This window comes from Aethalodelphis obliquidens, unplaced genomic scaffold (genome assembly GCF_003676395.1).
Source record: "Aethalodelphis obliquidens isolate GAN/ISIS:26980383/991018 unplaced genomic scaffold, ASM367639v1 scaffold80, whole genome shotgun sequence".
NCBI classification, from domain to species: domain Eukaryota; kingdom Metazoa; phylum Chordata; class Mammalia; order Artiodactyla; family Delphinidae; genus Aethalodelphis; species Aethalodelphis obliquidens.
In genome coordinates this window covers 2,776,946-2,844,179 of record NW_020838024.1, presented here as the reverse complement: position 1 = coordinate 2,844,179, position 67,234 = coordinate 2,776,946, and the positions used below count along the sequence as shown (strand labels likewise).

Genomic DNA, 67,234 nt, shown 5'->3' with positions numbered 1-67,234 from the left:
GTCTTTGACAGACACCTTTTTTACATTTTGTTATCTCCCTCCTTCTCCCCAGCTGCCTGATTGGTCTTTGACAGACACCTTTTTTACATTTTGTTATCTCCCTCCTTCTCGGAAGGGGGCCGGACATCCTGGAAATTCACCCATTATCTAAGAAGCCCCTATTGTCTGGAGAGTTCTTAATCATTAGCTGGAACAATGTCCCTCGAGTCCCACAATGGGATGTCGCTCGCAATCACACGGGGACAAAGACACATTGGAACAGTCGACAATGTCATATGGGGGTGATGAGCCAAAATATCAGCCATGAATCTTAGCTTTAGGCAAATAGGAAACAGCTTTAGCTAATTTGAGCAGGAAAGGAATTTATGAAAGGCTATCAGGGAGCTCCCAGAATACCTGGGAGGGCCAAAAAACCAAACACACGGAGGCCACAGAGCCATCCCGCATCTCAACCACTGGCACCTCCAGAAATGGGAAACAGCCCTTCACTGCCACCACCCGCTCCAGAGCAGACTCGACAGCAGCGTCCCAGAGCTGCACATCACCGGCTCTGGTTTAAAGGCAGAGCAGGAGCCTGTGGCTGAAAGCAGCTATGCCTCGTCCTGTGTCTGGGCGCCAGCAGCGGGAGTCGGGGCAGAGAATAGCTGGCATTTGCATCTTCTGCAGTGAGAGGCAGGCTCTGCTTCACAGAGCCAGGATTTCCTCAAATGTAGGAAGGACCTTCTACTGCTGGGTGAGGAAAACAAGGACAGCCAAGGACGCATTAGGAAGGAAGCACGAAGAAGAGGTGGCGTGAAGGAAGTGCAGAGTAAATAGGAGAGTGCCAGCTAACAGAGCCTGGAGTAGAGAGAGGGCATTTCCCGGCAGAGGAAACAGCATGTTCAAAGTGATGGAGCTTAGAGAGAGCCTGGACCATCTGGGGAGTTACAGATACAGTAGGTAATGTCTTCTTATCTGTCTCAGTTGGGAACAGTAGGGTGTTGGTGGTTACTTCTGAGAGTCAGACACAGGACACTTTGATCAAGAAACAATATGTATCTACCTTGAACAACTTATTTGAATTTAAAACATATGAGTGGATGCCCATTCATCTCTCTTTTATTACAAGGCCAAGGCTGTTCCTCTGGGGTCATTGATTGTAGTTCCATGTTGTCTTTCTTAAGTAATACACACCAGGAACACTTCATCTACTCCTTCTAGTTTTGCTTTCTTTAAGATGGAAAAGAACTTTCAAACACTTTAGAAGATATCTAAGTGTAGATGCCTAGCTTTATCTCCCCACTCCAGTCTCTTACCATCATTTTTCCCACCCTGTTTGCTAGCAATATTCTCTCAATATGCCTTTATCAAGTCCCTTCAAACCATTTCAGCAGTGCTCCTAGATCAACAGCAGTCTTCCTTTGCACACTCACATTTTTGCCAGCTTGCATCATGTAATTACAGTAACAAGTCCGACTGGACTAAATGAGTTTGGGAACACACACAACCGACCTGGGTGAGTTTCTACCTTACTTGCTGGGCACTAGAGATAAACCTGCCAGCCGCCAAATCCCGATGTAGGTGTCAGTGTATCTCAGAGAGAGAATGGAGTGTGCAGGTTCACTCAGCAGGTGCTTCAGTGGAAGCTGTCTATGGGCATCTACTCAGCTTAGCATCCCTGGCTGAGATGACACTTGGCAGAATTGGTGGGGCCAGTGGCATTTGACACGCCAGCCTAAGAAATTTTGATTTAGTCTGTGGCGGAGGAGGGTGCTTCACAGGATTTTAATCAGGGGTGTGGCATAATAACTTTCATGTGTGTACTTACCCCTATTGTCACCACACTGATTTGGAATTGTCTAATTTGTCTGATGTCCCTATGAGCTTCTGAGCACTCTGGCGGAGAGGATTATAACTTATTGGGGTTTATGTCTGCTGCTAAACACAGCACGTAAAATCTAGAAGGAAAGCAATTATACTCCAATAAACATGGTATAAATAAATAAATAATTTCAAAACATAGAATGAATGAATCAATATATTAGTGAATGACATTTTATTAGTCAAGATAATTCCTCATTGCCATTCGAGATAGAAGAATGCCAGGTTCAGGCAGAGGCAGGCACAGCATCCCTGAGAGAATAGCTCATCTGGGCAGCCACGTGCAAGGTGTCAGTTGCCTCCTCCATCCACAGTTACCTCCACAGCTGCACTCTTAACCACCATAACCACAGAAGTGGAGAAACAATAGGGCGAGGTGGTGTGGGGAAGAATTTTCCAAAGCTTCCTTTCTTTCATGAGTACCTGCATTTAATTCTGTTTGTTCATTTATTTAGTATATTTTAGATCCACATTTGAAGGCTAACCCAGCTTCTGAATTTTAATAGCTTGTGGCATTTGTATGGAATTTGTGTACAGCTTGCAATGAGGCAGCTGTTCAGACAAACAAAGTGTGTTATGTAAAACCTGGTGGGTCCGAGGGATATGTTAACACTGCTCAGGACACTAGTGAAAACCAGCTGTGAAGCAAACAACACACAAAGCCCCTGAGATTTGAAAAATAAAGTTTCAGTGCTTAACACTTGAGTTCATCTGGTGGATCCCTCAACCATAAATCATGAGGGCGAATTCCTTTCTACTCTGGGTGAAGATCTCTCATCAAGGAGGAGAAAAGAACTTGCAGAGACTGAGAAGGACTTTTTCCTTTTTTATAACAAATTAGTTGCTGCAAAGTGCAAACTGCACGAGTCATTAGACAAAATGCAAAATAATCAGAAAACATTTTAATATGAAGCTAAAGACACTGCTATTCACTGATAACAATGAAATATTGCTTTTATATCCTATGAAATAGTTTAATTAGAGTTTCAATAAATGCTTCAGCAGGATACTGATGAATACACTTCACTGTAAAATCCCTTTTTTGCATATTAATAAACTTTGAGAATCGTAGTATGAAGTTGCCAACGTAGATTTGAGTGGTGCTTAGGATTTTTTTTTAAATAAAAAGCTTTAGTAAAATAAGAATAGAACATAAACCAGAATCATGCTCAATGATGAAGTATTAAAGGTTATACTCCATTAAATTTACAGATAACACAAAAGAAATTCCATTGCCATCACATTTAACATTGGCCTAGAAATCTAGGAAATGCAAGCAGACAAGGAGAAAAGTAAGAAGCATAAATATTAAACAGGAGGAAACCAAATGATCATTACTGGCAGATGAAATGATTGCACACCTTGAAAACACAAGCGGATCAAATTTTAAAAATACACTAAAAGGCACAAAGACTTCATTAAGGTCTTTGATTACAATATTTTCATATGTTGAGTCATTTCTTTAAATCTTTATTGATGCTTTATTGCTAAAATAATACGTGCCTCTTCCCCAAAATTCAAGAAACATAGACGTATACAGTGTAACAAGTAAAAGACTTTGCTCGCCAATCCCACTCCTCTGAAATAATCACATTTATTAATTGATGTGTAGCCTTCCACATCATGTACATATATACATATGCTGTTATTCCAGATACTATATGGAAAAATACATGTTCAAGAAGAGCCTGAATGACTCTAGAGAAGAAAAATAATGAGAAGAAACTAACTACATAAGGGATTTTAAAATTTTACTCTTTTTTTTTTTTTTCGGTACGCGGGCCTCTCACTGTTGTGGCCTCTCTCGTTGCGGAGCACAGGCTCTGGACGCGCAGGCTCAGCGGCCATGGCTCACGGGCCCAGCCGCTCCGCGGCATGTGGAATCTTCCCGGACCGGTGCACGAACCCGTGTCCCCTGCATCGGCAGGCGGACTCTCAATCACTGCGCCACCAGGGAAGCCCTATTCACATTTTTAGTGGCAATATAAATTACTATCATTATACATTTATAAGTGACAAAATTACAGATATCCTTAGTTATATTTTCTTCTTTTTCTTTTATTTTGTGACAGAACAATCAATGGAATATATTTGGTTGGCCAAAACATTCTTTCGGGTTTTTTTGTAAGATGTTACAGAAAAACCAGAATTTTTTGGCCAGCCCAATAATAGAGAACCTGTGTCCAGGTCCATGTACTTACAAAAAAATTCATTATTTCTAATTAATGTAGTAAAGGTGGATTATTTAAAAGAGAGAAAGAGAGAGATTGGAACAACACACCAGCCATTTGTGGATAAAAAGGAAAGTGCTGACCAACTTCTTACACCAAAGTAAATCCCACATAGATCGAAGATGTAAATAATGTAATAAAGGAAAACAAATACGCCAGAAGACATAGGTGAATCATTTTATACATTTTGGATGTGGAATGCATTTCTACATAAGACATAAAACCCAGAAGCCATAAAGATCGATACATTTGACTACAAAAAAATTTAGAATATTGATAAATTTTTATTGCATTTTTAAAATCCACAACAAAAAGAAAAGATAAAAACAAACTGGAAGGGCTTCCCTGGTGGCGCAGTGGTTGAGAGTCCGCCTGCCGATGCAGGGGATATGCATTCGTGCCCCGGTCCGGGAAGATCCCACATGCCGCGGAGCGGCTGGGCCCATGAGCCATGGCCGCTGAGCCTGCACGTCCAGAGCCTGTGCTCCGCAACGGGAGAGGCCACAAGAGTGAGAGGCCCGCGTACCGCAAAAAAAAAAAAACTGGAAAAATATAGTAACAGTATGACAGGCAAAGTGCTAATATCTTAACATCCAAAGAATCTCATATGTCAATAAGCAAAATATGAACAATCCAGGAGGGAAATAGACAAAGCATGCTAACAGGGGGTTCACAAAAGAAGTGAAATTGACTATAAAAATATGAAAATGTGCTCAATCTCATTCAGAATCAAAACATGCAAATAAAGTGAACGAGACAGATTTTTTTGCCTATTAAACTGGGAAAATTTACAAGCTTGCTAAACTTCAATACTTGCCAAGGGCAGGGGAAAAGAGGCTTTCTCATATACTGTAGGTAGGAATACAAATTAGTACAAATTTTAAGAGGGCAATTTGGAAAAAAGAGCAAAAATTCAAAGGTGAATACCCGGAAATTTCACTTTTAAGAATTCTCTACAGAACAAATCACAGAAGGAGTCAAAAATATATGTATAAGAGATATCGATGAAACATTGCTTGTAGTAGAGAAAAAAAATTAATATTCTAAATAAAATATACTATATCCATACTATGGAAAATTAGCAAAACCATTAAAAGAAATAGGGCAGAGCTTCATATACCATAATAGGGAAAAATGTCTATGCCATTTTTCTAGGAAGAAACTCTGCAGAGGTCTCCACCTCTCCTCCAGATCATTCCCATGAGGAGAAAATACCAGATTAAGCAGTGTGTCTTAGCTATCGCTACACTAATGCTCAGTAACAAACCATGTCAAAGCTCAGTGGCTTCAAACAACATCATTTATTCTCACAAATTGCCCATTATGTGGGAGTTGACTGATCTAAGTTAGGTTCTTCTGGGTAGTTCTACTGGTATCAATGGGGATGACATAGTCATCTGCACCTAGATGGAAGTCAGCTGATTTAGGCTGAGTCCCACTGGGAATACCACCGTTCCATGAGTTTCCTCTCTTTTTCCTGAGACTAATAGTCTACCCATACTTCTTCTTATTTCACAGTAGAGGTACTAGGGGACAAGCAGAAACACAAAGACCTTTTGAGGCTTACATTCAGAACTGGCACACTGGTCACCTTACCCTATTGGCCAAAGAAGTCACATGGCCAAACTCAGAATCAAGGAGTAAAGAAATATACTCCCTCTTGTGTGGGAACTCCAAATCATAAGGTAAAGAGTATGGATGAGGAAAGGAGTAAAGAATCAGCAGTTAATGCAAATTACGCCAGTCAGATATGAGGAGAGTTATGACACCACATTTACAGGAGGACGCAAATGTTGCCTGTACCTAAGGAAGCCCTTCCTATCGCGTCGATACAGCAGCAGGCTCACTGTCACCTTCCCTCCATTACTTAATGAAATGCCTTTAATCTGTAAATTTCCTGAGAACATTTTGGGAAAGAAAAGTGGTTGGGCCATGGAAGGATTTCAATATTTATAGATCCTTTAGTCTAATAGCAAAAAAATGTAACCATTTCTTACATAAATTAAGTGGGGAAAAAATTCTCTCTTAAATATGAAATTTACTTTTTCCCTTCAGTATGATTGACCCAACTGAAGTAATGTGCACATCCTTGGATCAATAACAGTCACTAAGAGAATGCCATGTACTGGTTGACTTGGAAATGGCTCACCATCTCTGGACCTGAGGATGAGATGGACACCTGGCCAAAACAGGGGTGACAAAGAAGGAAGGAAATAAAGGATGTTAGAGAAGCAAACAAAAGAGTCTAGTAAAAAAGAACCTTTTCAAAATTATATATAAAGATAGACAGAATACCAGAATTAAGAATATGCTTATAAAACAGTCTGGAAGGCAGTGCTCCAAAGAGTTTTCAGTGGTTATTATGGGTGAGAAGAATGAAATGGTAAATGAGTACATGAAAGCAGAAGACTTTCCATTTACTACATTTGTCTTCTTTTCCTTTTGGGAGAAAGTGTGTATGTTTTATTATTGTAATAAAATAATTAAAAGACCAAAATGTTTCTCAGTATAATTATTACTTGGAATTAAAATTTTCATTTTTTTTCTAGAATAATCTTGATACTGCCTACTTTGATAAAAAATGAGAATTTGCTGTTCTAGAGTCATTGTCCAATTTCTTCCTTGTGATATGGGTGGTACAACAGTGAATTTCAAGATTCCCCATCTTCCCATCTTTTAAATAATTTTTGAATTCTACCCATTAATTGAGCACCTTTTGTATGCAAATGGCAGTGATAGATGTTATGGAAGAAGATGATATGACATGTCCCTACAATTCGCATATCTCCCTATCTGCTGGGTGGTCCTGGTGAAAATTTCACAATGTTGCCAAATGGGGTCCTTACAAATGTGTGTTTTTCTTTATTCGTACTTGGCAGCAACCTCTCCCAATGCACTCCATCACTAGCCAAACCTCCACCTCCTACTCCAAATCCTCATTGAATCTCAGTTCTTCTCATTCCCAGCAAGTGACTTTACCTTCACTTTGAGAAAACTGAGTCAAAACTCATGTTTCCTCTCTATTTACTATCACCATCCACACACCCCCAAACCCCCATAAACCTCTACCAACTCTTCGCCTAGGCAAAGGATGAGCTTCCCCTCCCTCAGTAGAGGACAATGTCAACCGTTAATGTCCTTTACCGCAGTCCTTCCTCCTTCTCCAGAATCTTGCTCCTTCTGTCATCCAGTCTCTCCTGTACCTTTGCTGTTTTTCATTATGTTCATTGGCTCTTCACCTTCCAGATTTTCCTATCCGTCCGGACCTACACCTTGAACTTTAGAATTGTGTCTTCTATACTGAACTCTCATGAGTAAATATATCATATTTCTTTCGTTCAAGGCTAAATCTCCAGCACCTAGAGTAGTAATATTTGCTAAGTAAATATTTTCTAAGTAAATATTTATTGGTTGAATGAATGAATATCCAAATGCCTGTTGTATTTCTTCCTTAAATATCCATAGCTTTCTCAAAAGTGAGCTCCTCATTTACCCCATTGGCAGCTCTCAAATTTGTCATTTCCCAAGTATGGTAGAAAAGCTGCCGAGATTCAGTGGGTGTAAGAGAGGCAGCAGGCATCTCAGGGATAACACGTGTGATCTGAAGTTACACCCTTCCCCTTCCCCTGCTTGCCAAATTTAAGAACCATAGAACAGCCTTCAGTGGGAATCCCAAGAAAGACTTAAGCTACATTTTCTGCCAGACAGCTTGAATGGGGCAGTGCTCCAAGTGTGAATGAATGTCTGCTAGAGAAAATAATATTTCTTATACATCTGACTAGTAGACTATGATATAAAGATACATATATCCTCAACAAAAGCAGCATAGAAAATGAAAGAGCAAGTCAATCTTGCTAGAAGATTGAGGAAAGCTCTGTAAAACCTTTTAACTTTTGAATTGAACTTTGAAATATGAGCCAGTTTAGCAAATAATGACTTAGTTTGTTGCTGTTGCAACCCCAACTAGGTGTAGTGCAATCCACTCTGACACTAACTACGCAGAGTTAAGGCAGGCCCCAGAAATTAATGGGCACCACCCCCAACAAGAATGGTCTTCTTTCAGACATTTTCTGCTTATTTCTGGGCTCCCCAGGCTACTTATGCTTCTGTATTAGTCAGGGTTCTCCAGAGAAACAGAACCAAGTGTGTGTGTGTGTGTGTGTGCGAGTGTGTAGAGAAAAAGGACTTATTTTAAGAAATTGGTTCAGGGACTTCCCTGGCGGTCCAGTGGTTAAGACTCCACGCTTCCAATGCAGGGGGTGCGGGTTTGATCCCTGGTCAGGGAACTGGATCCCACATACCCCGCAGCCACGAAAAGGAAATTGGTAATTGGTTTACATGATTGTGAGGACTGGCATTTCCAACACCTTAGGGCAAGCTGGCAAGCTAGCATCTGGTAAGAGTTGGTGTTGCATCTTGAGTCTGAATTCTACAGAGCAGGCCAGGCCAGCCAGAACCTCAGGCAGGGTTTCCATATTACAGTCTTGAATGTATAGCCATTCTCTTAGAAATGCAGGTTCCTACAACACCCTCAGGTTCATAAATTCCCTAGAATGACTCACAGAACTCAGGAAAGCACTCTACCTACAATTACAGTTTTATTATTAACGATACAAATCAGGAACACTAGCCAGATGAAGATACGTAGGTGAAGTTTGACAGAGAAGGCAGGCTATGCTTTGCTCTTCTCCTGGAATCAAAGGGTGTCACCCTTCCTGCATATCAATTTGCTCACCAACCAGGAAGTGCTACTGAGCCTCAGTGTTCAAAAGTTTTTATTGGGTCTCATTGGTTAGGCATGCTTGATCCAAAAACTGTCCACAGGCCTGAACTCAATCTCCAGAACCTCTCCCCTCCTCAGAAGTTGGGATGGCCCAAACTTTCCACTCTCTAATTATGTGGTTAGTTTTTCTGGTGACCAGCCCCCATCCTGAAAATATCTAGGTCCTCACCCTATGTCACCTTCTCCCCATGACGTATTGAATCATGTTGTTCGGTTATTCTGATGAACTATCTCCAGATAAGATAATTCTCTTCTATTTAATTTTTCCCTCTAAGATGAAACAAGAATGCACCTGATTTCTGTTCTCATTTCCCTGGGGCTACAATAAGTTGCACTCCAAATAACAGGGAAATGCGATAGCCCTCAGAGCAACAATAAAATGGCTGTGATATTTTATACACAATGAATTAGAACAGAGGTATATAAAAGTACCCTAAAGAGACAAACATCAACTGCAAGCAGGCAAGGCAGACCAGCCTGAGTGATTTCACTGGACATGCCTAATTAACACGTCTAAAGTGAAGTGTGTGTCCCTCCTTATGGGCTGTTAGTCAGCCATGATGCATTGAAAACGAGACAGGTCAGAGAGGGCATCTTTGATTGTCCCCTCCAGGAACGGTTGGGAAAAGATTATGGTCTCACTAGCAAAATGAATGTTATAAACTGTCAGACTAATTTCAATAAATATTTTAATCTACATGCCCTTTCTTCTGATTCCAATGACCAAATAACTTCATAATAATAATTAAGTTTCCAAAAGGAGATCTGTCTCTAGGGCAAAACATTTCTCATTTACCAACATGAATAACTTGGTTCCAGTATGTGCAATAGGACATAGCTACACCTCCCCACAGAAATCCCCTGCATAGATATAGATGGAAAATTCCTAGGTCTTGTGTCATAGGGGCAGATAAAGGATGAGTTGCCTCAGTGTTATGGCAGCATGAATATCAAGGCCTGGAATAGAACTATGAGGCCCAAATGACAGGACTTGCTGATTAGAAAATAGTTACCTTATATGGCTGTAGGAGTTGTTTTCTTTGCTGCCAATGTGGCTAAAGGTGGAGAGACCTCAGTTCTACCTCTAACCTGGCAAATGCCTCACTCCATGTTGGTTTGAAGTATGCTTCTTTAAGAAAATGGAAGGCAATGGGACTGCTATTTCAAAGGTTATTCAAAAAGCTAGTTGGGACTTCCCTGGTAGCGCAGTGGTTAAGAATCTGCCTGCCAATTCAGGGGACACGGGTTCAAGCCCTGGTCTGGGAAGATCCCACATGCCTCAGAGAAACTAAGCCCGTGCACCACAACTACTGAGCCTGTGCTCTACAGCCTGCGAGCCACAACTACTGAAGCCCGTGCACCTAGAGCCCGTGCTCCACAAGAGAAGCCACTGCAATGAGAAGCCCGCACACCACAATGAAGAGTAGCCCCCGCTCGCCACAACTAGAGAAAGCCCGCGTGCAGCAACGAAGACCCAACACAGCCAAAAATAAATACATAAATGAATTATTTTTTTAAAAAAAGCTTGTTGTCCACCAAAATTTGTACTCTCCTGTCATTAGATAGATTTTCATTGGCGGGAATATTTCCTGCCCGGGACTGCACTTCCCAGACTCCTTTGCATTTAGATGTAATCGTGTGACTATTTATCATCAAATGGAGTGCAAGCAGAATTGATGTGCGTCACTTCCAGACCAGAGCTTTTCAGAAAGCTCTTCAGCCTTCTCTATACCTCTTTACCCTTTAGCCATGTGGATGTCATTGATGATGAAGCCCTAGAGAACAGTAGAGCCGCAACACGGATTAGTCCTGCAACCTGAAATCACTGCACAGAGAAAAGCTGGTCACCGACCATGAATAGCAGATACAGAAGACTGTTTCATGAATGAAAAATAAATATATTTTGTGTTTGAGCATTTGTAAATGTGCAGGTTTATTTGCTACAGCAGTTAGTGTTACCCTAACACACCACAGGTATATCCTCTTGCACTGCTTAGTCATATCTGAGAATAAACTGCTAAAAGCAGCCTTGAACTGAGTGCTAAGCTGTCATTCTCTCATCCTCAAACCTAGACAAGGTCCTCTGATCTGGTCTCAGCAAACTTGAGTTTTGCATTCTCCATAGTAGACGAATGGTTTGGATTCCAGTTTTAGTATCAGTTGCTATGAGCTTGTTCAATGGAGGTCTCAAGAGATAAAACCTACCCTCAGTGGGCTGCCACCCTCAGGTCTTTGAGGCTGGAAGGCTGCAGGACTCGGTCCTGGACAGTGAGAAATTCTCCAATTGAAATACCACCACACAAGTGCTACTTCTCTCCTTCATGTGCCCGGGAAGCACACATTTTCTATGGTACTTCCTTCAGACTTTCACGACTTTAAAGACAAAGAGAGGATGGCCCAGCAGTCAAAAATCATAAATTAGTATGTTCAACCAAAGGTGGGCAAATAATAAGTCAAGTGCCCTGGAAATATCCACGCTGGTATCTCTCTACCCCTCACTACTTGAAATGTTACCCAGAGACCAGAGGCATCAACATCACAGGGAAGCTTGTTAGAAAGACTGAAGTTCAGTCCTTGCCCCAGATTTCTGAATCCAAATTAGCATATTAACAAGATCCCCATGGGATGTGTGTGCTCATCAAACTTGGAGAAGCCCAGCTTTTAGCCTTCCATCTCCACTCCCACGCTCACTTCTTCTTTTCCAGGACGAAGGGCCTTTGGTTATGTCCAGCCATTTTTGTTCCCTGAGAGGCAGTCACTAGAGGAAGAGAATGGGTCAAGAAATGTGACATCATGAGCCTTGGGGAGCAGCCTGGAAGTGTGGGTTCAAAAGATGAATTCCAAAATCAAAGTCCCCCTCGCCAGTTTACCCCAAAGCCCCAGAAAGTCTCCAGGGCTTCTAACAGGCACTTCCCTTTCCTTGTGCATCTCTCTCACCTTCATAGGCTGATCCAGGAAGTGAGTCACTCCTAGGAAGCCCAGCCTTCAGCCAGGTGGGCTAGCTCAGCTCACCTTCCTTTCATCACAGGAGGCACTTAAGTCCCCTGTTCACGCAAGTGTGGTAATTTGCTGGGTTTTAATCCCCAGATCAAAATATAAAAATAGGCCCCCCCAAAAGTTATTGTATTTCAGAATGAAATAAATTTTACTTGCGAAGTATTCACCAAGAGAAACTAAAATAAGTAAGCTCAGGAAATTTTACACAGACGGATGTTCCTCCAATTCTTTTATTATCACCTCCTGCTACAGACTCCAAAGACAGCAGATAAAGTGAAGGTGTGAGAAACAGCTACATTTACACCTGCAAGAGGCACAACTATAACAAGTGCATTATTTCACCTAAGGAACACCTCCCAGTCTCACTTTATGATTTTCTTTCTTCCTTCTTTCCTTCCTTTCTTTCTGATTTGAAAATATATTCTCAGGCATTTAAGGAAATGAACATGTTCCAGGTAATAAAATAAGATGATTGAAGATCTATTGCTTTTGAAATTCCAGATCTTCCAGAAACTTTAGTTCATCAAAATCTACAGCATTGGACTTCTTTCAAACTCATTCCATTCTCTGAGAGTCCCTGGTTTGCAAAAGAATTAACAGACAAAAGTCATAATCTCCAGGATTCTCTCATCATTAAAATGAAATAGGCATCGGCATCAATGGAAGCGCTAACACCAGCATAATAGTTCAAAAAGTCTTCTTTTGAAACCTGAGGGGGATAAAGGGCAAGGGAAAAAGAAGGAAATGGTGTCAAAACATGTGTGTCATTGTTTAGCGGTTTACGTTCTCCCTGAAATCTTTTCTATTGAGTTTGCTTTGCCACTGGACATCAGGCAGGGTCAGGAGAGTCAGCGGGGAAGCCCGGCTTGACTTTCCCCTCTGACTCTGAGATGGGGCATTTGCAAGGGCCGCCAAAGACCTGCCTGCCCACTGGCCAGCTACAGTTTTCCCACAGCCATCATTTCTTGCGATAAGATAAAAATCTCTAGAGTTGTGCTATCCAATACAGTAGCCACTAGTCACACGTGGCTGTTTTAATTTAACTGAATTAAAATTAAACATAATAAAAAGTTCAGTTCCTCATTCACACTACCCCCTGTGGCTAGTGGCTGACATCTTGGAGAATACAATATAGGACATTGCCATCATCACAGAAAGTTCTACGTGACAATGCTGCTCTAGAGCATACTTTGTGTCATGATACTTGTGATTATTATTAATACTCTAGAGAAGTTTACAGCATACATGAATAGATAAAGAGCCCTTTAGTGAAGGGGAGTCTAGACCAAACACAGAGGGAGGGATGAAACTAGAGAGGGGGGACCCTCCCGGGATCCTTGGGCACCCAGGAGTACATGATGCCTGGGGTTCCATAGCACAGAGCAGGGGAGTAGCCACAGGAGAGGTGCTAAAGGCAAACTCACGCAACCGCCCAATTTGGCCAGGATATGTTAGTGTTTTATGCTTGGCCCTGTACTTCCGATAACAGGCAAGAGAGTTAAGAGCAGAGACACAAAGAGCACAATCAACTTCTAGGTTCCATCTCTCTCCCATCCCTCTTAACCTGCCCTGCTCCTTGATGTAGCCCAGAGAGTAATAATATTCCCCGTACTCTTCGAAGCATCGCTCAGAGGCCGAGCATTCTGGGAACTTGCTTGGCCCGTTAGGCAGTAGTCCAACCCTGCAGGAAAAGGAGTATTAACATCAAATTTTCAAACTCTCATTCTTGGCTGTCAAAATAATGGTTTCTATGGGTAATTACGTTTTGTTCCTTTAAAAGCACAAGAGAGTACAATCTGAACAGAGCCTCGTCATTTTCAAAGAAATTTCATCACCTGTAACTGAAACGTCACACAGGTAAATTTTTAAATGATTTGAAAGCACCATCAGGGAAGTAAACTTTTAAAGAAGCAGGGTGTGTAACATGTTAGTTAATAAGAAGAAATATATTTTGGAAACACTTTAAAATGGAAATAGAAAAGATAGATGAACTATTTTATTATAAGAGTAGTTAATGTTTCAAGCCTTAAAATTGCAGAAATCCTACTAGATCAGAATCATGTTAATGGCAAGGCACAGTCTGATAATGGGACAAAATGACAAGGCTGGTATCATAAATTAAACCATGTCTAACCTTGCATCTCAAAAACTTCTCAATCTCTGGTTCCTAGAAATGACGTACTAACTATTACCATTAAAGACAAGTTCTTGCTTTCAGGGCGTACCTAGCTTACCATGCACAGCTTTTGAAACAAAATATTTAAACTTTTATGTCATAGATATCTAGTGAAATCTGCTTGATAAAACATTGTTTTTGAGCATAATTTCTATTCAATTTCTATTTGAAAATCCTATCAAGACAGGATTTACATATAGGAACAGCTCATTATCTAGAAAATAGCCTGTTTTCCAGTTATGCAAATAAAGTCTTGTCAACTAACTGTTGGCCTGATATTGTTTTATATGCAGGAACTTTTTATGACTAGCATAATAATTATACTTGTATGCAAATAGAGATCTCCAAGCAGCTGCAAAGCATACACGAATATAAGTAGGCACAGCCTTCATAACCTTCTTTACATTAGTGATTTGCTTCGCAGCCCCGTCTTTTTTAGTATAGATGAAACAAAAGTTAATTGTCACACAAACCCTACCTAAATGAGCTCAATTATTGGAGCCTAAATTAATGGTGATTTACTATATTCACTTTGCAGCTTCAAAGATAACCTGAAGTAAATGGGTGCTGAATGATATTGCTAAATGAGATTTTAGGCATGACTAAGTATGAAATCTGTAGAATGGTATTTAGTTTCCCAGTTTCCTTGGAAACTAAAGGAATGATCTGGGTTTTCTGAGGTAATGCCTGATGTTTGCTAATACCCTGCATTCGTGCCCCACTTTATCCCATCAAGGTGGAAGCACTGTGGCAGGAGGAGGCCACTGGGCATCCATCATTTTCTCTCAACCGCAGGTCCGCATCCTGTCCTAAGCCTCCCTTGGAGCACTGATTGTCTCCAGTTCTGCATGCGGCCTGAGCGTTCCTAGGAGACCAGCAACTCAAACCTTTCAAGTTTAAGATCAAGATGTTCCCAGGATCAATACCAGTCCCTGAGCGCCAAGTGTTAAGACGAGTAAAGAAATAGGTACCCAAGTCTTCAATGACAGGATTACAAACTACAGGCTCAAGGCTTGCTTCAAATTTCAAGTGCTTGGGGCTTCCCTGGTGGCGCAGTGGTTGAGAGTCCGCCTGCCGATGCAGGGGACACGGGTTCGTGCCCCAGTCCGGGAAGATCCCACATGCCGCGAAGCGGCTGGGTCTGTGAGCCATGGCCGCTGAGCCTGTGCATACAGAGCCTGTGCTCCCCAACGGGAGAGGCCACAACAGTGAGAGACCCGCGTACCGCAAAAAAAAAAAAAAATTTCAAGTGCTTGAGCTCTGAGTCGCCGGGTCCTTTGTAAATTTATTATGAGGTCTAGAGCAGGATGAAATTGGAGATGAACGATGGTTGTGTGGCCAGCGTGACGTAAAGCTGGGTGTGACCCTTCCTGCATCTGAGCTGCTTGCTACAGGTCCACTGTTGGGAGCAAAGGGGGAGCCGGAAACCCATGGTACTCACAGGACCTTTGGTGAAACAGAAAATGCATCCACAGCATTCAGTGGCTATTAGGACATTTATGATACTCCAGAGCAATAAAAATATATTCCATTTATGAAGAAGAGGGAGAAGTATCCAGAACAAAAGAAAATAGACCATTACATTTTGAGATGTTCCCTCCCTGATGCTGTCTACCTTTCTGGTGGTGGCGAGGTCCAACCTCAGCTACTGGTTGGTTGCTCATATTTTCAAGGGGTTTCTCTCCTGAGGAGCACCTTCCACTCCATTTTATGAGGGGAAATACTGGCTCTGGAGAAGCAGGTGTGAGAATGAAACAAAAAGCTCGTGCTATTCTCAGAGAGGAAGAGCTGTTTCACCACAACCCCTCACCACACCAACTGAGATGGCAAAAAGATCCCTTCTCACACAGTGCTCTTCTCAAAACCCCCAGCAATCACTTGTTTATGTTTCTTTCAACAGATTTCACCCATCATCTGTTTTAGAACACTTAATTTTAGGGGATTCATTTAGTAGTTTTTTTTTTACTATTATTACAACAAATAACTAGCTCTCTCTATCAAGGTTTATGTCATTTTCATACAAGCAACTTGGAGGAGTAAAATTATGCTTAGAAATACGGCTTTCAAAGGATCAATTACATGAAAATAACATTATATAACAATCTATCAGACCCTCGGCACCTTTGTTTTCCCTTCAATCATAAGAATTTCTAAAATTTAAAACTTTGTTGCGTCTTTCAACAAGCTCTTCATTTAAAAGAACAGCCTATAATTTCCAGGAAAGCAAGTTTGCTGACTAATCTGAAAAACTGGAAGTTGTGAAGTTGTTTTTTATTCTATGCCCCAAAGAGAGACGCGTAAATCCAAAAAGGTACACTGCTCAGAGCGTGTTAGTAGAATTTCATGAGGAAAGGGTAGAAAGGCACCCACACACCATCCTAGAATACATCTGGTTAATTTAACCTCCACTTGATTAAACATCAGTAGAATAAATTGCATCTGTAGGGAGCCTGATGAGGGTTGAATCATGACCTGCTTGTACTCTTGTGATTCAGTGAGGTGTCCCATACCGGCCAGGAGAAGTGAAGGGCCAGTGACCTACCTCCAAGAATAGAAGGGTATTTTCCTTGACTGTCTACACCCATCAGATCCACTACATAGTTCTTCCACACACCACCATGTGAAGGGTCCCAGCCTCCCTGATTCAGAAGCCAGATGAGACTCAGAGAGGGGAACTTCAGTGCCCACGCTTCCCTTCCTCTTTGATCTCTTAAAGACTGTGGGCAGTTAGATTGGCCCCAAAGCCAGTAGTTTTGTTTGCATTTATTCTAGCACATTGCTTATCCCCACAGCCTAGAAAAGAACATGGCACATGGCAGTGGCTCAATAAGTATTTTTTGACGGGATGTATTTTCACCCGAAAACCACGACGTATGCAGCCTACTTGGAGGAGGCCCAGCTCTGCCTTAAAAGCTGCTATTACGGTATGAAACGTGACTCCATGCTTGCCACCAAACCACAAAGAACCATACATTGTCCTCCAGAGGGCCATCTGGGGTCTGGAAAGAAATCCTATCAGGGTTTAAATGACTGAAAATCAGCCCCGCAGACTGGCTGGAAGAATTGTGCCTCAGTCTACAATTCAACTCATGCATCTTGGGTTTCTCGTTTGCCCTCTAACTGGAATTCAGGCAGGATGTGCTCCAGCTCTTGACAGCGACTGAGTCAGGGCTCCTCCATTCTTCCCTGGGTTTGCCTTGCGGGGAGTTAGAAACCCAGATTCAGTACCAATACTGGTAGCTTGTTCTGACCAATCCTGATTCTCAGAATTCTCATTGTTCCTGTTTCATGAAACGCTGCCAATCTCATCCTCTGCTCTTTGGCTTATTTGTGTAAGTTTCTATCTGCGGCCCAGGCCTAACAGTTGAAGCGCTCCCAAGGGTTCTTTGGGAGACACGTTTTGTGTTTTATCCTCTTACCTAAGTGGTCAGTTTATCTATTTTTTTTTTAATTACAAAGGGAGTAATGTTTTAAATGTACAAGTTAAAAAATATATATATATACACAGAAAAAATATGAGCAAATAAAGTTTTTAATGACCCTTCTCTGTTCCTCCCACTGCTACCAGAAGGAATAGACTTAAATAATGAGTGATTGCTGATTAGGCCAGAAACCAGAGGTTAAGACTGAGAACAGGAGTGGAGTGATCCTTGACCATCAGGTTATTAGATCTGGTTTCCGGAGGGCAATGGGGCCGTGGTGGAACCCTCGCTGCAGTCTAGAACCTAACCTGCTAGAAGGGAGGTGACTTAATGTGACCCAATACACTGTGAGGCATGGATTAGCAGAAATCTGATAGCAGTGTCCTGTGCCCCAATTAGACAGGAAGCTAAGTACTACTGGGGAAGACGAAGCTGATAGCTGCAACCTAGTCCTTCTTCAGAATCACATGCTAATTCTATGGCCCCAGTTAAGCAGAGGCATGAGTCATTCCCAGAATCAAAGACACAAATTATCTAGAGCAGCAGGCTTGAACCCACCATGCGCAGATAACCGGGGGCCTCTCCTTAGTCACAATCTGCAAGGTATAGGCTGCAGAAGACATGGATATTTTCCCTGTCCATTTCTTCATAGTTTCTTCTGGCTTTCTACATCATTCCTACATATTTCTTCATAATACTTGGCATCTTTTGGACTGCCACCATCTACATAAGTCTACATAATAAATCCAATGGAAAACCAGACTTGTGCCATTAATTTGCAAAACAAAAGCTAGCTTCCCATGATATGGGGATGCTCTCATCCTCAAGAAAAGGTCTCCTTTCCAGCCTGTCACCAGGGGAACTAAGAGTTTAGCTTCTCAACAACAAACAAAGCAAGGCATCCTCTTTGATGATTGCTACCATTATCATCTGGAAACATCTGTTTTCACAATTCTTAAATCAATGTATATCCTGATCCCAACTTCCAAATCTGCGAAGTAAAAAGTAAACAAATGAATTGATACAAAAAATGGCAAGTGTGTTCTGACACTAAATCCAGAGCCACTTAAAAACATAAGATCATAAAGGGAAAAGTTACCCCAATCTATGTCCCTGAACCAGGGAATGAGTGCAGCCAGGGACAGAGTGACAAAAAGGACTGTCCCTGAGTAACAAGGTCATTCCCTCCGGCACCATAGCCAGAGGGTTAGTCACCGTGTTTTTATCTCTGGCCCAGAAACAGGACACAAAGAGAGAGAGCTGCAGTTTCAGTATCTACTTTCCAGCAGCAGGGGCTACCTTTGCTTAGAAGCCTTTCCTGGGGAGATGCTCACACATCAACAATATGAAGCTAAAGCTTAGACCTGGAGGAGAAGGAACTGAGACACGAAGTGTCAGGATGGAAAAGCTGCTTTGGAGTGTGCCTGTGATCCTGGTCTATGCCATGCCCCACCTCCTTGTGCTGGTGGGGACTTCAGCGTGATGGGCCAACAGCAGGGAGGGGAGAGCTGAATACTCCAGCAGACCACTGATATGATCTGCCCACTCACAGCTGAGATGTCCCACATAAATTCTGAGAGCACAGCCCAGCCTCAGAATTTAACCACAGAAACAGTCCTGGCTCTACTGCTCAAGGAAATGGTCTCCAGTCTCACACCAGCCTTTAAAATGACCCAAAAAAGTCATTTTAAATCTATTCGCCAAACAGAGGCTTCCCGAAACCACAGGCAGAGAAACTCAACATTCAGTTATAGAAATAGAGGCGAATGTGAGGTCTCCTTCTGGTCCCCAAATTGGGACTGAGGCACATGAAGATTTATAGTCATTCATAAAAATAGGTGAATTCTTCCACCTAGAAATGGACCATCTAATAGGATATGGAGAAACACTCTGGGTGCATGGGTGGGATAATACTTAAACTTTTATTAATGGCCAAGGAAGAAATCTAATGTTTATTAGATACCTGGATATATCAGCCTGGCTCTAGGAGATTTTCGGACCTTATTTTAACTAATTCCTATTTTAGAGCTAAAGAAGCAGCCTCAGAGAAGTCACAGTTAAATACTTAGTTTCTTCATTTCTGCCCTAGAAAATGCATTGTACGTGAGCACGGAAGAAACCCTGGGGTGAACGTGAACTCAGCTATGATCCTGGTTTTGAGCTGATGTTTAATCATTTGGAGCCACATGGCAGCACTCAAATCCCTGGTGCCCGGGTCATACATTTAGAGCTTCCAGGCAGTTCTCATCATGATGATGAAATACACATCGGTGTCCGTGGAAGCGCTCACCCCGGCATAGTAGTTCATAAACTCCTCGGGGGTCACCTACCGTGGAAAAGTAAGAAACGAAAACAAAACTTTGCTTCTCACCATTTCAGTGGAGGCCCATCTCCAGGACCTGTAAATGGGAGGGAAATTTCAGTCAAGGAGGCTTTTTAGGGACACAGCTGAGGAACAGATCTAGAACAAGAGAAAAAGGGAGGTTGACGATGGAGTGAGGGGGTGGCCGAGGGGGAGAGGGGAAGAAAGTCTTGAAAATTTCCAAACCAACCTAAATGGAAAGTGAGATACAGGTCTTGTCTTCCTTTAAGAGCAGAAGCCCATCTGTTCACGTAAGCAAGACTGAAACTCAGAATAAGAAACAAGTTGTCTTTAACCACAGTGAATACCGTCTTTCTGTGACACGTCAGAAACATCACCTCATGTCCTTGTGTCAAGACAAGAAATGTTTTACCTTTCAAAAAATGGAGCTCAGTCTTATGGGTAAGGAAACAGATTTCTTGTTAAACACTCCTGGGCTTCATGCTTTTTTAAGATACCTGTTACTCATTCTAGGCACAGAGGAAGTTAAAAAGATACCCCCTGCTCCATGCCCCCTTGGGTTCTCTCTTCTCCCATGCCTGTTTCAACTAATATTTTTATCTGTGCTAGGATTTTACTTTCCTTTCCTTCCAGAAAAAAGAAAAAACTGTTACCAATTTATTCTTTAAGAGGTGGAGGTGAAACGTACACTCTAATTCAACCATATTGGCTGACACAATTGGTTGATTGAGGGAAATAATTGTCCTCTGGTTGGATCTCTATAACCAGTGAATGTAGCCCCAAGTATAGACTTGCTTATATGGGAGAATGCAGACACAATAATGATGGCTGTTTTGGAAATGTATTGTTTTTCTAGTTAGCCCTCAAATTTCAGTGTCGTGAGAGACTGAAAACATCACAAAAAGTGAAATCCGTGAACAATTCAAAACCCCTTTCTAGTCCATAACAGCAAACTCCTCTCCCACCAAGTCTTTGGGAACATAGCTATCTCTTCCAAGAATCACATGAGCTGAATGACCCACTTACTTTTTTTGCTGAAATTATAAGTGAACAGAGAAAAAAGTCTCAGGATCCACAGTCCTCTCCCTGTACTGACCTCTTCCACCTGTCTGTCCCCCCAAAATAGCAAAAAGTAGTAGGAAGAAAGGCGTTGAATGGAGTTACTAATTGAGCTGCGCTTATCAGTGTCTGGAAGTAGAATTAAATAATATATGTACATAGCTTTGGTAAAAATTAGAATACCATTAATGTCTCTTTTCTTGCATTTCTTTATTTCTGTCCTCCTTTGCGTTCCCCAGTTATCCAACCTTAAGCTCCATCTGGAGTTCCTTTATACTGACAGTTCCTTGGGCATTTAAAATGATTCAACGTGGAAAAGTGTGAATCGCATATCACTTTTCAGAAACATTTTCATTATGTCTATTAAATGGAATATCCCTGTAAAGTCCTGGCACAATGGCTGGGAGACAGTAAGCACTCAATAAATATTCCCTAGATTCATAATTATGCTAAATGAGGTTCCTGTGCATAATGTATGTAGTCATTAAATCAGGCACTTCTGAATCTTTTAGAGGCAAGGATCTCAAATACAACTGTGAATAAGAGTCATTTGGGATACTTATTAAAACTGTAAATCCTTGAGCTTCATCTGTTCCCCCTACGCCCAGCACAAAAAAAATCAGATTCTTCAGTTCTTCAGAGCAGCCAGCAACCTGCATTATGAATCCATTCCCCAGATGGTGAACGTGCACAGAGCTGGGGATTTATGCAGGGTCTGTGAAATTCAGGTGACATCAAATGCTGTAACTGCTAAAAACCCCAGTAACCCTTACGAGTATTTGAGAACCTAATGTGGCTTGCGAAGATAAATGTCAAAAGAAATGGGGTGAGAGCTTTAAATCAGCTGAATCACAACAACTGGCTACTTTGACTTGGGTTAGAGAAAAGGGCAGCTGAGGTTTCCCCAGCAACGAGGAGGAACCACCTGCAGAAAAGAGGTAAATACACCCTGGGATCCCATGTAGAGTTGGGCTAATTTGGGGAAATGGCAGTTGGCTCTTTTTCCACTGCCATCTCAGAGATCAAAGGGCAGCCATATGGGAAGAAAACATACGGTTCTGCTGTTTCTGTCCCTAGGCGTTTGGCTGCCCGACAGAATCTAGGCTCCTTTTTTATCCACCTCTGCAATCACTTCGGGCTAAAATGAAGGGTATTTCTCTGTCCCTGGCAGGAAAATGTCAGCAGAAAGGACAGAAAGATCTCCTTCCTGCCCTCTTCAACCCTCGCTCATTGGACTCACCACAAAGTTTCACGGAAAAAAAAATTGGGGGAAATTCCCTTCAGGATGAGAAGGCTTGTTTCTTTCTACCATCTCTGCTTCCAGCTCACTGTCCCACTAAATCCTTCCTGTGTGGCTAAGAGGTCAGGAGTAACCCTCCCCAGGGTTCTGCTGCCTCAGCCACGCAGAGAACTCCCTTCCCCATAACCATAACCTTCAGGACACCTCAGGGCAGAACTGATCTTGGGTTAAAAATCCCATTTCTGGGCTTCCCTGGTGGCGCAGTGGTTGAGAGTCTGCCTGCCAATGCAGGGGACACGGGTTCATGCCCCGGTCCGGGAGGATCCCACATGCCACGTAGCGGCTGGGCCCGTGAGCCATGGCCGCTGAGTCTGCGTGTCCGGAGCCTGTGCTCCGCAACGGGAGAGGCCACAACAGTGAGAGCCCCGCGTACTGAAAAAAAAAAATCCCATTTCTGGCTGTTGATAAAAGACAGAGGACATTTCCATCTGAGCCTAGACACAGTTATGGAGGTATAATTCCTTACCCTACCAAGTGACACATTTGTAACTTGAAGACACCAGTTATTGGAGATACGTGGTTGCTTTTGTCCTTAAGTTCACTGGAGTTTAGAAATGCGAGTTCATCTCAAAGCCCACCAAAGATTAAATCAAAGTGAATTCTCTTATCTGGCATTCCCTTTACTGAACACTTCCCTGAAATGGCATTTCCATGTAGCAAAGTGTGATGACAAATGATGCTCCTAAGGGTGTATGAAAAAGGCATGAGCATCCTGAAATGCTCTGTGAATCATGTTCTCTAAAATTGAATTATGGTCTCATCTTGAAGTTAAATGTACGTTATTATCATCAAATTCCCTGGAATTAGGCTAGTTGTGTATGGTACATACGGCAACCATGAAATAGAACATTTAACCAAAATACCACAGTCTTCAGATGATGGGTATTTTGCTGTATGTGGTTCCCCTACCAATATATGTGCACACACACACACACACACACACACACACACACACACACATTTTTACTACTTTTGTTCTCAGCTTTCTAGATAGTCACCAAGGAAACATTTTACTTCTATTTATAAAAAATATGGTATAAGTATTTTTAAGGTTTTTGGTCTGTTTCCCATTTACAATTACAGATCGGATAGAAGAAATTTCACTAGATTAAGCTCTTTCACTCACCACTCCATCTTTGTCATAGGGTGAGTCAAAGTTATCCAGAAATTTCCGGAACACTTGCTCCTCTGTCCATTCTCCGTTTTGGTACTTCGGGTGGTGTTTTGCACTGTACACCTCACGAAGGTCTTCAATTGTTATCACGCCATCTCCAGTCTTGTCTAACTTTCTGAAAACTTGCATAATTACCTCTTTTCTGGCTCTGGACATTGGAGGCTAGATACGTAGGAAAGAAACACATACACAGACACACACAAGCAGATGAGCTTTTCCTGTATCATCTGTGATGAAATATCTTACTCCTCTCAGTGACGTGCAATTGTTTGTGTGCTGCTAAAGGATGTGCATTATGACTGCTTCAAAAGATCCCTGAGCCTGCACTCGGTCTCCTGCCAGCCTCCCCCACGGTGTGCTAACAGCTTCGAGAACCAAGCCTCACAACAGCCAACACAAACCACTCGAAAGCCAAACCCAGTAGATACGGTGATTCATGGGACCACTTACTCTTAATGCGAGAAGAAATCCATTAAAGTCTATTGTTCCATTTCCATCTTTATCAGACCTCTGGAAAAGCTCTTCTGCCTCTTCCTTTTCCATGACCACAGCATAATCATTTAACCCTTTCACAAATTCTTTGAAACCAAGGGTTCTGTTGTTATTGTCATCCATAATTCGAAACGCTCTGAAGATAAAACACACATACAAAAGAAGAAGAAAAAACACAGAGAACAAGGTGTAAGAATAAAGATTTCAGAAGAAAACCACTCTCAAGGTTTTTCTGAAGTAAAAGACAAGTCTTAGACTCTTCTCTGTACCCTCCTCCCAAATCTGGTGAGCCTCTTCCCAGTCTCTCAGAAAAGAAAACAAACCTTTAAAAATATACTGTATGATTCTAATTATATGACATTCTGAAAAAGGCAAAACTTATAAAGGTGGTAAAAAGACAAAGGGAAGGGGAGAAAGATTAGGTGAAGCACAGGGGATTTGGGGGGCAGTGAAACTACTCTGTATGATACTATAATGGGAGATACAGGACATGCATTTGCTAAAGCCCATAGAACCTCACAGTACAAAGAGTACACTTTAATGTGTACATTAAAATTAGTTAGGAGTTCAGGGGATCCCAGGAAGGAATGCAGACCGTGACAAGAGAATCTAACTGTTGTTTAAAAGTTTGAGGCAATCTCACTGAAGGGGGATGGGGAGACGAAGATGCCGACTTAAGTAACTCTGGAAACGAGTAGAGTTTGTAAGACTAAAGACAAAAAGAACTGCACTTAACCTCTGTACTCTAGTTGACAAAGGTATTTCCTGTGGAGATATGAGTTAACAATTATCATATTGCTAGACGGGTACCCTAGCACTGAACAATTAAATGAATGGCTGGTGGATGGTGGCAGCCAGGCTTCTCACTGTTGGAATGGGGATTTATAGCTAAGTTAGGGCAGTAAGCTAGAAGGATCTGATCCATGTGGTAGAGGATTGAGTTGGAGACATCAGTAGGAACTCATGTTATAAACATAGATGATTAATATATAATGTATACATGATTACATACATATATACATATATATACACACACGGGTTAGTATAAACACATATATTTCCTTGTTCTAGCTAAGAGGACCTGGAAGTAACAACCCAGTAAGAACCAGCACATCTACAGCCTAGATCTTGGTTTCTAATACAATTCTCCAGTAAAAGTATCTGACTTTCTTGAAGAAATCTCTGATCCTAGAATTGGGGCAGGAAATATGCAAGATGAGACTGGAGTACCTTATACCAGAAGGTAAGGGGGAAGAAACTCTACACTGATGGGGATACCTCAAAGGGACACAGAAGCCAACTGAAGAGCTGCCAAGGCCAAAACTGGACCAACTGGAGCAATAAGTAGTGTTCAATTATAAACCAAAGTATAAAATGAATATCCATGAGTTAATATTGGTTTAAGTAAATGATTGAATAAATAAATGTGAGAGGAGAGACGTTTCTCCTGCAGAAGAATTTCAAATAAATTATGTTCATTCTCTGTCCTGAAGGAGCAAAGCCTACTCCCCACACCCTAAGTAGGACTCTGCATAGAGACTTCCCTTTAAAGAGTTCAACATGGAAAGGCAGCGGGGAGAGTAACTCTACACTGGAGAAGCCAGACAGGCACTGCCTCAGCCAGGTGACCAAGGTCAACTTCAGTAGGGATAAACCATGTTGATAGCACGCATGCATCCGTGATGTGACATGATGAAAATGGCACTCTACTTCTGTGGTCCTCAAAGAAACAAAATCCCAGTCTAATAATAAGAAAAAAAGGGGGAAGGGGCAGCCAACCCTTGAGCTGAGGAGAAATTTAGGGAAGGGCAAGGCCAGTAAAGGCGAGGTGGCAGAGGGCACGTTCAAGCAAAGGGCCAAGGATGAGACGGTGTCTGTTCACGATAAACTGGTTCACGGTGGGAGGGGTGGTAAGGGTGTGGGGTGGAGATGGCATAGATGGCAGGAGGCATTCAGTTGAATGGGCCAGGAAGTGGACCGTGGGTGGTGGTCATGAAGGGTTTGCACCGAGGACAAGAATGTGGCCCCAGGATGAAAGAGGTAGAGGGTGGAGTGATACAATATTAAAGGGAAGTGGACTGGTCTTCCAGTTGGACTGTGACAGCCTGGCTACAGCCTGGGCTTCTGACAGAGCTCAGCTTGGTCTGAGATTTGGGGGACTGTGGAAAGTGACATGCCAGAGCTCAGTAGAAGTGAAGCCTGCCGCAGCCTCCAGATGGGAGGTTGGAGGCCCCTGGCGTGGCATCCTGCATTTCCCTAACATATAACTCTCACACCAGGAGGATTCCCATTTTTGTGGCTCTCAGCGTCCTGAGTCTAAGTCCTCCATGAGTCCAGGGGAAGCCTTGTTCACCCATGAATCCCCCAAGATGTCACGATGCCTGGCGCATGGCAGGCACTGGATTTAGTCTGTTGGAAAGAGAGAATGCTCAGGACCTGCCATCAGGACGCTTACAATCTCTTTCCACTCGGGTTTCTCAGTCCTGAGGGCTACTCCCACTCTCAGAGGGCCGGGAACAGAAGCTGTTCTCTTATGGAGCTGGGGGAATCCCATGGGCAGTGAGCTGCTGATTATCTGACAGGCAATTCCGGAGCCCCTGGAAGTGATGGAGACACCAGTGCTACAGGTGGAACTCCAAAACCTGCAACTGCATCTAAATCAGTATTCCTTCCTCCTTCTTCTAATTTGGCCCCTAATTTCTTTAAGATTAGAGAACTTTCCATATTTATTCACACCAAACCTCTGACCCTAAGCTCAGCGAACACTTCTATAGCATATCCATTTCCTTTTCTGGGCATGCAGAAGGCATTTCTCAGCCTCTCCGGAACCCTGCTGGGAGTTTGGGGTTAGTAGGTGCAAACTATTACATGTAGAATGGATAAACAACAAGGTCCTAGTGTATAACATAGAGAACTATTTCCAATCTCCTGGGATGATTCGGCCCCTATTGCCACAGCTTTAGGGAGTGTTTCTCTCATTGCCCTGCTAGGTGTCTCTAATACCTAGACACGCCTCTACCTTCACCTCAAGTTGTCCCAGTAGCTGCACTTAAGAACCAAAAATTGTCACAGGGGACCTCAGAGACGAGTGCTTCCAAACTCTGCATTTTACAAACAAGGAGCTGAGAACCCAGGAGGAAGTGAGTGAGTGCCCGAGGCCACACAGCCAGAATTCGCCTCATCTGGCTGCACCCTGCTTTTCTCCTCCATCTTCCCACCACCCACAGCCCAGGTCCTACCTGCCAAGCCCTTTGATACCCGCGGAGCCCCTGGCTAGGCACTGCAGGCGGAGCCTTTCGATGGGGTCAGTGGCCATGGTGAGTTTCTGCTTGGCCTGGATCGCCATCTCTCGGTCGTGGCGTGCCGTCCCCACCATCTGAGAGGGAATCCATTCGAGTCAGCGGGGCTCAGGCCTCCTCGCCTGCCTCTGACAGGGCAGGGTGACCACAGCCTCGCTGAGAAGGAAATTCACAGCACGCTCTCTCATCCACTTCACAAGAACCTTCTCAAACCTCCCAGAATTTCCAACTTTCAGCTACACCAACTATGTCCTGTCATATGTATTCCTTGCTTGTCTAGTCCTGAGAGCCTCTGATCTCTGGCCTGGACAATAGTTTTAAACATACAGCCATCCCCGATACACTTTCATCTTTCAGAAGCACTCTTCCCACCATAAAAAATAAGTCTCATTTCACCAAACTCTTTTTGAGCCAATCTTATGTGCTTTATTCTTTTATTTAGAATTTTCCATATTCCCTTTGACTCCAGATTTAATATTCTCCTTTTTTGGTCTAAAGATTAATTTTTGTTGCTTCTGTCTTCACTGAGATTCTCAGTATTGGGCCTTGATGGTTCCTACCAGTAATTAGTATGTTTTCTTGTATTAATTGGTTAGTGCCCATTAACACCTAACTAGGTTCTCAGGACAGAAAAAAGGTAAGTAGACTCTCTCTCCTGAAGAATAGATATATCGTTTTTCTACAGTTTGGCTTTTGTGTTTTAAATATTCAGAAATAAGAGAGAGGATAGATTCAGGGAAGCAACACCCCCTGCGAGGTCTCTTGAGCAACGGAACGAACTGTACTGACCCTGCAGCCGGGCTGGGGCTCTGAGAACACGCACAACAGTGGAAAAGCCACACGCTGGGAGCCTAGAGACCCGGGATCTAGGCCTGACGGCAACGCACTCCCGGTGAGGTAGGAACAAATCTCAGGGCTTCTGATTCCTCCTCTGTTAAATGAAAGGATTGGATTAAATGACCTTTAAATTCCAGCCCTGCTCCAGGAACACTAATCTTCTTATGAGCCCACTCACCCAGTAAATGGGGGATTCTAGAAATTTCTTTTTTAGAGTGAGTTGTGAATGAGAGGAGCAAGAGAGCTTGACGGATGTGCAGAAAAACAGCATTCAGGGTGCAGTAAGAACTGGTGTTAGAAGGCTTCTGCCGCTGACTCCGAGGCTCCCCTCTCCCCCCAGCCCCCCACGTGCTGGCTCTTCATCCATCAGCGATGGCAACCCTCACGCCCTCGAACGCTGCTGCCTCCAGCACAACCCATAAGGTCTCCCCACAAAGCTCTCGTTATTTAACTTTTTATTTAACTTTAGAGAGAGGGAATCTCAGACTGAAAGCCGAGGCCAGAGCAGATGGTTCGGGGAAGCACAGCCACCCGGCGGTTCCCTCCTCCTTGCCTTTCACAGGGATGAAAAGGGGAGCGGCTCTTCTCAGGGCTCTCGGACGCCAGGCCGAGAGGAGGCCTTTGCCTGTCTAGGCCCCAGCGCTTTGCTCCACATCGGGAAGAAATTGCTCCGCCTGAAGTTACGTGAACCGTCCTTTGCTTCCTCCAGCCCTGAAAGCAGAGGTTCCCGGAATTCCAGAGATGGGTTGCCTTTCCGGCAGCACTAACTTCCTTAAAACCTGAGTTCGCCTGTTACTGCTTTGTCACCTGATCTCAAGGTGACAATTCCCAGAGCTTGTCCCCAGCTTCCAGCCCTGACTCCACCCCACAGAATCCCTCAGCTGCACCCAGAATCCTGTGCTCAGGATTCACGCGCGAGGCCGCCGGTGCGCTGTCCGGCCATCTTCCACTCCCGCCCTCGTGGTCCTGCCCTGAGGCATCCCTGGTCCTGACCCCCTTCAGCAACCAGCCCCGGCCCTCCCCTCCCACTGTAAGAGCAGCAACTAGGGACGCAGCCCTCACGTGCCCTGCTCATCCTCTAAATCCACCGGGGACCTTGTGTCTTTCCTGCCCCTCCCCCTCACTCAGCGCCACTTGTTCAATCGTTGTCCCAGCCACTCTCCTCTGCATCCTCGTTTCCGCTGCCTCTCCCCTGACTTTCCCACCCTCCTCTACCTGCCCTGATTTCCCACACGAGCCACAGCAGCAGAAAGGGAGCGGAGAGGGTGGAAGAAAGTGAGGTCTGGCTCCCGGATCCGAGAGACAGGGCCAGAGGAAGAAACCCTGTGGAGCCCTCTTTGAAAGCCTTCAGGATAATGTTAACAACTTCAATCGCTAACATTTGTCTGCTCCCACTGTGTGGTAAGCACACATCCAATCCTCACAAAAACCCTCTGAGCTGAATTGAAAACAGACAAATTCACATACACCCCTGTTCACAGCAGCACCATTCACAAGAGCCAAAGGGTAGAAACAACACAAATGTCCACCCGTGGACAAATGGATGAACAGAATGCAGTGTGTCCCTACAGAGAAATATTATTCAGCCACGAAAAGGAAGGAAGTACTGATAGAGGATGAACCTCAAAAACGGGATGCTCAGTGAAAGAAGCCAGACATAAATTGTCACATATTGTATGATTCCACTAAGTCCTCTACATCCGAACAAGTTCTGTTCCAAGAGTGCTTCGTAAGTCCAATTTGTTCATAGGTCCAACAAAGTTAGCCTAGGTACCCAACTCACGGTATTATAGTTAGTACTGCACTGTATACTAGTTAGTACTATTGGCTATATAGTACTGCACTGTAATAGGTTTATAATACTCTTCACACAAATAATCCATACATAAAAAACAAGCACTAAAAGTAAAGAAAACTTTTTTAATCTTACAGTACAGTACCTTGAAAAGTACAGTAGTACACACAACGGGAGGCATACAGGGGCTGGCATGCATGTTCACATCTTTGAAAGTTCGCAACTTGAAGGTTCATAGGTAGGTGACTTACTGTATATGAGCTATCCAGAAGAGGCAAATTCAGAGACAGAACACAGATGGGTTGCTGCCAAGGCCTAGGAGGAGGGGGCAATGGGGAGTGACTGTTCAATGGGGACAGGCTTTCCTTTTGGAGTGATGACACGATATAGCTGGTGGCTGCACAACAGAATGATTGAACAGTACACTTTTTAATGGCTGATTTTATCATATGTGAATTTCATCTCAATTTTTAAAAACCCTATGACTTAATTACTCCTATGATTCATATTTCACAGATAAAGAAATTGACAAGCACAAAAATCAGGCGATTTGTCCAGGTCCCACGGTCAGTGTGGCTCACACAAATTCACACACCATTAGGACTGTAGGACCCTGAAAGGTCATCGAGTGCCACACCTGCCTCTGGCGACTTGAAAACTAGGGCTTGTGTTGGTCAAGGAACTTGCCCCAAAATCCTGGCCACCAGTGAAGCTCAGGGCTTCAGACCAAGCAGGGCTCTTTGTACTCCACCACCTTTGTGAAATACTACAGAAGCATCTCAAAGCACAATGTGATGGTACCCACGCAGAGGAGAGCAGGGTGGAGTCCTGGAAAACACCCCACCTGACCCATCTCTGCAGCCGACCCTTCCCAGTGACCATGCAGCAGTTACCTCTGGAGTCTAATCTGATATATCCAGGAAAAAATTACATCCTCTCCTGCCACCCAGACTATCATGGTACTTGAAATGCCCATGTTAGCTACCCTTTTTCATCATTTAATGACCCAGTTCAACAAATAGGTAATAGTTATCATGTGATATTTTCAAGGCAACAGTTGGAGCAGATTACTCCAAGAAGCAAGCCCTTGAATGAATAGCGTAGAACCGTAAACTTGAGTACTTAAGTCCCCTAGTTAAGCAAGGCAGGAAACATAAAATTTGCTAAGAACTGGGGGCTTTGGAAGAAGGAAGGATGGGGTAGGGTTTTGGTGAAGAAAGGCCATAGTCAGAGTTTCTGAAGTTTGCATGAGGGCACCAGGGCAAGAGCCTGTTCCCAAACATATGTCACCGGCATCACAGCACTGAACAAGCGTCCCTGATTCCAGAGGACCCTCACTGCGCACGGAGGAGCCCGCGTGGTGACATCAGGGCCCATCCAGGCGGGCCTGCGCAAGGCAGGAAGGAGGCTGCCCTCCGATGCACGTGGCCGCAGCGCCACCTCGTGTTGGCATTGCGTCTGCGCAGGTCCCTGGGTCAGGCGCCAGTTCGGTCCATTCCTTCAACAGACGTGTAATAAGTGCGGAGCGCTGTGCTAGGAGTCGGGGGAAGAGGGAGAAAGACAGACAACGCTTACAGCAATCCCACAGCTGAGCCGCGGCAGCTCAGGAGAGGCGGCTAAGCAGCTTCCTCAAGATTTGTCGGAGGAGGAGCTGATGTCTAACCTTTAATCCTAAAGGAGGTGGAGGTCATCCAGGTGAGGGTCGCGGGGATAGGAGAAGGGAGAGCACTATTTCCCAAGTGCTAAGGCCAAAGTGAGAGAGAAAGGAGTATAACGAACGAAACGCAAGTATTTTAGTCTGACTGAAGGATAGGGGTGTATGTAGGGGCGGGGGTGAGATAGAGCCGTGGAGGCTGGGAGGAAATTTGGAAAGTGGAAATTTGGAGAAACGTGAAACTGGGCAGGTAGGTCAGCAGGCATCAGATCCCCAAGATGCTGAGACACCATGGTAGCGAGTCTGGATTCTGTACTGAAAGCAGCAGGAGACCACAAAGGGTTTCAAGTGAGCGGGCGTGTGAACATGCATGCCAGCCCCTGTATGCCTCCCCTCTGGATAAAGTGTGGAAAATGAACAGTAGGGTGGGACAGGCTGGCCAGTGGGAGGTGAAACCACGCTCGTGACAACCAGGTGAGAGGTCATGCTGCCTCGAAGAAGGTATTGGCGGTGGGGACAGAGAAGATAAAGAGATCCGAGATGGAGAGTAACTGCCCGGGCAGCGAAGGGAGAGAAGTCCCAGGGGGTCTACCCAGAGCTCTTGCTTACCACTCCCCACACCCACCCCCGTGAGGCTGAGACCTGGAGATCTGGGGGCACAGGCCGAGTGGAGCCGCCGGAAGCAAAGTCAAAGGAGACTTTGCGGCAATGGTGGCCAGGCCTCCTTGCGTTGGACCGGGTTAAGGCTCCGTCATCCCACTGTCCTGGCGCGCAGCTGCCTGCCGCTGCCAAAGCTCTCTGCCTGGTTTTCGAGAATCGTGTGGAATGGGTTGTGGAAAGCTGAACATGCATGGAGGTCTGTCTGTTCATGATTCTCGGCGAGGTTCATGGAACTTCTCTCCCTTGAATTCAGAGAAAATTTTGAGCGGAATCCTTGGGGAGGAGAGAAACTCTCAAGCCCCAGGCAGCACTTTTTTGGGTTTTCTTTGGTGACCTCTAGTGGTAATACGCTGAATTACATCCTCCCTCCCTCTCTCCTTCCCTCCTCTCTCTCTCCCCCTCCCTCCCTCTTTCCCTCCCATCCCCTCTCCCCCTCTCATGGTGGGTCGAGCAACGACCCAGCAACACAGAGGTGGACCTTAGTTACAACAGAACATGTTTGAAGGCAATGATTCAGAAAATTAAGCCATCTCTACTGACTCCAATCCATTCAATAAACTGGTTATTACTATGTGGTAGATGGCAAAAAACAAACAAACAAAAAAAGTGGCTTCTCAGGACGTTTCCCCTTAGAAAGTGCCTCTCTGGAATAAATATTAGATCCCAGTGCTCCGAGTAGCCTGAGACTGAAATGAAAGATTTAGACGGTTTGAAGAGAGACGTGGTTTCTACAGTGGAGACTGGGAAACCCCAGGAAAAGTACAATGACAGGTGTGTGTTCATGTTCTTGACATTGTGAGAGTTCCCTCACTGAACCCAGCTGAACTGTATTCAACTAAAGAGACCCTTAGCACCTCTGGCTATGCGAGGGACTGTGCTAATTCTTCAGGTGATATAGAGCTGTGGTTCCAAATAGGTATGATCTTGCCTGCTAGGGGACATTTGACAATGTTTGGAAACATTTTTGGTTGTCACAACAGGGGTGAGGGATGCTACAGGCATCTAGTGAGTAGAGGCCAGAGATGCTGCTAAACATGTGAGGAGAGCCCTTGACATTGAAGAATTCTCCAGTCCAAAATGTCAGTCATGCTCAGGTAAAGCCCTGCTGTAGAGAAAGACCTGGGACCAGCAGGGGTGCTGAGACCACCATTGAAGAATAAAGATGCCCACCGTCCTCCCCAAACACAGCAAATTAACATCTCTAGGTGTGAGTGCTGGGGATCTGCACTTTCACGTTTCCAGATGGTCTTAACTAACGCACACCAAAGCCTGAAAACCTCAGCTGTAAGAGACGCCAAGTCACCCGTGAGTGGCAGTAGCAAGACCTTGAGGGGAAAGGCTAGAGGGAAGGTTATAGCATAGCACAGGGTAAGAAGCAGGCATGAGCAGAGGACAGGAATGACCATTTTAACCAGGCCAGGGACCAAGCCCTTGCTCCATGCTTTGCACAACATCAGCACGCCAACTCACATGGAGGGTCTTATTGAATAGAAGTCCCTTGCCTGAAAATGTACCGTGAGACAGTGGCGGAGTCAAGACTGATCTCCACTTCTGTCAAAGCCACTGTGTTCAAGAGCTACGGCGAGGGGCTGAGAAATTGCTTTGGGAATTCAGAGAAGGACTACGAAATGAGACGAAGAAGAGACAAGGCTTCAAGGAAGAGATTCCTTGGAGAGCTGAAAGGATTTCATGGCAGAGGAGGACAGGGGACAGCAGTGCAGAGCAAAGCAGGGCACCCATGGGTCCTAAACAGGACCCTGTGTCTCACCTCGGGGTCCTTGCTTGTAAGGCTCAGTGTAAATTCCTTCTGGTAGAGATGAACAATTTCACTTAGTCCTTTCCTTTTAGAGCTATAGTGTTTACTTGATTGTTTGCTTGTTTTAAGTGATGTGTGAGGTGGTTTTTTTCCCCACAAATTATTATTAAAATTATTTTTGCAATGTATGAATATATGAAAAATCTGGTTTTTGTCTGGATTGCCAACCTCTGCATAAGATTTAAAATATGACAGTATTTAATCTCTCCTTTAATGACGTAAGTACACTGTGGAGATAAGATGTCATTGAAGTCTGGCATCTTACCAAATTTTCTCTGCACAGAAATACATTTTCTCAAGATGTTTAAAACTCATGTTTCAGCTGTTGTCTATATGCAGGTTTCCCTAGAGCCCATGTCTGATAAATCATAGTCTTTTATTCTTTCTTCCAACCTTTGGAATGTGAATTAATCCCTTATTTACTGTTTATGATATGGCACAATTTAAGAATAATATTTCATAAATATTATCGTTATAAAGTGTTTAATTCACACATCTTCTTGAAATTTCATTTTATAATCATCCAACCAGGATTGAGATTAGGGCTAGGTAAGGTACATGGCTGGGGCACAATGTTTAAGGTGACCCTCAAATCTCAGGATTGTACAGACATCAACCTTGTACTTGCTCAAGGCTGAAAGTGAGTGTCTCCTTAAATATTTTGCCCCAGGGACCTACCTTGCCTCACCCTAGTTCTGGTCTTGAATTCAACATATATTTAATATTTATTGAACATCTATTGTGTGCCACACAACAGCAATGAGTGAGACAACCAAGGTCCCTTCCAGGAGTTCACATTCCTCAGGGTAGTTTTAGCTTTGTTGAATTTGAATTACAGTTGATTTTCCAGAATTGCCAACTGGCTGATTCCAATCTTTTTTCTCTGCTATATTCCACTTTCAGTTGGGTGGCCATGTCTCTCTGGCCAAAGAGACTTAACTGAAAGTGCTGAGGGCTCTGGACGAGCTCTCCCATCTCTTTTGCCTCTTCCTGCCTTAAACAAGAATGTGACACCAGGAGCTGTGACAGGCTTTCTGCAATTGTGAGGAAAGGGCCAAGGGAATCACAGAGATATCCACGTACAGCCCTAACATCACTGAACTACTGAACAGATATAACCAACTACCTGACTCCACACTCCTGTCATGTGAGAAACATAAGCCCTTATTGGCTTAATACATTGCTGGTCAGGTCCTCTGTTACTTGCAGCCGAAAGTATTCCTAACTGGTATAACTGGCAAAAGCTTATTCCTGCAGTGTTTGGGTTGACCCTAGATCTCTACCTTTACCTGGGTAAAATAACTAGCAATCCAGTGTGAGGAGAGCCTCAGCTTCCCCTGAGAACTGGGAGCAAAGGTAAAGTAAAATTCTTCTCTCAGGAGAATTTCATCAACATTTAGCAGCTTCTGCTGCATTTTGGGCTATGAAAGAGCGTGGGAAAAACTGCTTAGCATGATATTCAAGGACCCATGTAACTAACACAGTGTGATACAAGCCCAGGTTAGATAAACACAGAGGCGCCAGGGTTAAGGGGTCCTTGTCAGAATGAGCATCCCCTGGGAATACCTGGAGGTAGCAGCTGTCTTAACAGCACTCTCCTTGCTGTCTCTCTCTCCATCTCGCTCTTCCCCTCTGCTCTGCCTTGAGTCTCTGGGGGTTTTACCAGGAAATTACTTGCAATCTATTCTGAGTCAGGCAGCCTGCCAGATCTTAAAGAAGCAGAGTAAGAAAATAACTAAACTACACAAAGGTAAGCAAAGCTTTGGCCGGATTTGTGTACAAAATGCAAATAAATAAATAAATAAACTTTTCTTCCGAACTCCCTAGTTTCTATGATTACACTCTGAGAACCAACCATGTAACTTCCAAATATCCCATTTTTCAGGTGCCATGAGGTCTTGACCTCAGTGATTTCAAACCCACTACAAAGACAAACCCCAAGTGTACATCTTCGTCCACTTTTAGATGGGAGTAAAGCCTCAGCTCTGACTACCACTTGCCATCTTGCAACATTAGTCATCAAAATCACCTACTTAATAATTATTTTACAGTCACTTAAAATGTTCCTTTTGGAATCATTTGTCTATTTAATGTTTATTTTATAGCCACTTAGAAACCCAGCTAAGTATTTTCAACCTGCATGGTATTAATTGATACTTCCAGAAAACAAAGAAGTGTTAATGGATAAAGATTCAATGTCAGAATGCCAACATCAGTGTAGGGATTGTGTCCAGCTACTCATAACAGAAACAGGATACAGGATAATTTTCTCTAAAAGTGGTAGAGGTATACTTTCATATAAAAGAAGTCTGGAGACAGTTCAGGTAGTCATCAACATCTCAAGAAACTACTATTTTTTTTACCTTACCATGTTTTGTTTTTTTCCCTCAAAGTTGCCTAAAGTTACAAAATAACTACAGCAGCTCTAGCCATTACATCTACACTCCAGGCAGCAGAAAAGAGAAAGGTGTGAGGGCAAGAAGAATGCACTTCCCAGCAAAGTCAGCCTTTTGTAAAATGGTTCCAGAAGACTCCACCCAACTCCTTTCACTTAAATCTCACTGGCCACTCCTGCAAAGGAGGCTGGTTCTATGGTCTCAATGTTTGTGTCCCCCAGAATTTGTACGATGAAATCCTAAGTCCCAAAGATGGTAGTTTTAGGAGTTGGGGCCTTTCGCAGGTGCTTAGGTTACAAGGGCAGAGCCCTCATACATGGGATTAGTGCCTTACAAAAGAAGATCCAGAGAGACCCCTCACCCTTTCCACCACGCGAGGACACAGCAAGAAGCCATCATTGTACCAGGAAGAGGGCCCTGACCTGACCATGCTGGGGGCCTGATCTTGGACTTTCCATCCTCCAAGACTGTGAGAAATAACTATCTGTGGGTCATAAGCTACCCAGTCTGCAGTATTTTGTTACAGCAGCCCAAATGATCTAAGACAGCTGGGAAACCTAATTTTAGGCCGGAGACTTTGCCATCCTCCAGGTTTTGTTTACAAAGAGGAACAGCCTGGCAGAAAAAAATAGAGTCCTTCCAGAAAGTAACTGTGTAAGCACTTCTAGATCAGCTTATTCCACAACATCATCTGGAGCCTGAGAGTTTTGGAGGCATTTAGAACCGCCAGACCACCCTGGGGAAGAAGACGAAACCAAGTCCTAGGAGCAAACATTAGCCCCTTGGTGACTTCTCACTCCTCAACCTCTGTTCTTCCAAAATGAATAAGATCACCTTAACACAGCCAGTTATCAAGGACACCCAGAGCTTAGGCAAACATAATCTAAAATGAACCAGACCTGGGGACATCAAACCACAGCCCATAGGCTGAATATGCCCCTTCGCTTAGTTTTGGAAATAAAGTTTTAGTAGAAAACAGCCACACATGTTTGCTTACGTGTTACCTGTGGCTGTTTTCACCCCACAACTGCCGAGCTGAATAGTTGCAACAGAGACCTTCTGGTCCACAAAGCCTGAACTATTTAGTATCTGGTCCTGTACAGAAACAGCATGCAGCCCCCTGGGACCACACAAAGATATCATTAACTGCAAGAGGGTACATTTATTGGGCACGGGCTCTGTCAGGCTCTCTGCTAAAGATGTAGCCTGTGTTTTACAAATTATTCACTATCAGTTTGTTTAGAACAGAAAATGTGTCTGGTGCAAGGTAACTTTTGATAATAATTCTGATAGTTTACAAAGTGCTTTTACATGCATTAGAGGGAACTATTCCTATTTCACAAAATAAGGAAACCGAGGTACAAAGAGATTGAGGGGTTGTCCCAGTTCAGACGTAAGGAGCAGAACCAAAGTTCTGAGTGGCATCTTCTGCGCCTGCCACTTCTCCAAGGGGCTTTTGTCAATCACCCACAACATCTCAAGAAATATTCATTTTTTTACACAAGGAACCATGTAGTCACCCCAAGTCATTCATATATAAAAACTGAGACGAGCTTATTAGCAATATTGCAGCCAAAGCACACTTAGTAAGAACAACTGGCATTGTAAGTTACTGGAGAGCGTTTGCCTATGGCTTTCTTCTATGTGAAGAGCTCTTTTTGAGGTCAAGGTCAATGATAGAGGTGATACACAAAAAGAAGAGTTTCCAAAGAAAGTAAGAGCATCTTTAATCCACCTCTCAACCAAGGACAGCCCTGCTCACTCAAATGATGTTCTACATTGAAGTATCTGGAAAACCTTGATTGTATTTAACTTCAGGTTTTGAAAAGATATAGGGACACTGGAGGGAAAACAAGATCCTGGATGACAATGGAATTATGGCTAGAGATGTATAAGAAAATCTGCTCCAAAGAATATCATGAACGGTGAAAATATTCATGGACATTAAGGTGTCAGGAGAAGGCAGCTATGGTCCTTTCTCTAACACAGTAATCATCCTGTAACACTATCTTCTCCCAAATGCCAGCTTGTTTGTTTCTAAAATATAGAAAACTGCTTTTATGAGCCTTGATTTTTTTTTAATATACAATACTGTCTGAGACCAGAATAAAAACCAAAATTTTACAAGGAAAATTCAGTAGGGTAAAGTCTATTGAATTTATCAATTAAAGAGATGAAAGCAATAGCTGAAACCAGGAACTAAACGCCCCCCTCCTTGCACCTGTGCACCCGTCACCACAAGTTACCAGGCGAGGCGTGGCCCTCAAGACCAAGAGCTCTTGCCATGCAGAGACACACAGTCTTTCCTCAATCCCTTATTCCTCTATAAATCTCCTAATTTTCCTCAGTCTCTGAATTATCTTCACTGCTGAGCTCAGTATTCTGTTTGCCCAGCCCCTCCCCTGACCCGTTCTCCAGCCACATCTGTGCTACAGGAGGTTGACCTCTATGAACTGCATAAACCTGATTTCTTTGCTTTCAGGCTTCCAGCTGGATTCCACCCATGGGAGGCACCAGCAGGAGATCAGAGGGCAAGAGGAGAAAGCATGGTCTCCTCTCTGCCAAGCCACAGTTGTCAGTGACTGCAATCTTCCACCACAGGCAGCTCTTGTTGAGATCAGATACCTGTTCCTCCTCCTGCCACCCCAGGTCCAAGGACGATTCATCCTCCTCACTGTGGCAGCCCTGGGGCATTTCCCCATCACTTATCTAAGTCCCTGAGCCCCATCCACATTTTTGCAAATTGTCCCTCATTAAACTTTTTTGACTGAGCCGTCCATTTCCTGCCAAGAGTCTGACTGGTACCTGAATTTGTATAAGGACCTCTAATCCAGCAATCTTCTCATAGGAAGATACTTCTCACCCCAAATGCTAAGTACTAAGGATGCATCCCTCCACCTCGACATCATGACCATCTTCACATCCATCTTTGAAGCACAGCCCAGCTTGACATCCTCCCTTTGTCCCTCTTTGGCTCTGTCACTTCCTAAATCACTGAAACTCTGCATCCTGCCTCACAGACTTCCTCTCTAACCCAAGTAGCCCCATCAATCTGGGAAATCTCAGAGCTTATCTAGACAGCCCACCCAACATGCAGCCATGAGGTTCCTGGAGGTCCTTGACTTCTACCAACTTCATCTGCTCACTCTGTTCACATGGCTTCCGAAGATCCTCTCCTACATTCTGTCACCAGTCAATGCTAGTCTCTTCTCGAAGTTCAAAATTCAACACCTACTTTCTTTCCACCTTTCAGTTTCATTCTTCCAGCCATAGATACTTGTGACCTTACAAGACCTCTAGACTCCTGACCCTGCATTTTCTCCGCAGCCATTTTCCTATCTTGTTTTCCTTTCCGGACCCATTTCCTTCCCTCTCCATTGTAGACACCTTAATACAGCATTCTGACCATTTCTAACCTGCACCTTCTTTCTCAGCCCTCCCTTGTCAATCTCCCACACTGCCTTAGGAATGCCTAACTTGGCTCAATTTGTCTACATGTCCTCTCCTTAAAGGCAGGCTATAAAGTGCGTCTGAACAAACCCACATGCCAGGGTGAGCAAGTGCCTTCAGAAACATGCAGCTCTACTCTTACATGACATTGATTAGATTCTTCTTCCAATCTTTCCAGAGGCTAATTCAAACCTTTGCTACTCTCCTCCACACCTTATCTTGAAATTCTTAGTAAAAATGGATCCACCAGATATGAATCACTCACACCACTCTCCTCCAAGTCTACAAAGGTATTTGTCTCTGAGACTCGACTTTGTCCTCCCTCCCCCTGAGGGAGTGCTGAATTTCCTCCCATTGAAGGATAATCACCTCACCTACAGCATAGATCCCAACCTCTCCTGGACCCTCAGCCATCAGGTATGCCCTTTCCTCCTCTCCACCAATTCCCCCCTTTATTTATTTCTGTACTTGCAGTGGATTTTATTTTATAATTATTATGTTTAAAAACCTTTAATTTTTTACACAACTGTAAAGATTACACTCCATTTACAGTTATAAAATACTGACTATATGCCCTGCGTTGTACAATACATCCTTATATCCTATCTTACACCTAATAGTTTGTACCTCTCACTCCCCCATCCCTATATTTCTCCTCCTGCCTCTATATCTATAACCAGCTCCTCCCTTTAGTTCATGAATCTGCAGTGGTCCCTCAACCCTAGACTCTTTCTAGCTATCACCCTTCAAAGCCAAACTACTTGAAAGAGTCTGTTTTTTACTTTCTCATGTCCCATTCATACTTCAGTCCACTGCAGTCTGGTCTCCACTCTGTCACTCCAAAGAACATACTCTCAGGACATCATTGCCAACCTGATTGCCAACTTCAACAGTCACTCTTAACCCCTATTTCACTTTGCCCAGCAGTTGACTCTTATGATAATTCATTCCTCCTTCTTGAAACTCTTTTCTCTCAATGTCTATGAATCTAACTTCCTATCTCCCTTCCTCTCAGATCTGACCTATTTGGTCTCTCCCTTGTCTTCTGCCTGCCTTTTTAAATGTTACTGTTTCCTAGGATTCAGTTATTTATCCTCTTCTCACTCTCATAAATCCCGTAGTAATCTCAGCCTTATCCACCGTTTATCACAACTCATCCCAAATGTTTATTCCAACTCATCCAGTCTCCTAAGCTTCAGAGCCATATTTCAAATTTCCATACAAAATGTACACTTTAATGACCTACAGACACTTCAAGTTTAATGTTCCGGAACCAGATTCATCATCTTTTCCTCCTTATTCCTTGCCTCAGGAAATGGCAGCACCATTTTCCCAAGTCATTAACTGAACATTATCCTAGACTCCTTTTCACCCTGTACCTTGAATTACCAGCCAATTTCTGTAAATTTTTACCATCTTGACGCCTCCTGAATCTGTTCCTTCCCCTGCCTCCTTTGCCATGGATACCACCTTAATCCAGGACCTGGTCCTCTCCCATTTCCATTACTGAAATTACCCCTTAGCTGGTTCCCTACCTCCAATCTAGCCTCCAGGTGACTAGCAGAGTGATCTTTATAAGATGGAAATCCAAACTTCATACTCTAAGACCCCTTGGTGGCTCCTGGTTGTATATAGGTAAAGAGCAAATGTCTTAGCATTTGATGTATACATTGGCCCTGCCTATCTCTCCAGCCGTTTCAACTAATCTCCACCCCTCCAAAATCTATTCTGCATCTAGACACACTCACATTCCCCAAACACACCATGTTGTTCTGTATCTCTGTGCCTTTGTACAGGGAGTCTCATTTTCAGGAACACCCTCCCTCCCTTGTTGGTTTAGGGAAGTCCTACTCTTCCCTGTAGAATCACTGTGGTGAAGCCTCCTATAACCTCTCTCTCCAGAGTAAAACAGCTTGCATCTTCCTTTGTAAAATCTGTGCAGAGCTCACATACATCCACATTGCACTATGACATAACTCTTTGCTTTCAGGACTGCCTCTCCTACTAGACTAAAAGGTCCTTAAAGACACAGGCTTTGTGTCTCCTTCAGCACTTAACAGAATACTAGCAGACTGCTACTTACTGAAATTAATAATTGCTATTGTTATTAGATAATTACTATTTGAATATAAATACAAATGAACGTTCACAATTTAAACCTCACTATTTAAAATGCACAGTTACAAATTTAAAAGATTTCTGTAGTTGTAAGATTTTGAGGAAAAAATAAGAGCTTTAAAAAACAAGAAAGAATTCCATCTACTTAGTATGGTTTAACTATGCCCCAGACTGGAGGCAAGTGAGGTGGACACCTTGCTAAATGGTATTGCCATTTCCTAAGGTCCTTCTCAACTTCATGATCAATCCAATCAACTCTCTAATATAATTTTTAACATGCTGTGTCAGTTTAATAAGAATTCTGATTCTTATCTAAGTGGTCAGTTCAGCAGGCAGGGTTCCCCAGAAATAGCACAACTTAGAATGTTAGATAAACCAAAGTCTGAACCAAAGCTCGAATTTTTCATTGTTTTTTGACTTGGAGATATTTAACCTTCTTGAAGCTCACTTTTATCGATAGTCTTACAGGCTACTTACAGTAATTCACCCAGACATTTCACAGTTAAGTACCCTGTACATAGTGACTGCTCAGTGATGGTTATTTCCTTCCCCTTTACTGAAAGAAATTTATTTTTGTACATTTTTATCTGAGCACCTCTATGCAAAGATGACAAAGGCTTCTCCCAGTACCAAGTTATTTCCTCCCTAGACAGACAGCCAAGAAGGCTCATCAACTTTTTGATTTTCTTTTTAGAAGGTAACATCTACTGTCTTCTTTCTTCTTTAGCTAAAATGAAACAAAAGTGATCAAATCAGTATAATAGATTAAAACTTTGATTTACCTTGAATGGTAACCTGTTGCCAACAGTTGCTTTGAACTGAAACTATGGACGCTCCCTTTTGCATCTGGGAGGACCAGTCCCCTCCCATCCCCCTTTGCCTCCTCCCTCTTACCTTCTGTCCTCACACCTCCTGGTCCACCCTCTTCCTGCCAATTGGATGTCTAGGAATCACTGCTGCAAACTTACAGCCTCATTGGCTCAGCTCATTGTCAATCCCTATCCCGGCCTTGCCTCTTCTCAAGTTTACACTTCTGTTGCCTAGGGAATCCAGTGACTGTGAAAACCCAAGCTGTTGGCCTTAGGAGAGAAGCCAACAGGGAGTTGGCCGGCAGTTGTTTGGTTTCTAGAAGGACACAAAACTTGCCTTCTAGGTTGTATAAGATAATGTTCAGAAAATTCTCTTACTTCTTTAGGCAACTCTTCCCCGCCCTTCTGTTGTCTCCAGATGGCGTCTAATTATCAGGTAAGACTTAAAACCACAATACACGGGAGCAGGCAGGTATAATTACAGGTGATTCAAAGTCCTCCCTCCTTCTCCACAGCCACACACTGATAGGATTCATTTCCCACTCTTCCCATCCTTGGTGTCTTCTTTTCACCTTTCTCCTCTTTTTTTTCACTTCTTGTCTTTTTTTTACACTTGTTCCCTAACAACAAGTTTGCCAGAGGAGAAGTGGCCCTGTTTTAGAAAAAAAACACCTTAATCATGCTCTCTCTAATTTGTACCAATGACATCTCTCATACCTTCATCATTTCCACCGCTTCTCTTGCTTCCATCCTGAAGTCATGCAAAGAACGGGAGACTAGAACTATGAAGATCTGTTCTCACATTACATGTCTTCTCAGGCAAGTGTGGTCATTGACTTCTACAGTCTCTAGAATAGACTCTATATCTGCCTTGTCAACTTCTCAGACTTGCCCTGGAGGTCAAGGGGGTGATGTTCTCTATGAATTTTAATGAAGATTTGTCTTGGTTCAGGGGATTTCCAACAGGGTGTGATTTGAGGTGCAAATAAAAAGCCACTCATTCAAAAATATGTCCTTTTCTCTCTTTGGGGGTTAGATACTGTTTCCAGAGGGTTCCTGCCTATGGCCCATGACCACTACCAAGCACTAAGATGGTACTGACACTGACATGGATTAGAATGTGCTCCCCACCGCCACCCCAGGGTAGTTCTGAGTTTCCTCTCCACACACCATTAGCCATTTCATCCCAAAGTACCCCTTCTTGCTGCAGCTGACCTCATGGTATCAAGCCGTTCATTTGACTTTCACTAAGTGAAATTATTAAGCTAAACTAATAAGCTATTAAGGAGCAATCACTTAGACAAGATGCACTACCAATGACAGATAAATCTGCCTTTTAATTAATCAGTAAGTCAATGGAAAGCCAACTGAGAGCTCTTAGAGGACTGAGAAAGAGTCTGGTTCATCTCTGCATCTTCCAAAATGCCCAGTACCATGTACGGATATGAAATCAGTCATTGTTGGTTGAATCAAATTTTTGAACTGGATAAAATGTATTTATATGAAGGACATTTAAAATACAAAGTCTGCTTTTCAGAACTAGTTAAGTCCTTGTACTAAGTAGAAGTTTGTGTAGGACCACAGACATTTCATTTACTTCCTTTTACATGAATAATTTTTTGACATTTAAATAAATAACATAACCATCTCTTAATAGCCTGCAATTAGGATGCGATAAACAAAACAATGAAAGATTGACATGAGGTAAAACCACATCTACAGAGCATCGGGGTAGACAGGTACACAAAGAATCAATATGAGATGGTGGTAATGTAGAAACAGATAAGCAGAACAATGAAAGGAAATATAAATAGCATCTTGAACTTCCTTTCAGAATCTTAAAATGCAATTCCAAAACTAGGTATTTTATACCTAAATCCTTAGTTTATGTCATGTTTAATGTCCATTAAAGCTCAAAAATTAAATGTCTTACCTGTGCTTATAATTTTTCAAATGTGTAATTGTGTGTTATAATTATGGAAGACCCCAGGTTCCACTCATAAAATAAACATCATTAGGTCTGAGTATGTGAACTTGACCCCTAATCCTAAGCTTTTACCGTTAGTCCCTCTGATTCTCCAGGAAATGACCTTACTTCTTGTACACACATATCTCCTCCCTTTTCAGAACTGTACCAGCTCTACTGTTTTGGAAATTATAATGTATTTGCATTTTCAGTTCTATTCAAATGGAACAATAATTCCCAAATACTAAAATTTAAGGTACGCAAATAGAAAAACACTTAAAAGCATATCTCACCCATAGAGATTTTCAAATCAATTTTAAGGTCTAACTTGTGTACAACAAACTGCATCCACTTAGTTTTGATAGATATATACACCTACAAAGCCACCACTGAAAAGATTTCCATCACCCCATTCACAGTGCACCCTCCCACAGCCCACAGCCCCATGCAACCATTAGTCTCCTTTTTGTCAGTAGAGATTAGTTTACATTTTCTTGAATTTTATGTAAGTGAATCATGCAGGAGGCACTTCTTTGAGTCCGGCTTCTTTCGTTCAGCAAGACCATTTTGAGATCCATGTATATGGTTGTGTCCATCAGTAGCATGTTCCTTTTTACTGCTGAGCAATAGTCCTTTTATGCATATACCACAACTTGTTTATCCATTCACCTGTTTGTGGGCATTTCGTTTTTTCTTAGGCTAAGGCTGTTACAATATCTGTGTACGAGTTTTCAGGTGGACACACATTTTCATTTAACTTGAGTAAATACCTAGAATTGGAATGGCTTAGTCATTTGGCACATAGATGCTCAACTGTTTTGGGGAAACTGTATGGCGATTTTCCTAAGTGGCTGTACCATTTTACGTTCCCATCAGCAGTGGAACGTATGGATTCCAGTAGCTCTATGTCCTTGCCAACTATTGGTATTGTCAGCCTTTTAAATTTTAGCCATTCTAGTAGGTGTGTTGTGGTAACTACGAACTTTTTGGCCAACCCAGTGCAATCGTCCAGTACAGTTTGCTGAAAAGATTTTTCTTTTTCCATTGAACTGTCTTTCCACCTTTGTTAAAAATCAAGTGAACATATTTGGGGGTCTATATCAGAATTTTCAAGACGTGCCTGCTGTGGTAGCCAGAGAGACATCACAGAGACCTTGTATTCCCTGCAGTGGGAGCCAACAAAGGATTTTAATCACGGAGTGATGAGATCGGATTTCCAGGTCATCAAGGCCATGCTGGCAGCCAGCCCTGTGTAGGATGCTTGGCAGAAACAAACTGGAGGCATCGTTCTGGCTCATTGGCTGCTCTTGATCAGATTTCATGGATTGGGGCGGGGCCTAGAAAGCACCAGAAAGAGTTGGCCTCGCTGATACCAGATGATCAGGAAGGATTTTGTAGTGAGAGCAGGAGAGAGGGAGTTACAAGCCAGGGAGCCTCATCCCTAGGTCCCTGTGTTGCTTACGAGGGGAATACAATTCTGGCCATTCATTCCAATGACAACACAGAGAGGGCTTCATATCTGTCCCTCAAGGAACTTATGCCAAAGGCCAGTTTAATAGATTTTATAAGAATTGTGGAAATAAAACCTTAGCTCACATACACACACACACACATACACACACACACTTCTGCATGTGACATGCTCCTGTGTGGGACACACTTGCAGCATGAGAACTCACAGAAATGGGTGGAGAACAGGTACCCAGCTATCCACACAACCAGGCAAATCCCATCCCGTCACTGGCAGGTGTGGGCATTTTCCTATTTCTGCAGGGAGCATTTGTAGTAACTGCTTCACGTTTTCATTTGAATTATTCCAAGATGTGTTTCACCACCCAGAATTAAGCAATCCAGAACTGCAGTTTCCAGGGCCATCCCTTGTTTCTCATATTTTCTTCACCATGTTGTAATCTACTAGATACCATACACTAGAACTTTTAAGGAGGAATTTAATTCCATTTCAGAATGCAAAAGCAAATAGGAGGACATGATAATTGAAGGTAAAATATTTCATGAGAGCAACAAACCCGAGAGGCAACTTGGAGAATAGTATGAGACAGGAGGTCAAAAGTCCAAAAAAAAAGAAAAAACCTGTGGACAGCAGGATGAATCACCACACCAGCCTTCCACGTCCCGTCTCCAGGTTGTGTCCAGGGAAGAAAAAATAACCAAAAACTCTGGAGTGTTTTTTTTCTTGTTTCTGTTACTAGGAACTGAATGTCATCCTTAAGGGTTTACCACACATAGGGATGTTCTCTGCTCCATGAGGTGGCAGATGGAATGTTTCCTAAATCAAGAGGCTTGGGCACGGCCATGGTTCTTGGACCCGAGGCCCCAAACCTTACACGTAAGTTCCATTTCTCCACTTAGGTTTCCGGGACCCCATTTATTCGAGTGGGGATCCTGAGGAGGCAACTGTGAACAGTGGGAAGCGAGCAGCATCAGCTGTGGACCAAAGGTTCCAGGACTGACAGCAAAGGAGGTGCTCTGCGCAGGAGGGGACTCGGGCAGAGACCAAAGACGGGGTCCTGGGAGGGGTGTCCCTGCTGACCTGCAGGACGGAGATCAGGCTTCCCGGGCTGTGAGGTGAAATGAAAAGAGATGCAAGAAGAAGGCCCGCATGGAAGGATCAGACAAATAGCTCATGTGAGTTGTATGAAAAGTGAAAGAAGGAGAAATTGGGAAAGAGCCTGAGAAGCCTCCTGGACAGAGAGGCTGAAGCAGGCTGGTCTGAGTAGAGGTGTCCGTTGGTCGGGGGCAATCCAGAAGCTCACGTTCAGATTCAGAGACACAAAAGTAGATTGTGGGCTGCTTAGAAGCTTGGCGGGGGGTAAGGGGGAAGGGAAGTGGGGAGTTATCCTTTAAACCATGTGGAGTTTTAGTTTGGAAAGGTGAAAAACGTTCTGGAATTGGATGGTGGTGACATTTGCACAACAATGTGAATGTACTTAACGCCACTGAACTGTATACTCAATGGTTAAATGGTAATTTTATGTGGTGTACATTTTACCACAATATCTGGGGGAGGGGTTGGTGAAGTAGAAGAGAATAGCTTTATGGCTTTGCCAGGCAAAGGGGGCCACAGTGAGCTAATGCCCTCAAAACTGTGTGTCCTGCAGGGGTGGGGGGTGCCTGAGAGAGTCTTATAGTCCAGGGGCAGGTTTGCTGATAAGGATCAGGGTGTGTGCAGGGCCCCGCATTCCTTCAAGCCAGAGATCATCTGGCGTCAGGTGATGATGGGCGAACTGTGACCTTCTCTGGAACGAAGAGTGCTTCGTCAGGTCTTCCATTTGGTGGGGGTTTTAGCTCTGCAGAGGAGCTCACAGATAACGTTATGCATGGTAAGTCCCCTACATACGAACTAGTTCCGTTCCGAGAGTGCATTCTTAAGTCCAATTTGTTTGTAAGTCCAACAAAGTCAGCCTAGGTACCCAACTAACACAATCAGCTAGAACTGTACTGTAATAGGTTTATAATACTTTTCACACAAATAATAGATGAAAAACAAACAAACACAAAAAATAAACGTTGTTAATCTTACAGTATAGTGCCTTGAAAAGTACAGTAGTACAGTACAACAGCTGGCATCCAGGGGCTGGCATCGAGTGAACAGGCAAGAAGAGTGACTGACTGGAGGAGGGAGAGGAGGTGGGAGATGGTAGAGCTGAAGGATCGTCAGCAATAGGGGACGGAGGGCAGGCTGCAATTTCACTCACACCTGATGTTGATGGAACACACGTCCACATCTTTGCAAGCTTGCAACTTGAAGGTTCTTATGTAGGGGACTTACTGTATATCTCTTGAGGGGGAATCAGGACCCTGCCCCCCAGGCTATAGTATTGTTTCTTCACCGCCCCTCCCTTGTCTCCCCATACCCTCCCTTAAACGGTAATTTTATGTGGTGTATATTTTAAAATAGAAACCCAAGAGTTCTTCATAAAGATTTCTAAAGAGGCAGAAAATAGGAGAAAGGTGTGTCCTATCACGAGAAAGTGAAGGGGAGGATGCCAGCGGTGTACAGTGCTGCGGGAAGCCTTCAAAGAACCAGTGGCTCCCCAGCACACCCTCTCCAAGGCTCCACTTGGCCTCAGGCCTTCTTCAGCTTCCTGGTCCCACACAGCCACCCGGCCACCAGGCCCAGCAGCTGCCCACAGAGCCACGAGGTGCCCAGGGTGACCGCCAGCAGGAACAACAAGACGTCCAGCAGGTACTGCTCACAACATGGCTACTGGAAGGTGTGGGGCTTGAGGTGTGCTGCATCCCCTGTCTGGAGGATGGTACCCAGGTGCTGGGCAGGGGTCAGGGGGTGGGAGCGCCTGATGATGCATTCCTTACACAACCACGGCCATTGTGATGAAGGAGAGCGAGAAGTGGACCTTTATAGGCATTACAAGTCTGCAGCCCAAATGTTATCTGGTACCTCTCATAATGTATCAGCAAAATAATTTTTTTTTGTCTAACTCCAATCTTATTTGTATTCAACAATTATATTGCTAACCAATTTTATTTCAGGTAGTCTTCTGCTAGGCAGACAAATGCTAAACACAGTAATAAATAAAATATATAGTATGTTAATGGTAAATGCTGCTAAGAAAATCACACAAGGAAGGAGATGTGAGGGCCAGATGTCAGGAGTATTAAAATTTTAGATGACATCATTCAAACGAACTCTAAAAATTTATGAATATCAGAGAAATAGGAGCACAATATTTGACGATATTAAATAGTTACTATTCATCTGGAGAAGCATCACATGTTATTATGGTTATTTAAAAAGAGATGCCTTGGCTCTTCAGATACATTCTGGGACACAGATGGAATTATGATGTTTTGGATTGGCTTCAGAATAAGTTGGGGCAGGGGACAGAGGCAAAGTTGAAAGTGGGTGGGAATATAAAAGAAAGAAAATTTGCCAGGAGTTTATAATCATTGAAGCTACGTGTTGGGCATGGGGAAGTTCTGCTTTTACAAATATTAGAAATTTGTCTTTAACAACGTTTTTAAAATCTCCCACTATGATTCTAATTTTTCTTGTTGTTTCAGTTTTTGAGGTCACATCATTAGATACATACCCATTTACAGTTATAGTTTCAGGTACCACACATTCCCAGTGAAATAACTAACCTTCATTACAAAAGTAAAGTCTTGTCTCTGGTAAAGCTTTTCACCTCAAGTCTGTTGGTCTGATATTATTCCTAATTATTCAGGTCTTGCTTTCCATTAGTGTTACATGACCTGTCTTTTTCTGTCCTTTTATAATCAACCCTCCTGTATCCTCATGTTCTAGATGTGCCTCTTGAAAGGGCAATCAACTTGATGTTGTTAAGCAAGTCTGTCAATCTTTGTATTTGAACTGGAGTGTATAGGTTTATATCTACCATGTTTCTATTTCTCCCTCTTATTCTTTCTTTCCTCTCTGTTTCGTCTTCCTTTAGAGCTTGGAATATTTTTGGTCACTCCATTTTCTCCCTCTAATGATTTCTGTCTTATCTCTTTTCTTGAAATAAGTTATCCCAGTTTCACAGCATGCCTTTACAACCTGTCAAGGTCAAAAATTAATCCATATCTTTACCTACTTCTGGGCAAGACAAGAACCCTAAAAGTTCCACTTACCCCCTCCTGACTTACATGCTATTTTTGTTACACATTTTGAGTCTGTATTTTTAACCTCAGAAAACAATATTTTTTAATTCAAGTATATTATATGAATTATACATAATTTAATAATAAAATTATTAATATTTAAATGTTATGTCTATCAATGCTTGCTTAGATTTGCTCATATACCTTCTCTTTGTTCTTTTTTTCTTACATCTCTGACCTTCCTTATGGGATCACTTCTTCCTAAAGTATATCCTATAGTATTTCCTTTATCAAGAATCAGCTGGTAAGAATTCTCTCCTTTTGCCTCTGGCAGTGGTTTGATTTCACCCTCATTATTAAAAGATAAACTGACAGGGGAGTGGCCAGATGGCAGAGTAGGAAGACCCTGAGCTCACCTTGTCCCACAGGTACACCAAAATTACAAATATTTACAGAATAACTATTGATGAGAAAGACAGGAAGACAAGCAGAAAGTTCTTCTACAACTAAATATATAAAGAAGGAACCACAGCAAGACAGAGAGGGGTGGTGGAGACACAGTATGGTCAAGACCCATATGCCCGGTGGACAACCCATCAACAGGAGGGTCATTGCAACTGCAGAGGTTCTCCCCAAGGAGCAAGGGGTCTGAGCCCCACATCAAGCTTCCCCAGCTCAGGGTTCTACACTGAGAAGATGAGCCCCCAGAATGTTTGACTTTAAAGACCAGCAGGGCCTACTTTTGGGAGAGACAGAAGGCTGTGGGAAATAGAGACTCCACTCTTTTTTTTTGGTTTTTTTTGTTTTTTTTTTTTTTTTGCGGTACATGGGCCTCTCACTGTTGTGGCCTCTCCCGTTGCGGAGCACAGGCTCTGGACGCGCAGGCTCAGCGGCCATGGCTCACGTGCCCAACTGCTCCGCGGCATGTGGGATCTTCCTGGACCGGGGCACAAACCCATGTCCCCTGCATTGGCAGGCGGACTCTCAACCACTGCGCCACCAGGGAAGCCCGAGACTCCACTCTTAAAAGGTGTGCACATACAATCTTACACACTTCAGGACCCAGGGCAGAAGCAGTATTTTTAAAGGATCCTAAGTCAGACCCATCTGCTGATCTTAGAGAGCCTCCCAGAGATGCAGGAGGCAACTGGAGCTCAGCCTGAGGACATAGGTACTGGCAGAAAGTCATTTTGGGGAACTCATTCTACAACAAGGACACTGGTGCTGATAAGAACCAGTTCGGAATCCTCTTTCTAGTTTATTAGCTCCAGGACCCAGCCCTGCTCACCAGCCCGTCAGGAGTACTGGGATGCCTCAGGCCAAGCAGCTAGCCTGTGGGAACACAGACCTGCCCACCAGCAGGCAGGCTGCTGTAAGACCCTCTGAGCCTACAGCCACTCTGGGACCCAGCCCTACCCACCAGAGGACCCAGGAGACCTGGATCCACCCATCAGTGCACCAGCACTAGCCCCGGGACTCCCTGGACCCTGCAGAGAGCCAATGGGAACCGGCCCCACCCACTACTGGGTTGACACCAACTCCAGGATCCCCAGGGCCCTGCAGTCAGAAACTCTGGGACCTGGCTCCACCCACCACTGGGCCAGCACTAGCCCTGGAACAAGCCTCATCTAGTAGTGGGAAGACATCAACCCCAGGACCCCCTGGATCCCAGCCCCACCCACCAGCAGGCTAACATACCAAATCTGAGACCCCCAAGACCCCACAGCCAGAGACCCCAGGATTCAGCTCTGCCTACAAGTGGGCTGGCACTAGCTCCAGGACCCCCTGGGCTTCAGCCCCACCTACGAATTAGCCAACAACAGCCCCAGAACCACTGTAGTCCTGCAGCTGACTATGTCAGGACCAAGCCCACCCACCAGCAAGACTGCACTGACCCCAGTACCCCATATACGCAGATTGCTATATGTAAACCTGATGGTAACCACAAACAAAAAATATATAATAGATACACACACACACACACACACACACAAAAGCAAGAGAAAGGAATCCAAATATAACACTAAAGATAATCATCAAATTACAAAGAACGAGAGCAAACAAAGAAGAAAGGAACAAAAAAGAACTATAAAAACAGCTTCAAAACAATTAACAAAATGGTAATAAATACATATCTATTAATAATTACATTAAAATTAAATGGACTAAGTGCTCTAATCAAAAGGCATAGAGTGGCTAAATGGATATATATATATATATATATATATATATATATATATATATATATATATGTCTTATATCTACAAGATACTAACTTTAGATCTAAAGATACACACACACTGAAACTGAGGGGATGGGAAAAGGTATTCCATACAATAAAAAGAAAGCTGCAGTAGCAACACTTAGATTAGACAAAATAGACTTTAAAACAAAGACTGTAACAGGAGGCAAAGAAGGACATTACATAATGATAAGGGGATCAACCCAAGAAGACATAACAATTATAAATATATATGGACCCAACATAAAAGCACCTAAATACATAAAACGAATATTAACCAACATAAAGGGAGAAATTGACAGTAACACAGTAATAGTAGGGGATTTTAACACCCTATTTACACCAATGGACAGATAATCCAGACAGAAAATCAACAAGGAAAACTGGCCTTAAATTACACATTAGTCCAGATGGGCTTAATAAATGTATATAGAACATTCCATCCCAAAGCAGCAGAATATATGTTCTCTTCAAGTGCACATAGAACATTCTTCAGGATAGATCACATGCTAGGCCACAAAACAAGTCTCAGTAAATTTAAGAAGACTGAAATCATATCAAGCATCTTTTCCAACCACAATTCTATGAGACTAGAAATCAAGTATAAGAAAAAAAATACTGCAAAAAACACAAAAATGTGGAGGCTAAACAATATGCAAAAAACTAATAAATTACTGAGGAAATCAAAAAATACCTAGAGACAAATGAAAATGAAAACACAACAATCCAAAATCTATGGGATGGAACAAAAGCAGCTCTAAGAGGGAAGTTTCTAACCATACAACCTTACCTCAGGAAAAAAGAAAAACCTCAGATAAACAACCTAACCTTACATCTAGAGGAACTAAAAAAAGTAAAAACCCAAAGTTAGTAGAAGGAAAGAAATCATAAACATCAGAGCAGAAATAAATGAAAGAGGGAATAAAAAAATAAAAAAAGATCAATGAAACTAAGAGCTGGTTCTTTGAAAAAATAAACAAAATTGATAAACCTTTAGCCAGATTCATCAAGAAAAAGAGAGAAAGGGCCCAAATCAATAAAACCAGAAGTGAAAAAGGAGAAGTTATAACTGACACCACAGAAATACTAAGGATCATAAGAGATTACTATGAATAATTATACACCAATAAAATAGACAACCTAGAAGAAATAGACAAATTCCTAGAAATGTACAATCTCCCAAGACTGAACCAGGAAAAAATAGAAAATATGAACAGACCAATTACCAGTAATGAAGTTGAATCAGTAATAATAAAAAATCCCCCTCCCATAAAAAAGCTAAATTGATTATTACTTACTTTCAGCACATTGAAGATAACATTCCATCATCTTCTAGTCTCCACTTTTGTTTAACGTGAGAAATAAGTTGGGAGTAACTGGGGCTTCAGGAACGTTAATCTATTTTTTCCCATGGCAGCTTTAAAGATTTTCTTTGTCATTAGAATTCTACACTTTTTCTATAATGTGTCTCTCACTTTGGCCTCTTGAATTTGTAAATTGATGTTTTTTTGTCAGCTCTAGGAAATTCTCAAAAAATTTCTCATTATTTCTCCACATAATCCTTCCCTATTTTCTCTCTCCTCCCAAACAGGGGCTAGCCTATGATGACAGCTTCCCAGGGATAAATCTTGTTTTTAATCTTTTCTTTTCATATTACCCCTGTTCTCTTCAGCATCAAGGCAACTTGCCACACAGACCTGTGCAGGTGGCAGGGCAGGGGCAGAATTATCTCTGGTTCATCCTTAATGTAAGGATAGGACCTTTTCAGTTCCAAGGTCTTTGCTCTTGCCAATCTTGCCAGTCAGTCTGCCAAACCTTCAATCCACATTTGATGGGATCAACAAATTCCCTTAGGGCAAATGCTTTCCTCTCCTTGCCTCCCAGAGCTCCAGCTTGCATTTTGAATTTGGCCTAATGATTCCTTATTCTCCTATTCGTCCTTTGATGCTTTGAAGATTGTTTTTTTATATTTTATCCAGCTTCTTCAATTTGTTTTCTACTGGAAGGATAGTCTGAATGACCTAGTGTATCAGTCAGAATCCAGTGTGAAGAGAAAAGCCCAGGCCATTGTTCATCTCTCCAGTTATTTTAACAGAGAGAATTTAAAATAAAGACTTTCCACCAGATTTTGGAGAACTCCGTAACCAAATGAGAGATATTGAGGCATTACAGAGTTAGTAGCTATGGAAAGCAGCCACCACCCCTTGTGCTAAGGAAACAAAGAGTGAGAATTAATAAAATTTAGAGTCTTGAAGATGGGAGTTGTGCAAAGCTTAGAAGGAGAGGGAAAGAGGGTCTTTCTTATCTGGTGTCGATGCTTTAGGAACTCAGAAGGGAAATCCACAGAGCTGAAACCCAGACCTGGAAGGGGCAGTCACATCCTGCTAGTCCTAATATCTGTGAGGGGACAAATGAGGCTAACTCCAGTAATTCGGAAGAGCTACAAACAGAAAACCACTTCTGATACTAAAACCATCACTGCCACCATGAAAAGCCATAGCTGTGGTGTTGCTGGCAGGAGCAGGGAGCAAGCAGGATGGCCCAAATCCCCACCTGTCCCTGCAGCCTTCCAGTCTACCTCTGGTGTCCCCTGTTAGCAGAGTCCGAGAGGGAGGGAGCTGGGGATGCATCTGGCAGAGTGCAGCGTCACAAAGCAGGGCAAAGAAAGGTGGGTTCAAAGTTGAGAAAACTCATAACTGGCCTACCTGGCCTGCCGTTTCTGGAACCAGAAATCCAGCAGACTCACTTCTGGTAGCATAGTTGTGTTAGAAAATAACTGTCTGTTATTTCCATTTCAGTGTCTTGAAAATGTAGTTTTCATGACTGTATTTGCATTTGAACATGATAGAAAGTTCAAGTACATTTTTATATTTTCAAACTATTGAATAGATAAGATTATCAAGAGAAAAAAAGAGATCTGTGGCTAATAATTGGTCCTAGGAAACGTTCTAAGTAGTCAATTTCCATAGTTTCTTAGTTTCCATATCCCAATCCATTTTGGGACCAATTAATGGAGCCATTTACCACAACTTCAATATGCCATTTCACATTTGATCAAAAATAAATTATCAGGGTTTCCCTGGTGGCGCAGTGGTTGAGAGTCCACCTGCCGATGCAGGGGACACGGGTTCGTGCCCTGGTCCGGGAGGATCCCACATGCCGCGGAGCGGCTGGGCCCGTGAGCCATGGCCGCTGAGCCTGTGCGTCCGGAGCCTGTGCTCCGCGACGGGAGAGGCCACAGCTGTGAGAGGCCCGCGTACCGCAAAAAAAATAAAAATAAAAATAAAAAAAATAAATTATCAGGCAAAATACTCTAAATGTGCTCATTTTTGATAGGTATGAAACATGTCAGACATGTGAGTCTTTACATATACTGTACATATATATTTAATTAAATTTTTTAATTGTGGAAAAAGTCACTACAGTATTTCATTCATGTTCCTGTTCATAACACGGTGAATGATAAAGATATCCAGTGACACACAGATGTAGATATTTAATGATATGCAGGATTCTATAGCAAATAATCTGCAACTACAGCCTCATTAATGTATGGCTTTTGTTTCTTGGTGATGGGCTTAGGGATTTGTATTGTCCAAGCTTCAAGCTTCCTGCTGTCCTTCAGGACTCACATTTTCCCTGGTTGTTTTTTTTTTTTTTTACCCAATATCCAAAGAGGGCCTCCCTTCCCTTTTACCCTCTCCTCCCTCAGAAACGAAGCATTTCCAAGACTGTTACCTTAGGTCCCTCATGCTTTCGTGCCCCTTTCCTGTTGTCATAGCTTTGATCTACCAAAACTCTTTTTCAGGATTTTTATGCAGAATGTAGATTTTCCTCCTTCTGAGCACAGTCTTACCTCATCCTTGGGCCTTCTGTGTCCCTGTTTTCTTTTCTGTACTATTCTTCTGGACTCACTAGCCCTCCACAAAGCTTTGTAGCAGGAGTTCAGGAGAGAGCGCTGCTAAAACTTGATGTTTAGTTTGCCACTTACGGGACAGTGTGGGTTTTATTTGCTCTTGTTGGTTGAACTGCTTTCTAGTGTAAATGGCATGGGATTCCCTGTAGTCTGTGGAGGGCAAAGCCAGGAGAAAAGCCCCTGTGGCATGCTCCATCTCCTCAATCCTGATACCTACTCCAGCATTTTACAAACCTTAGTGCCAGGCAAAGGGGAGGAGATTAGCAAAGAGTGGGGCAGGCTTAATGAGGTTGCTCAGGTTAAGTCGGGCACCTATCGATGAGTCTAAAGTCCCCATTCTCCCACACATGTGAGGACATTCTGTTATTAATACTTACCCCAGTCACTAGTACAAAGTCTTCTGCACAATTTTCAGAGCCATGCTGACTGAAGAGAATCCATTTGCAAATCACGTTTTCTACAGAACTCTAAAGAAGGTAACTTTCACCCTTCTAAAACCACTAAAGCTTAGTTCCCACTCGTTTGTGGCAATAGTCCCTTGATGGACAGCACACACCTTCCTCTCTGTACTGTCGTTGGAGTCAACAGTCACAATTCCATTTCCTCTTTTCACCTGCACAGAGATCGAGGCTGGGGCTCTGTGACGGAAACCGTCCTCTGCCTCTCCCTGCCGTGGTCCCCATCACATTTAGAAAGTCACTGAGGTCAACTCTGAGCCAGATGTTTCCTCAGGTCCAGTCAGAAAGTGTAACCAAGAGACGAAAGTTATTATTGTCATTATGCCCAAGACTGTTGGATGCTTTGCTGTATAAATACAGACCAGGACAAAATATCAAAGCACAGAAAATTCTTCTTCGATGAGTCAAGCATTGTGGAGGGTTTTTTGGCCCTTTGCCATGTGCATCAAACACTACAGGTTGGTGAACCCAACACCTTTACAGGTCTTTTAGTCCTCACCAGCTGCCAATGCAGAGAGTTTTCATGGCTCCTCTTACAGCCTTGAGTCGTCCGGTGAAAGAATTCTAGGCAAGAGGAAAGAAGCCTCTTGGCAAGGGGAGGAGGAAAGATACTTCTGTGAAAACGTTTGCTAGCTCATATTGCCCCTTCTCCTTTTTTGTCCTCCTTGGGACATGGACATGATATCTGGAGCTGGGCAGCCATCCTGCAACCATGAGTTAAAAAGGGAGAATTATAAACATGCTCTTCCTGACATTGTAGAGCTATTGAACCAATGCCATCAGTTGTCTACTTCCTTCCCATCTACTTCTCATGTAGGAAAAATAACCCTCTTTTTGTGTAAGCCAATGACAAAAAAATGAGATCTTCTCAACTATACCTAACAGAATACATTGTAAGAATAAATTTTTTAATTGAAATCTAAGATGTCTCATCATAAGTTTTAATAATTAAATAGGATGTCATTTCCAGTCATTGCAATTATATGATTTAAAAATAAACAGTTGCATCACTCTGTTAAATGTATGCAGTGGGTTGTAAACACCTCAGCAGTTTGATGCCACCATTCATTCTTTTTTTTTTTAATTCATTCTTAACATAGATAATGAACTGCTCATTTTCACTGGGAAATTTTGCATCATTCCATTTTCTTCTTGAATTTTTATTTATTTTCCACTTTCCCCAGAGAATTTATTTCTAGTCTATGTATCTTTATGCTTAAAAGAATTGTATAGAGTATTCTCTCATAGTCTTAAGCATCAAAAATACATATTCAAATTAATATTTATAATTCCTATAAAAATAAGCCTCTAAGAGCCCAATATTTGTACTAAATTATCATTCTTTGTTTTAATACTGGCATTAAATTGGTCAAAGCTACATAAACATATTTCATATTTCAAAACATATAGTCACCTAACACAAACTATAAAATTTTATTGGAGACATATCTCACAATGAGATGAGGGGCTGTTTTTTCAATTCTTTTAAAATTAATTTATATGTCTGTAGATAAACATTATCTACTTCTGAAATGAGACAGTTTTGGATCAATATCTCTTAGTTACATAAACACTGAAAAACTATTCACATAAATAAGTAGCAGGAGCACTAAGAGTTTTGTTATGAACCACCTTGAAAATGATGTACCTTCATTCTTTGAACACCTTCAGAATAACATGCCACGTGAATATGCTATTCTCACAGCAGTCTACCATCAAAAGTTACTTTTAAAGGTCAGCTGAAAAATCACAATTCACCTTTGGATTTTGTTAAAAACAAAGAATTACAAATCATCTGAATTATAAACACTTTCTGGCTCAGTCATTAGATTGTGAATTGTTCATTTGGTACCCCTACTTTTCCACCCTGGGGCAATGTACCATGCGGAGAATGGGGGTGGGTGAAGGGTGTCCATTTCTTCTGTAAAATAAGAGTCAGGGAATTGTGAAAAGTGTGGCAGGACAGAGGATCTGCCAACCAAACACAACACCTTCTCAGGCAGACCAGTTTTAGGAAACTAGAGTCAACAAAGGTGGAAATTTACCACTTCCAAACTCTGTGTCACGTAGCCCTTGGGAAATCTTCATGTACACATTATGGTGAAGGTAGCCCAGCTTGAAGGCTACTGGCTTAAGCTGCTCTACTGAGGCTTCCTGCTACTGCTTGCAGTTGACTTTCTAGTAATAGTAACTCTCATCTGAGATGATATGAAGCTCGTAAATGGTCACTAAAGGAAGATGGAATAGCAAGCCTTAGCTCAATAAAATTCCATGAGATAAATTTTAAAAAGGGGAAGGAGTGAAATGAAATGAACTATTATTTGGTCTTAAGCTCTGGCTCACTTTTCTGCTATGTTTTATAGGTTTACTCATTTGTAAAATCAGTTAGAGGACAGACGCAGCTCAGCTCTCAGTAACACAAGTGAGAAAGGAAGAGTTGTCACCAGGTGCCATTGTTCTCGAGGGTCTCATCTACCGTCAAGGGAGGGGGTCCTGCCACCAGGAGGTGTCCACAGCCCTTGTTTGTGGAACCTCCCTTTCTTTGTACATGTTCTAACACAAAAAGATCTCTCGAAATTCATCTCGGATTTTTTTGTTTTAATTTAATTTTATTTATTTTTTTATACGGCAGGTTCTTATTAGTAATCTATTTTATACATATTAGTGTAGACATGTCAATCCCAATCTCCCAATTCATCACACCACCACCCCCGCTCCCCGCCACTTTGTCCATGTGTTTGTTCTCTATTTCTGCCCTGCAAACCGGTTCATCTGTACCATCTTGGATTTTTAAATCAGGAAAAAAAAAAAAACCGAGGGACTGAATCACCAGTGCAAGTGTTATCTAATTATTACTTACAGTTACCTTGAGATGAAATTTGTTTAAAATCCACTCTGACAGATGTGTGTCTCTAAATTTGGAACATTGCATTTAAGGACTTATAAAAAATAAAAAATAAATGATTAACTAATTTAAAGCCCAGCACGGAGAAAGGAAGCTTCCTGGATCTTAGGGGCAAAAAAAAAAAAAACTCACAAAATTTCCCAAGAGAATTCCTTAGCGGATTCAAGCGCCTTCTGCATACATGTGCATGGAATCACCCTGGGTGGGAGGGATACACCAGCCAGGACCACCCTGTGGTAGGGCAGATTATTCATGGCAAAGAGGTGCTCACAAGAGGGGCCAGTGGGGCTAAAATCAGCCCATCCACTCTCCAAGCCCTGTGCTCTGGCGGGAGGAGGCATCCATCATGGGGACAAGTTTTATTGCTGTTGTCTTAATTTGCACAATGGCTCTCCTCTCTCTCTGTGGTTGCCCCGGTGGTACCTGCTTCTTTCTGGTTGAATGGATTAGACACATGTATCCCGTTAAATGGCAGAAAGGAGATGAAAGAACTTGGAAAGCATAACACATGTCACATTGGTAAAAGATTTCTGTTCTTATTTTGAATGTTCACTACTCGGAAAGGTCTGCTTTCCACCCACAGGCAGTTACAGTGGGTATAAGACTGTCCCTGAGGCCACTGAGTCACCAGGTCACAGGTGAAACGTAACATCCAATCCAGCCCCTCCCTGCTGCCTTCCACATGTGACCGAGGCTCTACTTTCCTCCCATTATCCACTGTCCTTTTTTTTCTTTCTAACACCTCTTCACCACCTCCCCCATCCCCCAATTACTTGGAGTAGTAATGTACCCAGCAGGGAAGTCGGGGCTGGAGGACACTTCTTAGACATTTTATGCAGCTAGGAATGGTCACATGACTCAGGTCTGTCTATGAGATTTCACTGGAAGTCTTTGGGTGGCTGCGGTGTCTGGGAAACCTCTTTAAAGAAGCTAACTCAGCTGGTATGAACCTGCTTTACGCCCTTTCCTTAAGTTTCCCTTTTCTTGCCTGAAATTCCAATGTGCTGACTGGATCTAAAATGACCACCTTGAAAATCAGGGTGACCTTGAGGATGAAGCCACCCACTAAGGCAGGCAGAGCAACCACATGAGAAATCCGGACTATTGATTACATCATGCAGCTGCCACATCAGCCCTGGACGGCCTGCCTACCTACACTTTTTTTTTTTTTTTGGCCATGCTGCATGGCTTGTGGGATCTTAGTTCCCTGACCAGGGATTGAACCCATGACCTCAGCAGTGAAAGCACAGAGTCCTAACCACTGGACCACCAGGGAATTCCAATACATATTTCTTTTACACGAGAAAAAGAAGAAAGAAAAGAAAAGAAAACCCTAAGCTGTTCCCGTCACTTTTTTCTGGTTTCTGTTACTATCAGGTGAATGCGATTCCCAACAGTATGTCAAGTACAGAAAGGCTCAGCTATGGAGAGGCTCTTCTTAGTTTAAAGAAGAAATTATCTTCTTTCTCATGACTTCATTTTTTTTAATAGGAATATTGAGAAGACAGCTCACAGCTATGAAAAGTGGAGACCAGGGACATTTCAGCCCATGACCAACCTGCAGTCTCCACACCCGATCTGCAAAGGAGTGTTCAGCAGAAACCAAGGCAGAGACCATGGACACAGGCAAGGGTGTGTCTGGCACTGAATGCCTGCCCCGACAGGCTTCCTGAGCTTTGACAAGAGTTTGCAGGAGAAGCAAATAGAAAACAAAAGAATCAGCAAAGTGCCTGCCTTAGGGGTTATTCCATGATAAATGGTGGAGTGGAGTGAGGGAAGGAGGCTGAGAAGATGCTGGGCATGGAGGCTGGAATGGTTCAGGCTCAGTGCCGTGAAGAAGGGCGTGATAAGGAAGGTGGCTTCAAAGCTTCAGATCTGAGGGGCACTGGTCCAAATTATCCAGGGACGGAATCATAGAACAGCCTTTGCTGACTGAAAATAAAGAAGGCCACAAGGGCTCAGTAAAGTATTCTAATCATGGTGATAAATGGACTATTTATAAATGGAATGGAGTATTTATACATGGAATATTTCCTGCCATATCAATAAACAAAGGATGTCACAGTCACCAATGATTGCAGCCCTCCACGGTGAGCTGGTGAGCCCTGAGGAAACTCAGGACTGAAAATACCTGCCATCTAGCAGTCCTCAGACTGCAGCCACTCCCTGCAGTGAGGCCTGAGGAAACTCAGGATGTAAACATACAGGCCCCAGACAGCTAAGGTGCATTATCAAAGGAATGATTTCGATGAGCCCAGACTCTTGCATCTTCCCATACACAGAAAAAGTGCTAAATTCCTTAACTTGAGATATCCGGTTTTCTTTATTTAACAACAATCTTCTGATGTTCCCAATTACCTGCTCTTTGTTGCAAAACTCCTAAATATCCTGGCACCTCCCCTCGCTGCCTCGGAGCAGTTTCTCAGAGTTATCTGAAATGCTGTCTCCCAGGATACAGTCCTCATTTTGCCCCAAATAAAACTTAACTCGCAACTCTCACATTGTGCATATATTTTTTTAAGTCAACAATAGGAAGAAGCCAGTCAGCAGGAATTTGTAGCAAAATAGCAAGTGGATAGGATGTGGAGAATGAGGGTTGACAAAACTGGTGGGAGATGCCAAGAAATGCTGACTCTGCCCAAACACACCACCTTCCAAGGCTCCACTTGGCCTCAGGCCTTCTTCAGCTTCCTGGTCCCACACAGCACCTGGCCACCAGGCGCAGCAGCTGCCCACACAGCCACGCGGTGCCCAGGGTGACTGCCAGCAGGAACGAGAAGGGGTCCAGCAGGTACTGCTCATGCCACCACGGCTGCTGGAAGGTGTGGGGCTTGAGGTGAGCCGCACCCCCTGTCTGCAAGATGTGGTTGATCCAGCCCACCAGCCGCTGGCTGGGGATCAGGGGGTGGGAGCGCTTCATGATGCTGGTGTCGACCATGGCAGATTTCTGCCTATTGACAGAGACAGATGGAGGTGTTACTCAAGTGGTCTCAGAAGTCTTAGAGACCTTGCATCTCTCTCTCTCTCTCTCTCTCTCTCTCTCTCACACACACACACACACACACACACACACACACACACACACATTTTCCAAATTATGCACAAAAGATTCTCTTTCAAGGAAAAGTTGTTGGCTTGGCCTTGCTATGGTCTAGTTGGGTCCCTTTAAAAAGTCCAAACTGGGCTTCCCTGGTGGCGAAGTGGTTGAGAATCCGCCTGCTAATGCAGGGGACACGGGTTCGAGCCCTGGTCTGAGAGGATCCCACATGCCGTGGAGCAACTAGGCCCGTGAGCCACAACTACTGAGCCTGCGCATCTGGAGCCTGTGCTCCACAACAAGAGAGGCCGCGATAGTGAGAGGCCCACGCACCGCGATGAAGAGTGGCCCCCGCTTTCCACAACTAGAGAAAGCCCTCGCACCGAAACGAAGACCCAACACAGCAAAAATAAATAAATAAATAAGAATTTTTTTAAAATAAAGTTCAAACTGATATTTGCATGCAAAGATCCATGCTTGGTGCTGGAAGTGCTAAACTATAAAAAAAAGTGACAAAGTCTGTAAGGACTAATCTCTACCCCAAGGAGGCTTAAGATATACTACAGGAAACCATTATATTTATTGAGCATCTACTTTGTGCTGGTGTCTGGGCTAGATAACAAATGTGACTCTGGGGACTGTAGCCCAGGAAGACATCTGTGTTTTCCTGTTCCTTCAAGCATCATGTTGACCAGCACTGGCTTCATGGGCTATGAGCCTGCATATTTGCACAGAGCCCCACCCTTAAATGGGCCTGTGCTTGATTTAATTCTCTGCTGTCACCCTCTTGAAATCCTTAAACTTTATGACAAGGGTCTCCACATTTCACATAAAGGCACATGAATTATGTAGCCAGCCCTGATGTCCAATATCTGTGGACCATCCCAGCCCAGATGACTCCTTCACAGGGCCAGTAGATCCTGCACATTTGGGGTTTAGGTCTTTGAAAATCCAGTGAAAGTTATGAAGCCATTCATCAGAAAATGAGTATTTTAAACATGTGAGATACCAAATATGCATAAAGTTTCTGGGTTATCTGACCCCCAGAGCTTAACAACTTTTCTGGGGTTAGGAGTCACATGCAATGTGGTTATTATTCAGTCACCTAACAAGAATTACTTGCAGGTCTCCTATGTGCCACAACGTTGTGCAGTAATGCTAAGTCTTGAGATATGATTCGGGTTTGTGCTCTTGAAGCTCTAAGTTTTTTAGTCCTTCTTCATTATAAGAAAGAAAATATATTTTTCTTCTTCACATGAGATTACTGTGCTGGTTGGAAAATTTCTTACGAGGTCAATGGGCCCCTTTGTATTTACTCACTTAACAGGAATCCATTCAAACTTACTTTGTGGCAAGCCCTGTGCTGAACCCTGGGAACATAGCAGAAAACAGGAGACACGCGCTGTTGTCCTGGGTGAGCTTACTCTCTACTTTTTAGTGTGGGGGACAGCCAATATATTAAAACATAAAGAAATGGGCAATTACAGATCCTGTGACGTGCTAAGAAAAAAATAATATGCTATAATTGGGGTGGATAGGAGAGAAGGCTTTGGGACTATCAGAGAAAGACGGTCTCTCTGAGCAGGTGGCATTGGGATGAGGCCTCGATGTCATGAAGGAGCCAACCCTGTGAAGAGAAGGGAATGTGTTTTCTAGGGAGCAGCACAGTCAAAACGGCTGAGGTGGGGAGCAGTGTGGGATATTGGGAACAGAAAGGCAACCTCCTGCCTCAGTTGGAATTCTACTATAAGCACCTCCAAAGTAGAAGACCTCTCAAAGACACCCTGTGTCAGTAGTTCGGGCTCCTCACAACTAGAGGGTATAAAATCATTCTCAGCATCTAACCTAAACTGTTCTAGTCGTCCTCTCATAGGAAATAAGTCAGCTGTTAGCATCACACACATATTATTTCACATCCTGGAAATTTCAGTTTTATTGCAAAAAAGACCCACACGGTGCCCGTTGTGGTTTACATCTTCATTCAGTGTGAGTAACCACAAGCCCAGAGGGCTGCACACCTCTTGTCCTCTATGACTTGCTTCATGTTCAGAGCCAATGTCTCAGCCTTGATCTGCTTTAACTGGATGGAGACACCGAAATTTTTGGCATCTACTCGGAGCAGGTTTTCAGGCTGGTCTCCAAAGAGGGGAATCTCCACCATGGGCAGGCCATGTTGGATGGCCTCCATGACACTATTTATCCCACCATGAGTGACAAAAAGGTGGACGTGAGGGTGCCCTGTTGCAAATAACAAAGGCAGCAGAACATTTCAGGATGAAAAGTTTCAGAACAAGGAAAGCAGAAAAGGCAGAAGAAAATACCAATGGGACTTAAAGTGTGTTGGAGCCATTGTGAAGATGACTTTGCTTGCTACACACCCAAGGATTCCAAGCCTTGCCTTTGTATAGAGACTCCTTGACTCAGCCAGAACCCAGGGAAGACTCAGCCAGAACCCAGGGAATTCTGTAGAGAATAGTGCTAAGCAAGGCAGATATCTCCATCCATCCATCCACCCATCCATCCATCCATCCATCCATCATTCCATCTATCCATTCCATCATTCCATTCCTTCTCTCTATCCCCTCATGTCTCTTTGCTTCTCTCATCTGTTTTCTCTTTGTGTTTCCCTATGTCTATCTCTGTCTCTGTCTCTTCCTTTCCTTGAGCAAACTTTTCTCACCCACCAAATAATATCCCTCTTCTCTGAATTCCTGACACATTCATTGACATCACAACTCATGTAGCACTCATAAAACTTACACTGTATGTGTTGTTCTCTTTAAATATATGAGAAATCACTTGAAAGCAAAGACTGGACTCTGCACATCAGTATTTGCTAGCCTTTGCTTACTCAGAGCTAACTAAGGTGATTGTTGATAATGAAGAGTTCATCTCAGCCTGTGTTGGCCAACTGGGATGTGCATAAGAACCTCCTTGTTTCTTCTTTGAAATGAGAATCATATGCCATGTCGAAGACTTAAAGAAATACATTTGCAGATGTGGAAACAGGAATGTTTTTAAAATTCTACAGATTATTTTGTCATAGTCTTGGTTATGAGCCTCTGATCCAGTCAGTGGCTATGGCAGTGAGGGGTCTCTAAGAAGCAGCACTAGGCACAGAGATAACCTGTTGTGGGTGAGAAAATTCTCTGGTGTCAGAGACTCAGTGCACCAAATAACTGGCCAGGAGGTTGCTCTGCTTGGCTCTCAGGTACATTGGCATCAGTATCGTGAATGTATGAGTTGCTCACACCTTAGTAGCTAAGGAAGATATGTGTGTGTGTCTGTGTGTATGTAAGTGTGTAAGGGAACATGGGTGAACATGTACACATAAAGCACTGAATACAGTGGCAATGTGCCCCCTGGTATGCGTTCTCAGAGCTCACAGATGGTTTAGGATTATTTTGTGGTGACCTTGTTCAAGACCAAAAGCAGTAGGTCACTGTGACTTTGATGGCTGCAGACATCAGGCCTGGGATAGAAAAGAATGAAGGGCCAAAGAACATCAGGAACATCAAAGAACATCAGGGAATTCTTTACTCAGCCCCATTAGTCCATGTGGTCCGTTAACAAGGAATAGAATACTGGCACATAAGACAGGGGGCTGGCTTTCCAAGCTTCTCAGCAAGCAAGAAAGGCCAGTAGTCAAAAATTTCCACTATCACCAGGTCAAAGGTCTCATTCTTTTTTTTTTTTTTTTTTTTTTTGCGGTACGCGGGCCTCTCACTGTTGTGGCCTCTCCAGTTGCGGAGCACAGGCTCCGGATGCGCAGGCTCACGGGCCCAGCCACTCCGTGGCATGTGGGATCCTCACAGACCAGGGCACGAACCCATGTCCCTTGCATCGGCAGGCGGACTCTCAACCACTGCGCCACCAGGGAAGCCCAAAAGTTCTCATTCTTTAAAGAATTCATAGTATCATTTCTCCTTAGCAAATGACTGCATGGAAGCCCTAGTTGCTCCAAAATAGCTAAAACGTGTTCAAATGTGCTTCTGTAAGAAAAATAAATAAATGATAAATATTCATTGGAAGTATTAATATCACAATACATAAAAGAATCTTGGTCCACTGACAGATGAATGGATAAAGAAGATGTGTTATACATATACAATGGACTATTATTTCACCATAAAAAAGAATGAAATAATGTCATTTGCAGCAACATGGATGGACCTTGAGATTATCATACTAAGTGAAGTAAGTCAGACAAAGACAAATATCATATGATATCACTTATATGTGGAATCTTAAAAAATAACACAGATGAACTTATTTACAAAACAGAAATAGACTCACAGACATAGAAAACAAACTTATGGTTACCAAAGAGGAAAGCAGGGGAAGGGATAAATTGGAAATTTGGGATCAACAGATACATGTTACTATATATAAAATAGATAACAGAGGTCTACTGTATAGCACAGGAAACTATATTCAATATCTTGTAATAACCTATAATGGAAAAGAATCTGACAA

General features: G+C 43.1%; 2 protein-coding genes across 2 annotated transcripts in view; both read right to left on the bottom strand.

Moving 5' to 3' along the window:
* Nucleotides 1-19,465: 19,465 nt before the first annotated feature.
* Nucleotides 19,466-42,719, bottom strand: CAPSL (calcyphosine like). The gene is made up of 5 exons (XM_027092689.1): nucleotides 42,625-42,719; nucleotides 27,057-27,193; nucleotides 23,776-23,953; nucleotides 23,278-23,487; nucleotides 19,466-19,795 (listed from the first exon to the last, which is right to left on the bottom strand). The coding sequence occupies exons 2-5, from the start codon at nucleotides 27,191-27,193 to the stop codon at nucleotides 19,694-19,696; spliced, it is 627 nt and encodes a 208-aa protein (XP_026948490.1). The 5' UTR covers nucleotides 42,625-42,719; the 3' UTR covers nucleotides 19,466-19,693.
* A 19,477-nt stretch (nucleotides 42,720-62,196) lies between these two features.
* UGT3A2 (UDP glycosyltransferase family 3 member A2) overlaps nucleotides 62,197-67,234 on the bottom strand; it is a 16,635-nt gene continuing 11,597 nt past the window's right edge. Inside the window, 5 exon segments of the mRNA XM_027092678.1 lie at nucleotides 62,197-62,672; nucleotides 64,777-65,021; nucleotides 66,161-66,363; nucleotides 66,366-66,435; nucleotides 66,633-66,750. Coding sequence (XP_026948479.1) covers nucleotides 62,405-62,672; nucleotides 64,777-65,021; nucleotides 66,161-66,363; nucleotides 66,366-66,435; nucleotides 66,633-66,750 — 904 coding nt within the window. The 3' untranslated portion in view covers nucleotides 62,197-62,404.

Bases quoted from the DNA above. Each gene is read 5' to 3' on its own strand.
- CAPSL (XM_027092689.1), bottom strand. From the start codon at position 27,193: ATGGTGGGGACGGCACGCCACGACCGAGAGATGGCGATCCAGGCCAAG. The intron at 23,954-27,056 runs GTAGGACCTGGG...TTTTATCTTCAG, and splicing joins GGTATCAAAGGGCTTGGCAG to AGCGTTTCGAATTATGGATG. The intron at 19,796-23,277 runs GTGAGTGAAAGA...TTTCCACGGTAG, and splicing joins CCTATGACAAAGATGGAGTG to GTGACCCCCGAGGAGTTTAT.